This window comes from Trypanosoma brucei, chromosome 1 (assembly GCF_000002445.2).
Source record: "Trypanosoma brucei brucei TREU927 chromosome 1, complete sequence".
Taxonomy (NCBI): Eukaryota; Euglenozoa; class Kinetoplastea; order Trypanosomatida; family Trypanosomatidae; genus Trypanosoma; species Trypanosoma brucei.
Window position 1 is genome coordinate 30858 of NC_008409.1, and position 72089 is coordinate 102946.

The 72089-nt window shown below is 39.4% G+C and overlaps 9 protein-coding genes and 2 pseudogenes across 9 annotated transcripts, besides 28 other annotated features; 3 read left to right on the forward strand and 8 right to left on the reverse strand.

Moving 5' to 3' along the window:
• Positions 1-9296: part of a repeat region that runs on past the window's edge.
• Positions 10169-10426, reverse strand: TB927.1.50 (hypothetical protein, unlikely; the record flags this gene model as incomplete). Its single annotated transcript, XM_841286.1, has 1 exon — positions 10169-10426. The coding sequence occupies one exon, from the start codon at positions 10424-10426 to the stop codon at positions 10169-10171; it is 258 nt and encodes an 85-aa protein (XP_846379.1).
• Positions 10369-10426: a sequence feature (Signal peptide predicted for Tb927.1.50 by SignalP 2.0 HMM (Signal peptide probabilty 0.997, signal anchor probability 0.000) with cleavage site probability 0.455 between residues 18 and 19).
• On the reverse strand, positions 11070-13052 carry TB927.1.60 (annotated as a pseudogene).
• Positions 11070-13052: a sequence feature.
• Positions 13053-14079: 1027 nt separating this feature from the next.
• Positions 14080-15992: a sequence feature (RHS4 sequence at 3'-end of RHS5-RHS4 chimera).
• On the reverse strand, positions 14080-16137 carry TB927.1.70 (retrotransposon hot spot (RHS) protein; retrotransposon hot spot protein 4 (RHS4); the record flags this gene model as incomplete). The annotated part of the gene is made up of 1 exon (XM_841287.1): positions 14080-16137. One exon carries the CDS (start codon positions 16135-16137, stop codon positions 14080-14082), a length of 2058 nt encoding a protein of 685 aa, XP_846380.1.
• Positions 15993-16137: a sequence feature (RHS5 sequence at 5'-end of RHS5-RHS4 chimera).
• On the reverse strand, positions 19012-19242 carry TB927.1.80 (hypothetical protein, unlikely; the record flags this gene model as incomplete). Its single annotated transcript, XM_841288.1, has 1 exon — positions 19012-19242. The coding sequence occupies one exon, from the start codon at positions 19240-19242 to the stop codon at positions 19012-19014; it is 231 nt and encodes a 76-aa protein (XP_846381.1).
• Positions 19571-20760: a sequence feature (RHS3 sequence at 3'-end of RHS1-RHS3 chimeric pseudogene).
• Positions 19571-21348, reverse strand: an mRNA.
• Positions 20761-21348: a sequence feature (RHS1 sequence at 5'-end of RHS1-RHS3 chimeric pseudogene).
• Positions 21349-25331: 3983 nt separating this feature from the next.
• Positions 25332-25337: a repeat region (telomeric repeat hexamer TTAGGG).
• On the reverse strand, positions 26544-28426 carry TB927.1.100 (annotated as a pseudogene).
• Positions 26544-28426: a sequence feature.
• Positions 28427-29000: 574 nt separating this feature from the next.
• Positions 29001-29175: a sequence feature (Signal peptide predicted for Tb927.1.110 by SignalP 2.0 HMM (Signal peptide probabilty 0.658, signal anchor probability 0.015) with cleavage site probability 0.267 between residues 59 and 60).
• Positions 29001-29327, forward strand: TB927.1.110 (hypothetical protein, conserved; the record flags this gene model as incomplete). Its single annotated transcript, XM_841289.1, has 1 exon — positions 29001-29327. One exon carries the CDS (start codon positions 29001-29003, stop codon positions 29325-29327), a length of 327 nt encoding a protein of 108 aa, XP_846382.1.
• Positions 29037-29105: a sequence feature (1 probable transmembrane helix predicted for Tb927.1.110 by TMHMM2.0 at aa 13-35).
• Positions 29328-29408: 81 nt separating the features above from the next.
• TB927.1.120 (retrotransposon hot spot (RHS) protein; retrotransposon hot spot protein 4 (RHS4)) lies at positions 29409-31979 on the reverse strand (the record flags this gene model as incomplete). Its single annotated transcript, XM_841290.1, has 1 exon — positions 29409-31979. One exon carries the CDS (start codon positions 31977-31979, stop codon positions 29409-29411), a length of 2571 nt encoding a protein of 856 aa, XP_846383.1.
• Positions 35024-35029: a repeat region (telomeric repeat hexamer TTAGGG).
• Positions 35030-39046: 4017 nt separating this feature from the next.
• Positions 39047-41548, reverse strand: TB927.1.180 (retrotransposon hot spot (RHS) protein; retrotransposon hot spot protein 1 (RHS1); the record flags this gene model as incomplete). Its single annotated transcript, XM_841296.1, has 1 exon — positions 39047-41548. One exon carries the CDS (start codon positions 41546-41548, stop codon positions 39047-39049), a length of 2502 nt encoding a protein of 833 aa, XP_846389.1.
• Positions 44567-46499: a sequence feature (RHS2 sequence at 3'-end of RHS1-RHS2 chimeric pseudogene).
• Positions 44567-47058, reverse strand: an mRNA.
• Positions 46500-47058: a sequence feature (RHS1 sequence at 5'-end of RHS1-RHS2 chimeric pseudogene).
• On the forward strand, positions 49326-49661 carry TB927.1.200 (hypothetical protein, unlikely; the record flags this gene model as incomplete). Its single annotated transcript, XM_841297.1, has 1 exon — positions 49326-49661. The coding sequence occupies one exon, from the start codon at positions 49326-49328 to the stop codon at positions 49659-49661; it is 336 nt and encodes a 111-aa protein (XP_846390.1).
• Positions 49344-49412: a sequence feature (2 probable transmembrane helices predicted for Tb927.1.200 by TMHMM2.0 at aa 7-29 and 44-66).
• Positions 49455-49523: a sequence feature (2 probable transmembrane helices predicted for Tb927.1.200 by TMHMM2.0 at aa 7-29 and 44-66).
• Positions 50970-50975: a repeat region (inverted telomeric repeat hexamer CCCTAA).
• Positions 50976-54996: 4021 nt separating this feature from the next.
• TB927.1.220 (retrotransposon hot spot (RHS) protein; retrotransposon hot spot protein 1 (RHS1)) lies at positions 54997-57498 on the reverse strand (the record flags this gene model as incomplete). Its single annotated transcript, XM_841299.1, has 1 exon — positions 54997-57498. One exon carries the CDS (start codon positions 57496-57498, stop codon positions 54997-54999), a length of 2502 nt encoding a protein of 833 aa, XP_846392.1.
• Positions 57499-59447: 1949 nt separating this feature from the next.
• On the forward strand, positions 59448-59843 carry TB927.1.230 (hypothetical protein, unlikely; the record flags this gene model as incomplete). Its single annotated transcript, XM_841300.1, has 1 exon — positions 59448-59843. The coding sequence occupies one exon, from the start codon at positions 59448-59450 to the stop codon at positions 59841-59843; it is 396 nt and encodes a 131-aa protein (XP_846393.1).
• A 664-nt stretch (positions 59844-60507) lies between these two features.
• Positions 60508-61941: a sequence feature (RHS2 sequence at 3'-end of RHS1-RHS2-ingi-RHS2 chimeric pseudogene).
• Positions 60508-68224, reverse strand: an mRNA.
• Positions 61941-62194: a repeat region (RIME-B).
• Positions 61941-67194: a repeat region (ingi (pers. comm. F. Bringaud)).
• Positions 62213-68224: a sequence feature (possible CDS (len=2003 aa) produced by in-frame insertion of ingi element into retrotransposon hot spot protein, RHS2j; part of RHS1-RHS2-ingi-RHS2 chimera, probably a pseudogene).
• Positions 67002-67194: a repeat region (RIME-A).
• Positions 67195-67708: a sequence feature (RHS2 sequence near 5'-end of RHS1-RHS2-ingi-RHS2 chimeric pseudogene).
• Positions 67195-68224: a sequence feature (5'-end of RHS1-RHS2-ingi-RHS2 chimeric pseudogene or may be 5'-end of expressed RHS1-RHS2-ingi protein 1 chimera).
• Positions 67709-68224: a sequence feature (RHS1 sequence at 5'-end of RHS1-RHS2-ingi-RHS2 chimeric pseudogene).

A 72089-nucleotide genomic window follows, 5' to 3' on the forward strand; every position in this document is an offset into this window, starting at 1 on the left:
ATACTGCCACTTGTGTGAGAATACTTTTAGTACAGGGGAGTACACGCAGTATACTGCCACTTGTGTGAGAATACTTTTAGTACAAGCGAGTACACGCAGTATACTGCCACTTGTGAGAGAATACTTTTAGTACAAGCGAGTACACGCAGTATACTGCCACTTGTGTGAAAATACTTTTAGTACAAGCGAGTACACGCAGTATACTGCTACTTGTGTGAGAATACTTTTAGTACAAGCGAGTACACGCAGTATAGTGCCACTTGTGTGAGAATACTTTTAGTACAAGCGAGTACACGCAGTATACTGCCACTTGTGTGAGAATACTTTTAGTACAAGCGAGTACACGCAGTATACTGCTACTTGTGTGAGAATACTTTTAGTACAAGCGAGTACACGCAGTATACTGCCACGTGTGTGAGAATACTTTTAGTACAAGCGAGTACACGCAGTATAGTGCCACTTGTGTGAGAATACTTTTAGTACAAGCGAGTACACGCAGTATACTGCCACTTGTGTGAGAATACTTTTAGTACAAGCGAGTACACGCAGTATACTGCTACTTGTGTGAGAATACTTTTAGTACAAGCGAGTACACGCAGTATACTGCCACTTGTGTGAGAATACTTTTAGTACAAGCGAGTACACGCAGTATACTGCCACTTGTGTGAGAATACTTTTAGTACAAGCGAGTACACGCAGTATACTGCCACTTGTGTGAGAATACTTTTAGTACAAGCGAGTACACGCAGTATAGTGCCACTTGTGTGAGAATACTTTTAGTACAAGCGAGTACACGCTCTATACTGCCACTTGTGTGAGAATACTTTTAGTACAAGCGAGTACACGCAGTATACTGCTACTTGTGTGAGAATACTTTTAGTACAAGCGAGTACACGCAGTATACTGCTACTTGTGTGAGAATACTTTTAGTACAAGCGAGTACACGCAGTATACTGCCACTTGTGTGAGAATACTTTTAGTACAAGCGAGTACACGCTCTATACTGCCACTTGTGTGAGAATACTTTTAGTACAAGCGAGTACACGCTCTATACTGCTACTTGTGTGAGAATACTTTTAGTACAAGCGAGTACACGCAGTATACTGCTACTTGTGTGAGAATACTTTTAGTACAAGCGAGTACACGCAGTATACTGCTACTTGTGTGAGAATACTTTTAGTACAAGCGAGTACACGCAGTATAGTGCCACTTGTGTGAGAATACTTTTAGTACAAGCGAGTACACGCAGTATACTGCCACTTGTGTGAGAATACTTTTAGTACAAGCGAGTACACGCAGTATACTGCTACTTGTGTGAGAATACTTTTAGTACAAGCGAGTACACGCAGTATACTGCCACGTGTGTGAGAATACTTTTAGTACAAGCGAGTACACGCAGTATAGTGCCACTTGTGTGAGAATACTTTTAGTACAAGCGAGTACACGCTCTATACTGCCACTTGTGTGAGAATACTTTTAGTACAAGCGAGTACACGCAGTATACTGCTACTTGTGTGAGAATACTTTTAGTACAAGCGAGTACACGCAGTATACTGCTACTTGTGTGAGAATACTTTTAGTACAAGCGAGTACACGCAGTATAGTGCCACTTGTGTGAGAATACTTTTAGTACAAGCGAGTACACGCAGTATACTGCCACTTGTGTGAGAATACTTTTAGTACAAGCGAGTACACGCTCTATACTGCCACTTGTGTGAGAATACTTTTAGTACAAGCGAGTACACGCAGTATACTGCTACTTGTGTGAGAATACTTTTAGTACAAGCGAGTACACGCAGTATACTGCTACTTGTGTGAGAATACTTTTAGTACAAGCGAGTACACGCAGTATACTGCTACTTGTGTGAGAATACTTTTAGTACAAGCGAGTACACGCAGTATACTGCTACTTGTGTGAGAATACTTTTAGTACAAGCGAGTACACGCAGTATAGTGCCACTTGTGTGAGAATACTTTTAGTACAAGCGAGTACACGCAGTATACTGCCACTTGTGTGAGAATACTTTTAGTACAAGCGAGTACACGCAGTATACTGCTACTTGTGTGAGAATACTTTTAGTACAAGCGAGTACACGCAGTATACTGCCACGTGTGTGAGAATACTTTTAGTACAAGCGAGTACACGCAGTATAGTGCCACTTGTGTGAGAATACTTTTAGTACAAGCGAGTACACGCTCTATACTGCCACTTGTGTGAGAATACTTTTAGTACAAGCGAGTACACGCAGTATACTGCTACTTGTGTGAGAATACATTTAGTACAAGCGAGTACACGCAGTATACTGCTACTTGTGTGAGAATACTTTTAGTACAAGCGAGTACACGCAGTATACTGCCACTTGTGTGAGAATACTTTTAGTACAAGCGAGTACACGCAGTATAGTGCCACTTGTGTGAGAATACTTTTAGTACAAGCGAGTACACGCTCTATACTGCCACTTGTGTGAGAATACTTTTAGTACAAGCGAGTACACGCAGTATACTGCTACTTGTGTGAGAATACTTTTAGTACAAGCGAGTACACGCAGTATACTGCTACTTGTGTGAGAATACTTTTAGTACAAGCGAGTACACGCAGTATACTGCTACTTGTGTGAGAATACTTTTAGTACAAGCGAGTACACACAGTATACTGCCACTTGTGTGAGAATACTTTTAGTACAGGCGAGTACACGCAGTATAGTGCCACTTGTGTGAGAATACTTTTAGTACAAGCGAGTACACGCAGTATACTGCCACTTGTGTGAGAATACTTTTAGTACAAGCGAGTACACGCAGTATACTGCTACTTGTGTGAGAATACTTTTAGTACAAGCGAGTACACACAGTATACTGCCACTACTGTGAGAATACTTTTAGTACAGGCGAGTACACACAGTATACTGCCACTACTGTGAGAATACTTATAGTACAAGCGAGTACACGCAGTATAGTGCCACTTGTGTGAGAATACTTTTAGTACAAGCGAGTACACGCAGTATACTGCCACTTGTGTGAGAATACTTTTAGTACAAGCGAGTACACGCAGTATACTGCCACTTGTGTGAGAATACTTTTAGTACAGGCGAGTACACGCAGTATACTGCCACTTGTGTGAGAATACTTTTAGTACAAGCGAGTACACGCAGTATAGTGCCACTTGTGTGAGAATACTTTTAGTACAAGCGAGTACACGCTCTATACTGCCACTTGTGTGAGAATACTTTTAGTACAAGCGAGTACACGCAGTATACTGCTACTTGTGTGAGAATACTTTTAGTACAAGCGAGTACACGCAGTATACTGCCACTTGTGTGAGAATACTTTTAGTACAAGCGAGTACACGCAGTATACTGCTACTTGTGTGAGAATACTTTTAGTACAAGCGAGTACACGCAGTATAGTGCCACTTGTGTGAGAATACTTTTAGTACAAGCGAGTACACGCAGTATACTGCCACTTGTGTGAGAATACTTTTAGTACAAGCGAGTACACGCAGTATACTGCTACTTGTGTGAGAATACTTTTAGTACAAGCGAGTACACGCAGTATACTGCCACGTGTGTGAGAATACTTTTAGTACAAGCGAGTACACGCAGTATAGTGCCACTTGTGTGAGAATACTTTTAGTACAAGCGAGTACACGCAGTATACTGCCACTTGTGTGAGAATACTTTTAGTACAAGCGAGTACACGCAGTATACTGCCACTTGTGTGAGAATACTTTTAGTACAAGCGAGTACACGCAGTATACTGCCACTTGTGTGAGAATACTTTTAGTACAAGCGAGTACACGCAGTATACTGCCACTTGTGTGAGAATACTTTTAGTACAAGCGAGTACACGCAGTATACTGCCACTTGTGTGAGAATACTTTTAGTACAAGCGAGTACACGCAGTATACTGCCACTTGTGTGAGAATACTTTTAGTACAAGCGAGTACACGCAGTATACTGCTACTTGTGTGAGAATACTTTTAGTACAGGCGAGTACACGCAGTATACTGCCACCCCTGTAAGAATACTTTTAGTACAGGTTAGTACACACAGTATACTGCCACCCCTGTAAGAATACTTTTAGTACAGGCGAGTACACACAGTATACTGCCACCCCTGTAAGAATACTTTTAGTACAGGCGAGTACACACAGTATACTGCCACCCCTGTAAGAATACTTTTAGTACAGGCGAGTACACGCTGTATACTGCCACCCCTGTAAGAATACTTTTAGTACAGGCGAGTACACACAGTATACTGCCACCTCTGTAAGAATACTTTTAGTACAGGCGAGTACACACAGTATACTGCCACCCCTGTAAGAATACTTTTAGTACAGGCGAGTACACACAGTATACTGCCACCCCTGTAAGAATACTTTTAGTACAGGCGAGTACACACAGTATACTGCCACCCCTGTAAGAATACTTTTAGTACAAGCGAGTACACGCAGTATACTGCTACCCCTGTAAGAATACTTTTAGTACAGGCGAGTACACACAATATACTGCTACCCCTGTAAGAATACTTTTAGTACAGGCGAGTACACGCTCTATACTGCTACTCCTGTAAGAATACTTTTAGTACAGGCGAGTACACACAATATACTGCTACCCCTGTAAGAATACTTTTAGTACAAGCGAGTACACACAGTATACTGCCACCCCTGTAAGAATACTTTTAGTACAGGCGAGTACACACAGTATACTGCCACCCCTGTAAGAATACTTTTAGTACAGGCGAGTACACGCAGTATAGTGCCACTTGTGTGAGAATACTTTTAGTACAAGCGAGTACACGCAGTATACTGCCACCCCTGTAAGAATACTTTTAGTACAGGCGAGTACACACAGTATACTGCCACCCATGTACGAATACTTTTAGTACAGGCGAGTACACACAGTATACTGCCACCCCTGTGAGAATACTTTTCGTACAGGCGAGTACACACAGTATACTGCCACCCCTGTAAGAATACTTTTAGTATAAGCGAGTACACGCAGTATACTGCCACCCCTGTAAGAATACTTTTAGTATAAGCGAGTACACGCAGTATACTGCCACCCCTGTGAGAATACTTTTAGTACAGGCGAGTACACGCAGTATACTGCCACCCCTGTAAGAATACTTTTAGTACAGGCGAGTACACGCAGTATACTGCCACCCCTGTAAGAATACTTTTAGTACAGGCGAGTACACGCAGTATACTGCCACCTCTGTGAGAATACTTTTAGTACAGGCGAGTACACGCAGTATACTGCCACCCCTGTAAGAATACTTTTAGTACAGGCGAGTACACGCAGTATACTGCCACCCCTGTAAGAATACTTTTAGTACAAGCGAGTACACGCAGTATACTGCCACCCCTGTAAGAATACTTTTAGTACAGGCGAGTACACGCAGTATACTGCCACCCCTGTAAGAATACTTTTAGTACAGGCGAGTACACGCAGTATACTGCCCCCCCTGTGAGAATACTTTTAGTATAAGCGAGTACACGCAGTATACTGCTACCCCTGTGAGAATACGTTTAGTACAGGCGAGTACACGCAGTATACTGCTACCCCTGTGAGAATACTTTTAGTACAAGCGAGTACACGCAGTATACTGCTACCCCTGTGAGAATACTTTTAGTACAAGCGAGTACACGCAGTATACTGCCACCCCTGTAAGAATACTTTTAGTACAAGCGAGTACACACAGTATACTGCCACCCCTGTGAGAATACTTTTAGTACAAGCGAGTACACACAGTATACTGCTACTTGTGTGAGAATACTTTTAGTACAAGCGAGTACACACAGTATACTGCCACCCCTGTGAGAATACTTTTAGTACAGGCGAGTACACACAGTATACTGCCACCCCTGTGAGAATACTTTTAGTACAGGCGAGTACACGCAGTATACTGCCACCCCTGTAAGAATACTTTTAGTACAAGCGAGTACACGCAGTATACTGCCACTTGTGTGAGAATACTTTTAGTACAGGGGAGTACACGCTCTATACTGCCACCCCTGTGAGAATACTTTTAGTACAGGCTAGTACACACAGTATACTGCCACCCCTGTGAGAATACTTTTAGTACAGGGGAGTACACACAGTATACTGCCACCCCTGTGAGAATACTTTTAGCACAGGGGAGTACACACAGTATACTGCCACCCCTGTAAGAATACTTTTAGTACAGGCGAGTACACACAGTATACTGCCACCCCTGTGAGAATACTTTTAGTACAGGCGAGTACACGCTCTATACTACCACCCCTGTAAGAATACTTTTAGTACAGGCGTGTACACACAGTATACTGCCACCCCTGTAAGAATACTTTTAGTACAGGCGAGTACACACAGTATACTGCTACTTGTGTGAGAATACTTTTAGTACAAGCGAGTACACGCAGTATACTGCTACTTGTGTGAGAATACTTTTAGTACAAGCGAGTACACGCAGTATACTGCTACTTGTGTGAGAATACTTTTAGTACAAGCGAGTACACGCAGTATAGTGCCACTTGTGTGAGAATACTTTTAGTACAAGCGAGTACACGCAGTATACTACCACCCCTGTGAGAATACTTTTCGTACAGGCGAGTACACGCAGTATACTACCACCCCTGTAAGAATACTTTTAGTATAGGCGAGTACACGCAGTATACTACCACCCCTGTAAGAATACTTTTAGTATAGGCGAGTACACGCAGTATACTACCACCCCTATGCAATTACTTTTCGTACAGGCGAGTACACGCAGTATACTGCCACCCCTATGCAATTACTTTTCGTACAGGCGAGTACACGCAGTATACTGCCACCCCTGTAAGAATACGTTTCGTACAGGCGAGTACACACAGTATACTGCCACCCCTGTAAGAATACGTTTCGTACAGGCGAGTGCACACAGTATACTGCCACCCCTATGCAATTAGTTTTCGTACAGGCGAGTACACGCAGTATACTGCCACCCCTGTAAGAATACGTTTCGTACAGGCGAGTACACACAGTATACTGCCACCCCTATGCAATTAGTTTTCGTACAGGCGAGTACACGCAGTATACTGCCACCCCTGTAAGAATACTTTTAGTACAGGCGAGTACACGCAGTATACTGCCACCCCTGTGAGAATACTTTTAGTACAGGCGAGTACACACAGTATACTGCCACCCCTGTAAGAATACTTTTAGTACAGGGGAGTACACACAGTATACTGCCACCCCTGTAAGAATACTTTTAGTACAGGGGAGTACACGCAGTATACTGCCACCCCTGTGAGAATACTTTTAGTACAGGGGAGTACACACAGTATACTGCCACCCCTGTAAGAATACTTTTAGTACAGGGGAGTACACACAGTATACTGCCACCCCTGTAAGAATACTTTTAGTACAGGGGAGTACACACAGTATACTGCCACCCCTGTGAGAATACTTTTAGTACAGGCTAGTACACGCTCTATACTGCCACCCCTGTAAGAATACTTTTAGTACAGGGGAGTACACACAGTATACTGCCACCCCTGTGAGAATACTTTTAGTACAGGCGTGTACACACAGTATACTGCCACCCCTGTGAGAATACTTTTAGTACAGGCGTGTACACACAGTATACTGCCACCCCTGTAAGAATACTTTTAGTACAGGCGTGTACACACAGTATACTGCCACCCCTGTGAGAATACTTTTAGTACAGGCGTGTACACACAGTATACTGCCACCCCTGTAAGAATACTTTTAGTACAGGCGAGTACACACAGTATACTGCCACCCCTGTAAGAATACTTTTAGTACAGGCGAGTACACACAGTATACTGCCACCCCTGTGAGAATACTTTTAGTACAGGCGAGTACACACAGTATACTGCCACCCCTGTAAGAATACTTTTAGTACAGGCGAGTACACACAGTATACTGCCACCCCTGTAAGAATACTTTTAGTACAAGCGAGTACACACAGTATACTGCCACCCCTGTGAGAATACTTTTAGTACAAGCGAGTACACACAGTATACTGCCACCCCTGTGAGAATACTTTTAGTACAAGCGAGTACACACAGTATACTGCCACCCCTGTAAGAATACTTTTAGTACAGGCGAGTACACACAGTATACTGCCACCCCTGTGAGAATACTTTTAGTACAGGCGAGTACACACAGTATACTGTCACCCCTGTAAGAATACTTTTAGTACAGGCGAGTACACGCTCTAGACTGCTACCCCTGTAAGAATACTTTTAGTACAAGCGAGTACACACAATATACTGCCACCCCTGTGAGAATACTTTTAGTACAGGCGAGTACACACAATATACTGCTACCCCTGTAAGAATACTTTTAGTACAGGCGAGTACACACAATATACTGCTACCCCTGTAAGAATACTTTTAGTACAGGCGAGTACACACAATATACTGCCACCCCTGTAAGAATACTTTTAGTACAGGCGAGTACACACAGTATACTGCCACCCCTGTGAGAACACGTTTAGTACAGGCGAGTACACACAGTATACTGCCACCCCTGTAAGAATACTTTTAGTACAGGCGAGTACACACAGTATACTGCCACCCCTGTGAGAATACTTTTAGTACAGGCGAGTACACACAATATACTGCTACCCCTGTAAGAATACTTTTAGTACAGGCGAGTACACACAGTATACTGCCACCCCTGTGAGAATACTTTTAGTACAGGCTAGTACACACAGTATACTGCCACCCCTGTAAGAATACTTTTAGTACAGGCGAGTACACACAATATACTGCCACCCCTGTAAGAATACTTTTAGTACAGGCGAGTACACACAATATACTGCCACCCCTGTAAGAATACTTTTAGTACAAGCGAGTACACGCAGTATACTGTCCCCCCTGTGAGAATACTTTTAGTACAGGCGAGTACACACAGTATACTGCCACCCCAGTAAGAACACGTTTAGTACAAGCGAGTACACACAGTATACTGCCACCCCTGTAAGAATACTTTTAGTACAGGCGAGTACACACAGTATACTGCCACCCCTGTAAGAATACTTTTAGTACAGGCGAGTACACACAATATACTGCTACCCCTGTAAGAATACTTTTAGTACAGGCGAGTACACACAGTATACTGCCACCCCTGTAAGAATACGTTTCGTACAGGCGAGTGCACGCAGTATACTACCACCCCTATGCAATTACTTTTTGTACAGGCGAGTGCACGCAGTATACTACCACCCCTATGCAATTACTTTTAGTACAGGCGAGTACACGCAGTATACTACCACCCCTATGCAATTACGTTTCGTACAGGCGAGTACACGGGGGGAACCAAGCGAAATTATTTGTTAAGGTGATGTCAGCGGTGGGGTAGTGAGTGAAATGTTGTGGAGGAATGTGGAGTTATGGTATGGGAGTTTATGATGGTATTTGCTTAAATTAGAAGTAGTGTCAAGGAATTAAAAGATGACAAATAAAATGTGAAACCGGTATACGTGAGTGGGTGATTAATATATTTTATAATTTGTTCTTTTCTTAAGAATGAAATGGGTATATAAAAAAACCAAATAACGTATGTTTAGGAGCCTTTATATGGATTTATTTCACAACGTCTTTCTAACTTATTCTTGCTGAACTTATGAGTATATTGGCCCTGTTCCACCTATAAAGCCGTTGATTTATAAATGGGGTGGATTTAACTTCTTCACATTAGCCACTGTTTCCACAAAACAATACGATGAGCCATTGTTATAAATTTTAAGACGTTGTCACACATGCTTAAAGTGTTTGACATTAGAAAAGAATGTAGTTCCCTGCGCATTATGCTGCCACAGTGCAACATTTCCTACAGTCCTATGTTGGTAAATCAGCAACCTACTGAAAGGCGTAACGGAAAGCACCGTTTCTTTTTTAAAAGTTTATCTTCATTCGGTTTTTTTTTTGTCAAGCGATATGAATGAGCTTCTGTGTGTGTATCTGTGTATGTCTGTGTTTGTTTGTGTGTACCAACACATATTTGGCATCAACTTCCATGGTTGCTACAATACTGTCTGCTGGAAGTACTTTTAGAAACGCGGTGGAAACAGGGACCTCCACATCGCTTTTATTTTTAGACGCGTCTGGTGGACATAACTGATGTCGCTTCTGCCAACGTGACCATGAGGAAGAGAGATATAATAATAATAATAACTTTTATTTATAAAAAATGTTTAGAAACAGATGGTGATGAACAATCCTTCTGACAGGACTGCAGTGGTGGGATGAGCACCTCAACATCAGCACCATTATGGGTGGCGTCCACCGTCCAAACAGTTGTGTACGGGACAGCGGTCACAAGGCGATTTTGTGTTATTTCAGCGAGAGGAGTAAAGAAATCCACACGGCACTGGTCGTCTTGATCTGCATTTTTTTCCAAAGATGACAGCAACACCACAAGCAGAGCTAAAGCATGCATAGGCGGAACAGCACCCTCGTCGATATGGAACAACACAGCAACTGTCACGCTCTCATTTCCTTTAGCGCGTGCATCAACTACTCATGTTACATACACTACCTGTAGAGCCACCTTCAGACACATTAATATATCAATGTATTTAAAATAAAGTAAAAAAAAAAAGAAAATAGAAAAGAAAAGAAGTGAAGAGGACTTCACTGCATTTTCACGGCATACAACGGCGAAATCGTTATTTTCGTTGTTGTTTTCTCTCCCTCCATCTCTTTTGTTATCGCCAAATAACAAAAGGAACCATGAATATTATCACAATTACTGCGCGTTACAGTTTGGTGTCACATTTTATTTTTAAATCCCCATGTGAGGATGCGCAATTTAGTGTACAGATAAATTTCACCCGATTCATCATTCTTCATGCAGGAAAGATGTATCAAAAAAAAAGTAAAAAATAAAAAAAAGAGAAATCACACTTTATACTATTTCTATCATTGGAATCCCATGAAATCAAGCGAAAGACACGTACTTATTCCCATTCCTTGAAGTTCTTGAAGTAAAATCTTGAACACATTGGGGGAATCCACATGTGAGACGGGTATTTTTGGCATTACATTATGAACAATACATGTCCTCTTCTCACCATTTATAACCCACACGAGCAGCATCAAATATAAATTGTGAAGAGGTATGAGATCACAAGGAGCTCGCTCTCATTGAGAAGGTTGGATGCGTCATATATATATATAATCATGTAATCCCTTTTCATTTCAACAATACGCAAACCTCCACTGCGGAATCGACTTTGAATGAGTTGACCTCGTCAGCACGAAACGGGGCCCGCCCAGTGGCATGAACATTAATCTTATCAGTAAACATGTGTTTGAGGTGTTGGTAATAAATGGGGTCAAAGAAAACATAAGTGCGTATCATCTTCCCCGTTATGCCCGAGTGGAAAATATACATCATCTCCGTGAAGATAATTGTATCCATGTTGTATCAATTCCTCATCCAGCTCTTCATCCTTATCGGTACCCAAAGATAGTGCCATCGCCTAACTTTTCCGTGAATGCACTCACACCTTTGAGCTAACAAGTTCCAGCAACTTTCCAACTGTCATACGGCTCGGGAATCCATGAGAATTTATGATCATATCTGTGCAAATGCCTTTACTCATTGAAGGGCATGTTAATACACCATCAGTCATGAGATCCACTACTCCCTCCAGCCCGTGCCGTGAGGAAAACTTATTTCAGACCTCGGGACCGCGAACTTCTCTCGTAGCAACTTTAACTTTATTGTTCTACATCCATTGATATATCCGAGTCACTGGAAGGTGAGAGATGACCACATTTGGTTCACAACAGCAGGCTGAGGGTATTTATTATATTCAAGAAAATTAGGTCTTGTTTTCATGGAAGGCACGGGAGGGTATTTGTTTACTAAAATATCAAACTGACAAACAGCCGCACCTTTACTACTGGCAATACCATCAATATTAAAGGCATTGTGTCTCGCAACATTCCAATCTGTTGGAAGAATTATATCATACATACTCACCGTTGGGAAGTCTTTCCAGTTCCATCTCATGCTTGCAGAAAACAACATAGCACCCATAGCCACAATTGAGCGAACTGCGGTTGTGTACACCTTTGCGTCTTCAATATCGTAACCTCTATAGCTCATAATGCATACCATTGTATTAATTCCCGCATCTAATATTTTGTAGTTGCTTAGGTTCATAGCCTTCGTCCAGCAAAGGGATCGTTGAGAGTAAGCACTCAACATAAGTACTGTGTCCATTTATAATGTACTGAATATACGCAATGGTTCCAACAGCTTGCTTGCCAATGGCTGACTGTAATGTGTTTCGTGCAAATTGATTGTGATGTGGAAAGGAAAATAATGCTAGCGACAACTCCAAGTGAGTCTCGTGTACTGCTCAATGTCTTTGTGGTGAACTGCTATAAGACAGACATTCGCTTCGTCATATAAGTCAATGAATTCCACAACAAACCTTCAGCTAAAATATCGTTAATCGATCACTTACTTGAACTCAAGTTATCCAGGTGTTAAGAAATTACAGCGTGTTTACCGTCGCTAACGAAAACATACAACCTCACGATCCTTCTGCCAACACAAACAATTTGAACACTCTTCTGACGGTCATTTATCGCAATTGAAACGTGTGGATGCAAGCGGCCTGTGTTCCTCAGGGTTCGTAATACATCCCGACACAAACGGCTCATGTATCGATAAACGCACATCAGCACTTCATTGAGGAAAACTGTGTAGTATTTAAGAAATTCGTTAAGGCTGATATAATCTATTTCCTCCACTCCAATATTGTACGCATCCGCATGTAAACAAACAAATTATCCATGTTGAGTGTTACCTGACTAAGAATAGCAAAATTATTAACCAAACAGCAACAACTTTCACCCTCTGGGGTATTGCAAGGAGGGATATACACCATTCCCCATTGACTTGAATAGAGAAATAATGATCCGCACATGTGGGTCAATACACGAAGTCATGGTCACTCCACTGCTGCCGTTACATATGATCACTGCATGGTTTTCGTATCAATGTTGATGATGATATGGGATTTGCTGCTGGAGGCAACCAGAAACATAAGTTTAAGGTTCCCACGTGTGGAGAGAGGCCCAACTGCCAACCCTCAAGCAGGATAACAGAAGTGATTATAAGTAAAGAGAAGACAACATATCATAGCATGTTTACCCACCGACACATAATTGAAGAAAGAAAGAGATAGAAAGAGAGGAAAATAGAAACAATCACGTCACCAGCTGCGTGTCTGCGAAGAGCATCATCAAGAGCTGCTCCATAACTGCAACCATAACTAACATGTATAATATAATTATAACAGCTCGTATATAAAACAGCACATCCAGTAATTGCTTCTAATGTTTGCATATTTCGCTCCGTCACAATCTCTCTCCCATGACACCTACTAGAAATACAACTCAGAGGAGTTATAGTTTAGGCATGTTTCCAATACGCTCTCTCCACCAAGGATGGCGAAGAAGCAAAAAGTACTATTACATTTTTGTTCTTTTTATCATTGGCCTATAGATCCCTATCTCTACACGGATGTAAAATTTAGATTGTATAAATGAAAAGAAGATGTGAAGAGTTAGTGTAGTATAATCCAATCCTATAGTTTGTAATAGCACAAATGAAAACAAAACGTCACAATGTTTTCTTACGTCTTTCGATAACATTATTTCTGTCTTTCTTTGTGACCCTTAAGATTACGATGTGGCTTAACTCCAGTTATGCGTTAGCCTATAAAATACTGCACTCCTTCTACTTCCTCCACTACGTTGTCGTCTCGCCACGTTTCCTTGGAAACTTCATTACATTCATACCATGGCCTCCTTGCTGCACCCAAAAGAAAAAGCAGCTACACCTCCTTGCCCGCTGTGAGGTTACTGAATATACTTCGGACGTCACTGATTATGTGCACCTCTGTGTTACTCTTGTTTTGACTGCAGTCCGCTGAACTTGGTTTCCTTTCAAACTGCCACACCCCAAGCGCTGCCCACTGCCGAGGAGATTGAACCGCATATATTCACCTCCTTCCACAGCGTCCGTTGCGTGTCAAACAACAGCGACTGGCCTTACTCCAGCTATTGGGTTCACCTTCGCTTTGCTTTCATCGCTCGCCTTCCCTGTGCCTTTTTTGCTTCCTGAAGATCTACCATCAGATGAGCATTCATTTCGTCCCCAAACGTTACCTGGAATTGTTCAATCGTTTCCCAAAATGTTTGAAGTTGTTTCGCCTTCCTGGCAGGGATAACTTTGTCGACGTTAGCCTCACATTTTTGCCAATTGGTAATCACACCGCCATTAACTCCATTCATGTATATCATCTCCCAAGCCATGTTACCCGAAAACGTGTTCCAGTCCGAAAAATATCCTTTAATTCTCTCCGTGAACGCATTCAACTTTGTCGCAGTGGTGGAGTGACAGCCCGACTTGGTCACGTGTAAAAGGACAAGTGTCTTTGGTTTTGGCGCTTTTTTCGCTTGCCTTCCAGGCGACATCGTGAAGCGCCCCTCAACGAAAAAAAAGCCATCCACCAAGGGTTCATAGGCTGTGGCGGGAGTGTAGAGCACCATGTATTCGCAGCGTTCAATTGGGTTCTGCCTGGCTGCTGGTAAGACTTCCCATCCAGTGAGGCACAACTGCTGAGGAGTCATGCTACTCAGTATACTTTGTTTTCCCCTCAGCTTCTCAGGCGGATGGAGGTGTCTCAAGTTCTTTGCCATCATCTCGAGAACTCGAGGATTGAGCACCGCAAACAACGCATGGCTTTCAAATGAAATGAAAGCGGCACTTCTGTTTCTCATCATGAGCTGGGACTCTGCTACTTTTCGCGCAGTAATGCCAAGCACCGCCCAAAGTAGCAAGGTCCTTATGTGCCCGGAAAGCTCTTTGCTGCGATATGAATCTCCGGAAACTCCATTTCCACGCGAACGGACTATCTGTACCATCTGGTACGACACCTCTTCAGTTTGCCAGTTCATTGATGACCTAAAAAGATCCTCGCAGCCATTTTTATCATTAGCATCGAGGCCTCTTATTTTTTTTGCCACCGCCTCCATTCGCCCGCCGTGCCCCACAGCGTCGTAAACGGCACGAGGCACCGGGCCTGCCACGGCAATACGCTGCTTTACAGTTTCCCATTCGTCCTTTAGTCCTCCTCTTAACTCTTGTTTCGCCGTGTTGGATACCTTTTTATCTAATGCTACTGATAAATTCTTCCATGCCACAAACGCCTTTATGTCACGCACATCATCGCAGTTTATAATAATATGGCGGCTTCCCATGTCCTTTTCCCACTCCTCGTAATGTACCGTATCGGGGGAAGTGAGGACAGTTACACCCCAACCCAAATGGCACAGCTCATCAGGCGGTATAAGTAAGCTCTTACCGATGTCGACAATGATGTGACCTCTTTTTTTTCTTATTGTTTTTATGAAGGTAACGGCGGAATCGGTGCTTCTGTCTTCCTCAACCCTCCCCTCTTCTCCGGGTTTCTTGTTATATATTAGGTAAGCGATTTTACCCACGAAATATGCAACAACATCAAGCATTCCTTCATGGAAGTGAAGCAGTGAATGAAGCAAAAATGATCCAAGGCCACATGATTTACCAATACCAGGTGTACCAATAACAATATGTATCGGTGAATCCTCAGCTTTTTCTACCCAACATGCTCTCAGCCCTTTTTCGACTTTATACCACACGCGCATAATTTCACGACGGATGTATACATGTTTAAATTTTTCGTTGCACCTCTCAGTGTGGCCCAATGCAAACCTGTTGTATGGCCAACCCTTCTCCGAAGTGAGAACGAAAATCTCCAAACCATCGGGTCTCTCCTCAATCTCTGCATCAACATTCGCAGGGTCAGGAGTTATATCAACCTCCGCTTCGGTCCATATGCGCTGTGGTTTTCCATCGAACACTTTCATTCCAAGTGGATCTTCATCATAACCCGACATCACATAACTCCATTTCGCATTATAAATGGAATCGTATAATTTCTCTTCGAGAGATTTGCCCTCTCCGGTTTCTGATGGGTTCTCGTTTTTTCGGCCGGCTTGTCTCTTCATCGGGCGGTACGCACCATTCAACCATCCATTTAAAATATTCCGAGTATCTCCCACACAACCACCATTCTGATTCATTTCACTCTCCGAATAATAATCTTAATTGAGTGTGTTGTGTTATTCCTTTCTTTGTAATATAAATTAAGAAAAGAATTAAGATGAGGGAATTTAAAATGGATACGCTTCTAAACCAAATCAAATATACAATCAATGAATATTAGGTATTAATATGGAAGATGGAAACTATTTATTGAAATTAAGATTCGGTTCAAATCTTATCATGTGTTAAGAACTCACAGCAACTTAAGCACAAATAAGGTATGACAGTATGAATAAACATTTCTGTTGAGAGGAAAACTCAAACAACAATTCCCAGTTACTTCACACAATCATTTCAGAAAAATTAATATACTTACATATATATTTATAGAAAAGCAAAAACAAATAAATAAATGTGGCATTGCCATGAAAAACAGCATATAATAGGTTTATTGATAAATCATGCAAAACGTAGAATACTCGGTTAAAGGTGCTCACGTGCATAATGATGGCGCTTCACATTGAAAAATAATACAAGCAACGATCAGAACTTGCGTATAATCTCATATGACCCGTCACTCGAAATGACACGTTGCTGTGACCAATTAATTTTGCAACAACAATTTTTATGAATACTCTCACACTCCGAATCAGTACACAGTGTGCAAATGAGAGTACGAGATATCAAAAAAACGATAATAATCGCCGTAAAAAGTAAAACCAACAAAAATAAAATCTTATACATCAAAGAGTAACCTCTCTCACCTGACGAACAAGTGCTGCTCACTTTCTTTATTCTTTATTTAAGTGATCCTGTGTTTATTTTTCCTGCAGCCATGGAACCATGAATCAAAGAAATATATATATTAAGGCATGAAAGGTATTAGTTTTTGTTTTTGGTATTGGAGCACCTCGCCATGCGTCTGCTTTTGCTCCTTGGTGAAACTCAAAAGGAACGAAAGGCTCACGGAATGGAACAAATATATTTGTGGGAATAATAATTCAATATTAGGCCTCTTTTGAGGAGTGTGCTAAGTGGAATAATGGTGAAAAAGAAGTATTGAAAATTTATGCCACATGGACAAATGCTTTACAATATTTTCTCGCTGTCTGAAAAATATGGAATATATGGAATATATAAGGAACCAGAAACATAGGGAATATATGAAGTATAAGAAAATATATCAAATATAAGAAAATATATGATATATTCTGAAGTGCCGGATGTGTTTGTGCGTGTCTTTGTATGTGTTCTCTGCTTTATATATCACTAAATGTTTTACACAATTCATTTTACTTTGCGTATGCTAATCGCTTGTTTCTCCCTGTATAAATTAGTGGAAATATCCATTAGAGAAATAATAATTTACTTTTTTTCTTTTCCCTTCTCTTCCATTCCCGCTAATGTTTCACCCGCCTATTTTCATTCCTTATAAATACTGTAAATTTCTTTTTGTTACTGTAACTATTTCCAAAAAAAAAAAATGTAAGACACTTTAAGCATTACATATCATAATATTTCTAAACTCCTCTTTTGTTATGTTAAGCTACTAATATTTTTATTTCCCATTCATTTTATTCAGTGGAACATACAAAACCCCTTCAAAAGTCCTTCCTTGGTTTTTTCTTCAACATTATAATATAGCTTGTGGAATATACAAATATATAATAACCATAAATGTGTTATACATCTTCACAACATCAGAAGCTATACAACAGAATTATGTTCTTCAAGAAGCAGTGGTTGTGTTTCCTTTTATTTTATCTCATAGTCAAACTAATTAATTAATTACTAATAACTTCCTCCAAAGATATTGCTTCCACTTTCTTGGATTACTCAGCAGCGTAACACCGGAGTCTTGAAATGAAGAGTCGCAGTTCAAAGAATACAAAACAGGAAACAGAGACTCGCACCTTCACAATTGGTTGCATTTGAATACATCAAACGCATTTATACACTTGCATTCCTAGTTTCTTTTTGGGGGGGTGGAGGGTAAATGCAAAATGTATCAAGTTGACGAGTAGCAGAAATACAACACTTGATATAATTTCACTTACATATAAGCTTTCTTTTCCCACTTTATTTCAATTCATAATATTTTGATAGCAATGTAATGCAGCATTCAGCTATAAACATTTTAACCATAAATATAGTAACTAATGTGTGAATGGTAACCCATTGCGATACATTCCATATGGAACAATACCACATTGTTAAATATACGCATTTAATTAAAACTATAGCACTAAATTGAAAATTAAAAAATTAAAAGAGAAAAAGATATGAATTATCAAAAGAGGCATATTCTTCACTAACATGCACTTGTTTCAATATAATCATAATTTGAAATTAATTTAAATGATAAGTGGCCCAATATCCTGAAATGACACAATAACAATGATTTCATTATAGCAACTGTAAAATAATGATATGCAATAAAATAAATAATATAAATAAATTAAAATACAGCAAGCAGTGCAGAATATATTCTATTGCTATATATAAACATTTGCCAACAGATGAATACCTTTACTCATTGGGAGAAAATAATTAAATTCAAACTTCCTATGATTCTGCCAGTGTTTGTCGGCTACATGTGGGACTCAAAAAAACAAAAGTTTATTTTAAATAAACATGAAAAAAAGAAAAACTTCGCATGAAACCATAAGGGCACCCCTGTGAGTTATGTGCTACTGTCAAACATAGTTAACTTCACAGCCCTCAAGAAAGAGAGAAATAAATAAAAGTAAAATTCCAGGTAAAAAATAAAATAAAAATTAAGGAAATATAACATAATTATGCTTAACTAACTGTAACGTGAGGAATGTAAAAATAACAAAATGTTACTCAAAATTTAATGTTATCAATGTTTTCCTTCACAAACAAAAACTGTCACATCTCAATGTGTTCTTTCAAATTAATGTAACGGAACCAGATATGTTTGTATAATATTCTACAATGTCATTTGGCATTGTCCGATGCTCACTCAAAAAAAAACTTATTCGTTTTGTTGCGATGTAGCTATTGACAGTGTTGTGCTCTTTTTCTTTTTTTTTATTTTTTTTTAACATACCGCTCCGCACTTCCGTAATCCCCTCAATATTCCTGCAGTTCCCATCATAAAAGATACAAAAGAAATCCATCAAAATAAAGTAACTGGAGTCCAAGATGCTGTAGATCGCAATGTATTTATTTTGAATAATGGAATCCTGTGATATCAGAGACAATCATCTGCAATGAATAAACTGAAACATTCATTGACTCATGCCACTAAAATAATAATTAAATTGTTAAACACATATTCCCATCGTGTGTTAAGTAATTCAAACAATTCTGTGACCACATGAAATACTCGACGAAAAAGGAAACGTATACAATGCATAAGCCATTAGTAAAGTATAAATACAGTTTTTGGTATCGAATCCATCATATGTTACAAAGTTGCATTTCATTAACAAACAAGAGCACAATTTAACTCAACATCATATTTCGAATCATCAGTGATAGAGCTTGGCAACTGTATGATTCGATTCCACCAACATCTGCCTTCACTCTTACAACCTTTACCAACTTGTCCGTAACTTCATTGTTCTTCCAGGCAGCCGTATGCTCAATAATATCATTATAGGAATATTCACCCGACTTCTTCATAGTTTCCAACGCATCATGAACTCTTTTCAGACGCCATTCATAACAGCTTAAACCAAATATATATAACGAGGCAAAAGCCCAATTGAATTAATACGTCCCTCCACTATTCTCCACTCATCTTCCATTTCCTTCCTCAATTCGTATCTTCTTCTGTTGGATACCTTTTCCCTTGTATGTATTGACAGTTTTTTCCATGCCACAAATGCCTTCATGTCACGCACATCATCACAGTTTATAATAATTTGGCGGCCTCCCGTATTTGTAGTCCAGTTACCAAAGTGGGAACTATTCGGGGAAGTGAAAATAGTTACACTCCAAACATCAGAGGGAAGTTGAGTGTAAAGCTGCTGCATTGCATACCTTATGTCCATAATAATGTGTCCTCTGTTTTCAAATTTCATTTTATTTATGGCGTTGACCGCAGCTCTCAAATCTTCGTACCGCACAACCCTCCCTCTTTCATCACCCTTTCTGTTATATATTAAGTAGGCGATCGTGTCTGTGAAATATGCAACAACATCAAGCATTCCTTCATGGAAGTGAAGCAACGAATGAAGCAAAAATGATCCAAGGCCACATGATTTACCAATACCAGGTGTACCAATAACAATATGTATCGGTGGTCTGTGAGCTGTCTTTTCCACCCACCATGTTTTCAGATCTTTTTCGACTTTATACCACACGCGCACAATTTCACGACGGATGTATACGTGCTGAAATACTACTTTGCGCCCCGTAGTGTAATCCAATGCAAACCTGTTGTATGGCCAACCCTTCTCCGAAGTGAGAACGAAAATCTCCAAACCATCGGGTCTCTCCTCAATCTCTGCATCAACATTGGTAGGATCAGGAGTTATATCCACCTCCGCTTCGGTCCAAATGCTCTGTGGTCTTCCATCGAACACTTTCATTCCAAGTGGCTCTCTACGATAACCCGACATCACATAACTCCATTTCGCATTATAAATGGAATCATATAATCCTTTCAGTTCGACAGCACCACCAGCTGTTTGGGCAGCTCGCTTTTCCGCTCTCTTGGCGGCCGTCACCGCTCCATCCAACCTTCCCCTCGCCATGGGACCAACAAATTCCCTTATTTCCCCTCTCCCCTTCTCCTCCCACTGACTGAGGTAGTAAATTTCTTTTTCGTCAAGGTAGTCTACCTTCTCAGACAGATCAATAGCTGTCTTCACTGTTTTAAACTCATCAGTGCCTTGTATATCCTCAAGAATCTCAGCATCAACAATATATCTTCTGGGATTCTTAACAAACAAAAACATGGCCACATTCTCTGTGTTATACGTGTTTGAGAAGTATTGATTCAAAAGGTCATGCAATTTCATATTACGCAGAACCTCATACCGTTGCAGCAGCGCATCTTCCAGCAGCACATCCCTCACCTTACTATCCATAGTCCAGTTGGGCCCCCCTTCAGTTCTCTGCCGTATTTGTGGAGGCTGAGCGGCAGCAGCAGCAGCAGGAGGAGGAGGCGGTACATTTTCATCCCGCGGTCTCCTCACGGCTGCTCCAAAATTACCTGCCACTTGTTGGTTTGCATTATTTCCTTGTGGAGCTGCGGGACTATTTGCTCTTGACATAACTCTTTTAATATTATTAACTTAACTTCCTTTCCTTTCCTTTTTTCTCTGAAATTATAAAAAACTGAAGTAAAATAATAGATAAGGAAACAATAGCGGGTGAACAAAGTAACACAATATCAAATGTAATAGAGCGCGTTAATGTTTACTCACTATTGTTTGTATAATATGATATCATAATGTATTTGGTATTGAGAAGAACAATTTCAAAATATAGCAGCTGTAAATAAATATTTCCCTTGCTTCATTATTATGTGCTAAATGTAATATATTCCTGTATCATTCTTTTTAAACCATGAATAATATGGAAACAAAAAATATTACTGCCTCATATACCTGCATCAACACTTCGTATATATAATCAATATTAAAAGAGAATCAAATTCTATCAATTAAAATCAAGTAAAACAATAAACAAAAATATATATGGATATTAATGAAACGAAGAAAAAGAGTATCGGAACAACACATAGATATATACACACAGAACTGCACAACTGTAAAAATGCTCCTTTATATATCCTCCCCATTTTTACAATACGTAACGTTCACTCGCATTGAATAAATTTATTGAAAATATAAATCACTTATCCCCTCCCCCGTGTATTCACTTACTTCCAAAGGAGAATATTAAATAATGTCTGTAGGACAGGTAAAAAAAAACTGATAGTCTTTTTGCATCAGATAACCAGAGAGTATTTCTGTTTACTTTCATAATAAATAAAAACATCATTTTGCCTTCAGTTAAAATAAAATTTAATTACTTGCCTCCTCATTGTTCACAACTATCAACAACTAATTCAGCGACACACATTCATATGTATCTGATGTGCCATCGTTGTTTGATGAATTCACACATCTTCCATGATGGTGATGATACAACATATTGTAAATCATTGGAATAAAATTAATACAATTAATTGAGGAAACCGTAAAAGATTATCATAACATATCTTTTATTTTCCCTTCCTTTCATTTACACAAATTAAATATGTAATGATACAATTCACTTTCAGTACGTGTCCACACTTATTGTATCATTATTGTAAGTTATTTTTTGCTCATATACACGAAGCTATTGGAACAACAAAAAAATAAAACAACTCATTGAAACAACTTGAAAAAATATATAACAAATAAAGGTAATAGAGAGAATGAGCGTGAACAGACAGATAATAAAATGAAACACGTCTCGTACTTTCCTTCTAAATATTCAATAGTTGGCGGATTACAAATAAAAACAATTACACATTATAGAAAGGAAGGGATATAATTACATTATACACCTGCATGTGGATATGTAACAGTAAGTCATAGTAGAAATAAATTGGCTAAACACAATAGTTATGGAAGATAAAATAATTCAAAATATCAATAATATTATTCTATCAACATTCCCTTCCTTCCCCATTAAGTTTCCAAATGGTTTCAAATAATAATTCACATAATTCCATACATATGTTACGATGGGCATTGCATGCAGTACAATTTAAAGGAAGTGAAACTCATATAACATTTTCAAAAAAAGGCTTTGAATGGTTGTTTGCTACCATCAATTACATTTCCAATGCCTAATTACACTTTTATATGCGTGAATGAAGTTACTGATGATAACTTTGACATGCTCGAGAATTCATAACACAAAGCAGCAGCTGCATGCAATAAAAAATAAAAATATAAATAACATCCGAATTCATTTACTGACAGATGAGTGCAATTCATTCACCCAAACTTCATAGCTGTAAACATAAACTCGCTGCTGCCAATAGGAAATGATCCCGCATAAATATTGAGCATCTGAAAATGATAGCAACGGGTTTCCATTTTTGAGATATATGCATAAACTACATGAGGTATATGAAGCCATATTGGTAAAGTGTCACTACGCATGTTGCAATTTACTATCAGAAGTGTCTGCCTTATTTTATTTCTTTTGTTACTGTAACTCATGAGTATCATTCATTATTCTTTACAATACAACTGTAAGTCATTTTGCATTTTTACATATTTCCTTATTCCCTCATACTGGAAGTATTCCACATATAAGATTCCTCAATATCGTTCACAAAATAAAAATAATTTCATTTCCTTCTGTATTCAGTTTCTCGTGTAGCAGTGTGTACACTAATCATCCATAAAGTTTTTAATTTGCCAAATACATCATTACGAAACTATTTTCCACAAATAAACAAACAAACAAATCATTGGGACAATATCTTTGAGATATTTCCTTCACTATATTTGCAGTTCAGTAGTAATTAAAATACACTTTTCTGTATAATTCAACACATGGTGGAATTGCAAAGAAATGTGATGGTACTTATAATCCATAAGTTCTCAATTTTCCTCATACGGTCTCCTTTCATGCCTTTACATCCTTATATAATTCACAGAGAATTACTGCAATTTCTTTCATATGCTTTCAGGATTCCATATGTCACAACACAAATAATATATACATTTACACATATATATAATTTGGACATAATATTGCTTAACATATAAATTATCACAAACCTATGACTTTACACTCCTCCTAAGAATAATAGAATCAAATTATTTCTATTTTGCATCATTACATGAAGCTTCGGAAAAGGAAAGAAAAAGAATCAAACAAAAGGTAATGTAAACAACACAGTTTCATAATACAGATTATAACTTGTTTGTGAATTTCAGATGCAAACACAAAATGTTCAAACAGGGAAACAGTAAAGGACGGTACTGGTGATGTAAGCACAAATTAACCAAAAATAGAAACATAAATAAAACTTAAAACTTGTAAAAACACAAATATATATGATACAAATATTTACCACATATTATAATTCGCCACCCTCACACTTGAATTATAAAGAGGACATAACACACATATGTGGTAAAACTAATACAACTCGAATATACATATGTGACATCTTCTTAACATAATCATTCCAATATTTACTCAGTATGTATGTCTGTGTATCTGTGTGTGTGTAGAAATGATGAAATGTAATTGTAACAAATCAGGCACAACACAAACAAAAAATATGCATTATATTATTCTCTAAAAAGGAGAAGAATAAAAATCAAGAAATATTACGCAGCTTTTCTCACAAGTAATTTTGTTTCTGTATATATACATATATACATATATAACACGACAGCTGGCAACATTAAACTCTCAATTCCATAATATCTGACACCTGAAGTGATAATTAGCAGCGGATGCCTTTAACAAAAAACAACAGAAATAACAACATCAAAGCATGTTTTGAAAGCTTAAATAAACTTCCTCATGGATAAACCATTTGTACAAAGTTTGAGTGCCAAGTAGGAGGAACAAAGAAAAATAAAAAAAGAAGAATTAAATGGTAAAACAATTGCGTGTGATATAACTAAAGGATTTGTTAGGCACTACACTCATTAAACTCCAGTTTCATAAAAATACTGCAAGGCATAATATTTACTGCTTTACCGGTTATGTGCCTCCAGCAAGCAATAATAAATACTTCGAGTATTATTCGATTTCTGATGCTATGAAGTGTGTAATAAATTAGTGCATGAGTAAAATATTCAAATGTTGGTGTTCACTTCAAATTATAACCTCTGCACTATGAATGTCTCTCGATGTTTATAATTTGAGAGAGCAAAAGTGACGGCGCTACTATTTATTTCTTCCAGTTCATGAATATATAAATATATTTATACATATATAATCAGATGTGACATGCAAAAGCGTTTAAACATCAGGCATGAACATCTTTCCATCCATTTAAAGCAAGACGATACAATAAGGTAAGTTTAGGATGAAGTGAAGGTATCATAATGTTAATATCTTCCTTCAAGCGGAGGATTCAATTTAAATAGGCGTACTTCACAAACAATAGTAAAATAACTGAGAAAACTTATATCACTTAATCGTTGTTTCCTTCAATTCTTATTTTGAATCGCTCTGTACCGTCACACCTTCAATAAAGTATATAGTGACGCATTTCACACATCCTCCCTAAGCCATCTCTCATAGTCATTAGCTCTCAACAGCAATAATAACAAATAATGAATAGTTTAGTTCTTACCTTCCCTTTTTTACTATCGACAAGAAAGATATACGAAATAATTATCATACTGAATAAACAGTAGGCGTTCCTCATCATCCTACGCAAAATATGAATTGAAACGATAATTTACTAACGAAGCGGAAGTGTCTGAAAGCGTCTTTAACTCGTCTCCTGTGCGGGGCGAAGAGGGTTGTGTTGTGTGGGCTTTCTAAAAATTTCACTCTCTTGCAGACAGCTGCGTAAATAAACGGGGAGTACAGGTGTGTTTAGAGAAAGATAACCGTACAAAATAATACTCTGCACTCCTAAGTCCAAAACCATTCATAATGCAGGCTTTCAAAATACACGACATCATCTCAACAAATTGTAATTATTTTTTTTGTATAATGTCCTCCAGAAGACAGAACAACAGATGACACAGTGAAATAACACATGACAAACAAGGAATATAACCGCACATCCTCAGCAGTAAATGTTTCAGTTTCTCCTTTTAAAAAAAAAAAGAAAAATAAAACAGTTTCACACGTGTGGCCCAAAAGCTGCATCAGCCAATACGATATCTTGACAGCTTGTCACGCAGTCTTGCCTCAAGAAGAAAATAAATCATTCATCTCTGCTTTCCCTTAATTGATAAATGAGATCCCATGCTGTGTTAACTCACGTCTCCATTCAAAAAGTTGACTCAACGTTGTGACGAGGCAGTGACCAAAAACAATCCAAATGCAATTCCAAATTTCTTCATATTACGTTTTCAGTTTTATTACACATTTCCCCAACCATTCCAAGTACTAACAGGAATAATTTGGTTCTATAATAATGCATGTGTTTTCTACAGCTCTTTCATTTTGTTATGATCCGCACAAAAATTATATATGTGGTTGTTGATTCGTCCTGTCAATCAAAGTAACAATCATAATAATTAATTTTATCGTTTCTTCATTTTTCTATTAGCACATGTGCACCTTGGTGAGATCACTTTCACTCATTTGCACTTATTGGTCAACACCATTTAGTTCGTCATTCAACACACTCCCTTACATGTCCTCTTCTCACCATTTATAACCCACACGAGCAGCATCAAATATAAATTGTGAAGAGGTATGAGATCACAAGGAGCTCGCTCTCATTGAGAAGGTTGGATGCGTCATATATATATAATCATGTAATCCCTTTCCATTTCAACAATACGCAAACCTCAACTGCGGAATCGACTTTGAATGAGTTGACCTCGTCAGCATGAAACGGAGTCCGCCCAGTGGCATGAACATTAATCTTATCAGTAAACATGTGTTTGAGGTGTTGGTAATAAATGGGGTCAAAGAAAACATAAGTGCGTATCATCTTCCCCGTTATGCCCGAGTGGAAAATATACATCATCTCCGTGAAGATAATTGTATCCATGTTGTATCAATTCCTCATCCAGCTCTTCATCCTTATCGGTACCCAAAGGCATTGCCATCGCCTAACTTTTTCCGTGAATGCACTCACACCTTTAAGCTAACGAGTTCCAGCAACTTTCCATCTGTCATACGGCTCGGGAATCCATGAGAATTTATGATCATATCTGGGCAAATGCCTTTACTCATTGAAGGGCATGTTAACACACCATCAGTCATGAGATCCACTACTCCCTCCAGCCGGTGCCGTGAGGAAAACTTATTTCAGACCTCGGGACCGCGAACTTCTCTCGTAGCAACTTTAACTTTATTGTTCTACATCCATTGATATATCCGAGTCACTGGAAGGTGAGAGATGACCACATTTGGTCCACAACAGCTGGCTGAGGGTATTTATTATATTCAAGAAAATTAGGTATTGTTTCCTTGAAAGGCACGGGAGTTTATTTGTTTACAAAAATATCAAACTGACGAATAACCGCACCTTTACTACTGGCAATACCATCAATATTAAAGGCATTGTGTCTCGCAACATTTCAATCTGTTGGAAGAATTATATCATACATACTCACCGTTGGGAAGTCTTTCCAGTTTCATTTCATGCTTACAAAAAACAACACAACAACCGTAGCCACAATTGAGCGAACTGCGGTTGTACACATTTGCGTCTTCAATATTGTAACCTCTATAGCTCATAATGCATACCATCGTATTAATTCCTGCGCCTAATATTTCGTAGTTGCTTAGGTTCATAGCCTTCGTCCGGCAAAGGGATAGTTGAGAGTAAGCACTCAACATAAGTACTGTGTCCATTTCTAATGTACTGAATATACGCAATGGTTCCAACAGCTTGCTTGCCCGTGGCTGACTGTAATGTGTTTCGTGCAAATTGATTGTGATGTGGAAAGGAGAATAATGCTAGCGACAACTCCAAGTGAGTCTCGTGTACTGCTCAATGTCTTTGTGGTGAACTGCTAAAAGACAGTCATTCGCTTCATCATATAAGTCAATGAATTCCACAACAAACCTTCAGCTAAAATATCGTTAATCGAGCACTTGCCTGAACTCAAGTTATCCAGGCGTTGAGAAATTACAGCGTGTTTCCCGTCGCTAACGAAAACGTACAACCTCACGATCCTTCCGCCAACAAAACAATTTGAACACTCTTCTGACGGTCATTTATCGCAATTGAAACGTGTGGATGCAAGCGGCCTGACCTCCTCAGGGTTCGTAATACATCCCGACACAAACGGCTCATGTATCGATAAACGCACATCAGCACTTCATTGAGGAAAACTGTGTAGTATTTAAGAAATTCGTTAGGGCTGATATAATCTATTTCCTCCACTCCAATATTGTACGCATCCGCATGTAAACAAACAAATTATCCATGTCTAGTGTTACCTGACTAAGAATAGCAAAATTATTAACCAAACAGCAACAACTTTTACCCTCTGGGGTATCGCAAGGAGGGATATACACCATTCCCCATTGACTTGAATAGAGAAATAATGATCCGCACATGTGGGTCAATACACGAAGTCATGACCACTCCACTGCTGCCGTTACATATGATCACTGCATGGTTTTTATATCAATGTTGATGATGATATGGGATTTGCTGCTGGAGGCAACCAGAAACATAAGTTTAAGGTTCCCACGTGTGGAGAGAGGCCCAACTGCCAACCCTCAACCAGGATAACAGAAGTGATTATAAGGACAGAGAAGACAACATATCATAGCATGTTTACCCACCGACACATAATTGAAGAAAGAAAGAGAGGGAGAGAGAGAGAGAGAGAGGAAAATGGACACAATCACGTCACCAGCTGCGTGTCTGCGAAGAACACCATCAAGAGCTGCTCCATAACTGCAACCATAACTAACATGTATAATATAATTATAACAGCTCGTATATGAAACAGCACATCCAGTAACTGCTTCTAATGTTTGCATATTTCACTCCGTCACAATCTCTCTCCCATGACACCTACTGGAAACACAACTCAGAGGAGTTATAGTTGAGGCATGTTTCCAATACGCCCTCTCCACCACGGATGGCAAAGAAGCAAAAAGTACTATTACATTTTTGTTCCTTTTATCATTGGCCTATAGATCCCTATCTCTACACGGATGTAAAATTTAGATTGTATAAATGAAAAGAAGATGTGAAAAGTTAGTGTAGTATAATCCAATTCTTTAGTTAGTAACAGCACAAATGAAAACAAAACGTTACAATGTTTTCCTACGTCCGTCGATAACATTATTTCTGTCTTTCTCTGTGCCCCTTAAGATTACGATGTGGCTTAACTCCAGTTACGCGTTAGCCGATAAAATACTACTTTTACTATTCCTTAGTCGTCTTCATTTCCACTTCCCTTCCCTCACCTCCGGCACTCAAGTGAATTATCACGTCCCTTTCCTTGCAGCAGCTGCGGAAGCTCATTACTGGTGGACAAACAACACACTTGAAAAGGCGCAACGGGGCACTTCAAGCTGTGATCATAAACCAAACCAGGTACAAAAACGAACCCGCTCCCCCTAATGGTTGGTTCCCTCCTCTTTAAGCATTTGTCACTCTTAACAGCAACGCCGTGCACTGCTACAAAAAAACAATTACGCGTCTTCATCTCCTTCCACGTCGTCTCATTGCTACGTCACCTCGCCCCTCCACAACCTCTTCACGAGCGCGACGCCTTCCCGCCAGTCCCATCAATCCCGGTGCATTTCGCATGCCAGATTCTCGGCGATATGCCCGAATTAATTCCGCTTGCATCGTTTCCTTGAGTGTCACTTGGAATTGGTCGATGGATTCCCAAAATGTTTGCGGTCCCAGAGGACCTCCGTCCCCACCTCTAGCTCTATCGGGAGGTCCTTCGCAAAGTTGCCTGATGGTTATCGTGCCACCGTTAACCGAATTAATGTATATCATCTCCCAAACCATGTCGCGGGAAAACGCACCCCAATCAGAAAAATATCTTGCCATGTTTTTTCGGAACTTCTGCACCTTATCCGTAGCGGTGGGGTGCCTGTCCGACTTGGTTACTTGTAAAAGCACAGCTATATTTGACGGGATCGGTGCCGCTGTTCCGTCACGGTTTCTCCTGAACCGCCCCTCAACGAAAAAAAAGCCATCCACCACGGGTTCATTACCTGTGGCAGGGAGGTAGAGAACCATGTATTCACAGCGTTCAATTGGTCGCTGTCTGGCCGCAGGTAAGGCCTTCTGCCCAATGAGTCTCAACTGCTGAGAAGCCATGTCGTTCAGTATGCTTCGACGGTCAGCTATTTCTCCGCCTCGTCGCAGGTATTTCAAGTTGTTTGCGATAACTTTAAAAACTCGAGGGAAAAGAAGCGAAAGCAACGCAAGCCTTTCAAAAGCGTTGGCCCCAACACACTCGTCTGATAATGTAATCTCCTTTGACGTCATCTCTACAATAAGAATGCCAAATAATGTGCAAATCAACATATTCCCAATAGTGACAGAAAGCGATCTGCAACGATATGAATCGACATTGACAGTCCCAGAGCTTACCCGCACTATCTTCACCAATTTGTGCGTTACCACATCATTTTGCCAGCCCGCAGATTTTCCAATAATCTTACCATATTTCTTTCCGTTATCGCTATCGAGCTGCCTAGCTTCTTTACGCACACTTTCCAGTCGTTCGTGATACTCAGGGGCTGAGAAAACAAAACGAGGCAATGGACCAACCATGTCAATGCGCTCTTCCACAATTTTCCACTCCTTTTCAAGGTCTTCCTTCAACTGCTGCTTCGTTTTGTCGCGCGGCGCCTCCTCCGAAAGCACACACAGCTTTTTCCATGCCACAAATGCCTTCATGTCACGTACATCATCGCAGTTTATAATAACTCTGCGGCTTCTCTTGTCTTTTGCCCAGTGATGAAAATGGGCCTCATCCGGAGAAGTGAGGAGAGTTACACCCCAAGCGTAAACCGGCAGACCATCGGGTGGCGTCTGCGCATTTCTGCATATGTCAACAATGATGTGCCCTTTTTTTTTCTTGGATACTAACGCAGCTATTGCGTCAACGGCATCTTCCGGGAATTTATACCTCTCAACCCTCCCCTCTTCTCCGGGTTTCTTGTTATATATTAAATAGGCGATCCCGTCTGTGAAATATGCAACAACATCAAGCATTCCATCATTGAAGTGAAGCAATGAATGAAGCAAAAATGATCCAACACCGTATGATTTACCAATACCAGGTGTACCAATAACAATATGTCTCGGTGTTATCTCAGCTTTTTCCACCCACCTTCCTTGCAGCCCTCGTTGGATTATATACCACACGCGCATAATTTCACGACGGATATATACATGTTTAAAATTTTCCCCGCACATCTCAGTGTGGCCCAATGCAAACCTGTCGTATGGCCAACCTTCCTCCGAAGTGAGAACAAAAATCTCCAAACCATAAGGTCTCTCCGGCACTCGTGCATCAAGATTCGCAGGATCAGGATTTATATCCACCTCCGCTTCGGTCCATATGCGCTGTGGTTTTCCATCGAATACTCTCATTCCAAGTGGCTCTCTACGATAACCCGACATCACATAACTCCATTTCGCATTATAAATGGAATCATACACTCCTTTAATTTCGACAGCACTAGCAGCTGTTTGGGCAGCTCGTTCCAATGCTACATTGAGTGCATTATTCAGTAGCGCATTGACAACAATCCAAAGGCGCTCTCCATCTCTCAGTCCACGAATATCCGCCTGTAACCTGACCTTTGCTTCCTCATCTGCTTGTTGCCACTGCTGAAGATCCAATATTCCCTCATCCTCAAAGAAACCATAGACGCTGACAAAACGTTTGTACACTTTATACTCTGGTGTCGCGAATATTCGATTGAGCGCATTAACGTCATTAATATACTCTTCGCATCGTTGTACAAAGGCAAACATTGATGCTCTCAGGAGACGTTGATCCAAGTCCATATCATCGAGTAAATTACGCCTCAAAAAATCATTTACACTCACATTTTCAGGATGAACCCGACCTTCCAGCAAAACTGCGTCAATGCGGCTAAAAAGTCTCCATTGTGGTTGGTTATTATTCTCCACTCGTTGCTGCACTGCTGGAGGTTCCGCATCGTTACGCGCAGCCTCCTCATTTTCTCGTCTCCTTCCCTCAATGTCACCCCTTCCTTCAATAGGAAATTGTTGATTCATTTCACTCTCTGAATAATAATCTTAATTGAGTGCGTTGTGTTATTTCCTTTCTTTGTAACATAAATTTTAAAAAAGGGATAAAAGATGAGAGAATTTAAAATAGATACATTACTAAACCAAAGCAAATATAAAATCAATGAATATCAGGAATTAATATGGCAGGTGGAAACTATTTATTGAAATTAGGATTCAATACAAATCTTATCATGTGTTTAGAACTCACAGCAACTTAAGCACAAATAAGGTATGACAGTATGAATAAACATTTCTCTTGGGAGGAAAAACTCAAACAACAATTCCCATTCAGCTACTGCACACAATCATTCCAGAAAAAAAAAATATACTTATATATATATATTTATGAAAAAGCAAAAAAAAATGTGGCATTGCCATAAAAAACAGCATATAATAGGTTTAGTGATAAATCATGCAAAACGTAGAATACTCGGGTGCATACAGAAAAGTGCCTTACTTACCTTACAAAATTAAAAATATACCAAAAGTAAAAATAAATATAAAACATTATCTTCACAATTCAAACCAGACACGTATTAAGCAAGAGAAAATAATTCACATAATCTCATACATATGTTACGATGGGCATTGCATGCAGTACAATTTAAAGGAAGTGAAACTCATATAACATTTTCAAAAAAAAGGTATTGAATGGTTGTTTGCTACCATCAATTACATTTCCAATGCCTAATTACACTTTTATATGCATGAAGGAAGTTACTGATCATAACTTTGACATGCTCGAGAATCCATAACACAAAGCGACTGCTGCATGCAATAAAAAATATAAATATAAATAACATCCGAATTCATTTACTGACAGATGAGTGCAATTCATTCATCCAAACTTCATAGCTGCAGAAATAAACTCGTTGCTTCCAATAGGAAATGATCGCGCATAAATATTGAGTATCTGAAAATGATAGCAACGGGTTTCCATTTTTGAAATATATACATAAACTACATGAGGTATATGAAGCCATATTTGTAAAGTGTCACTACGCATGTTGCAATTTACTATCAGAAGTGTCTTCCTTATTTTATTTCTTGTGTTACTGTAACTCATGAGTATTATTCATTATTCTTTACAACTGTAAGTCATTTTGCATTTTTACATATTTTCTTATTCCCTCATACTGGAAGTATTCCACATATGAGATTCCTCAATATCGTTCACAAAATAAAAATAATTTCATTTCCTTCTGCATTCAGTTTCTCGTGTAGCAGTGTGTACACTAATCATCCATAAAGTTTTTAATTTGCCAAATACATCATTACGAAACTATTTTCCACAAATAAACAAACAAACATTCCATTGGGACAATATCTTTGAGGAATTTCCTTCACTATATTTGCAGTTCAGTAGTGATTAAAAGAAACTTTCTGTATAATTCAACACATGGTGGAATTGCACAGAAATGTGATGGTACTTATAATCAACAAGTTCCCAATTTTCCTCACATGGTCTCCTTTTTATGCCTTTACATCCTTATATAATTCACAGAGAATTACTGCAATTTCTTTCATATGCTTTCAGGATTCCATATGTCACAACACAAATAATATATACATTTACACATATATATAATTTGGACATAATATTGCTTAACATATAAATTATCACAAACCTATGACTTTACACTCCTCCTAAGAATAATAGAATCAAATTATTTCTATTTTGCATCATTACATGAAGCTTTGGAAAAGGAAAAAAAAGAATAAAACAAAAGGTAATGTAAAGAAAATAGTTTTTTAATACAGAATATAACTTGTTTGTGAGTTTCAGATGCAAACACGAAATGTTCAAACAGGGAAACAGTAAAGGACGTTACTGGTGATGTAAGCACAAATTAACCAAAAATAGAAACATAAATAAAATTTAAAACTTATAAAAACACAAATATATATGACACAAATATTTACCACATATTATAATTCGCCACCCTCACACTTGAATTACAAAAAGTACATAACACACATATGTGCCATCTTCTTAACATAATCATTCCAATATTTACTCAGTATGTGTGTGTGTGTAGAAATGATGAAATGTAATTGTAACAAATCAGGCACAACACAAACAAAATATATGCATTATATTATTCTCTAAAAAGTAGAAGAATAAAAATCAAGAAATATTACGCAGCTTTTCTCACAAGTAATTTTGTTTCTGTATACATATAACACGACAGCTAACAACATTAAACTCTCAATTCCATAATATCTGACACCTGAAGTGATAATTAGCAGCGGATGCCTTTAACAAAAAACAACAGAAATAACAACATCAAAGCATGTTTTGAAAGCTTAAATAAACTTCCTCATGGATAAACCATTTGTACAAAGTTTGAGTGCCAAGTAGGAGGAACAAAGAAAAATAAAAAAAGAATTAAATGGTAAAAGAATTGCGTGTGATATAACTAAAGGATTTGTTAGGCACTACACTCATTAAACTCCAGTTTCATAAAAATACTGTAAGGCATAATATTTACTGCTTTACCGGTTATGTGCCTCCAGCAAGCAATAATAAATACTTCGAGTATTATTCGATTTCTGATGCTATGAAGTGTGTAATAAATTAGTCCATGAGTAAAATATTCAAATGTTGGTGTTCACTTCAGATTATAAACTCTGCACTATGAATGTCTCTCGATGTTTATAATTTGAGAGAGCAAAAGTGACGGCGCTACTATTTATTTCTTCCAGTTCATGAATATATAAATATATTTATACATATATAATCAGATGTGACATGCAAAAGCGTTTAAACATCAGGCATGAACATCTTTCCATCCATTTAAAGTAAGACGATACAATAAGGTAAGTTTAGGATGAAGTGAAGGTATCATAATGTTAATATCTTCCTTCAAGCGGAGGATTCAATTTAAATAGGCGTACTTCACAAACAATAGTAAAATAACTGAGAAAACTTATATCACTTAATCGTTATTTCCTTCAATTCTTATTTTGAATCGCTCTGTACCGTCACACCTTCAATAAAGTATATAGTGACGCATTTCATACATCCTCCCTAAGCCATATCTCATAGTCATAGCTCTCAACAGAAATAATAACAAATAATGAATAGTTTAGTTCTTACCTTCCCTTTTTTACTACCCACAAGAAAGATATACGAAACAATTATCATACTGAATAAACAGTAAGGTTTCCTCATCATCCTACGCAAAATATGAATTGAAACGATAATTTACTAACGAAGCGAAAGTGTCTGAAAGCGTCTTTAACTCGTCTCCTGTGCGGGGCGAAGAGGGTTGTGTTGTGTGGGCTTTCTAAAAATTTCACTCTCTTGCAGACAGCTGTGTAAATAAACGGGGAGTACAGGTGTGTTTAGAGAAATGTAACCGTACAAAATAATACTCTGCACTCCTAAGTCCAAAGCCATTCATAATGCAGGCTTTCATTAAAAAAATAAGTAGCAGTAGTAGTAGTAAGGAGAAAGCTATTGTTTTTCCCTCACTCCTGCTGCCACGTACATCATGCATGATACAACAGTTTCCATTTATTTTATGGTAGTTTTTTTCACATAGCAAGGGATACTCGGAATTGTTGTATCACTTTCGTTGTCCCAGCCATACTGTCTGCTTTTCATGGTTAAACTAAAACTCCAATGAAATCACATTGTTGTGTCATCTTTTGTGAGTCACCAATAATGGTTGTGCCCCACATTTCTTCATGCTGGTAACTATTTTGTTTCCACGACATTTAACCACGTCATGCGCCTCACACTGATACATATGTTGCATATCCATGTTTGAGTCCTCAATATTTCAGGGTTCGCCTGCTCCAGCCTCACGACATCGGCGTCTTCTAAAAAGAGCTTTGTAATGGTGTGTGAAACTCCAGGATTCTCCTTTATTAACTGATGGGGAGTTGATTCAAATTCAATAGTTCCTCATTTTCGCTAACGTATCGGAACCCCAGCCGAATATCTTCAGGCAACTTCACTTGAGAGAGAAATGACTTTAGATCAAACAATGCTGCAGACTCGCCATGGAGAGTATTTAAATACTGGGAAAAGTGACCCAATGGGAGATATGCCTCATAATCATCCCTGCTCTTTTTAGCCTTTGGTCATGCAATAAACCAACGCCTTCTTCCAATTCTGTTTTTCCTCCATCACAAATAATGGCACACAACCCATCCTGTCGTATGTCTCTTTGAAACTGGGCTAATGATACGCGGCTGCTTCATTATTTGGGCATACTTTTCTACAATGCGCAATTCTGACTCCTTCTTTGATACTTTCTCTCTTTGTTTCTTTCTGCATCATCTGTGCTATTCTTAATGCTCCAACCCTCATCAAATCGCTTACTCGCTGCTTGCATCATCCTCTGTCAAATCCACGGAAGGGAAATCATTCCCACATTCATTTCCTATTGGAGAGGTGAAGTCTTTTTTTTTCCTCATCCCGTGAGGTCACCTTTGTTTTCCCTTGTGAGTGTCAAGGAATGCTGTGCAATCGATAATTTGGGAAAGTTATTCACCGTTATAAGTCCCGGCTTCCCTCACACTGGGGCCGCACATTCCTTCCAATTGTATCTTACATCAAAAACACCCAAAGAATCGACTTGCTGACGGCAGTTGTCACACATCTGAGATACCACACTGTGCTTCGTGGGAGTTCCATTGTGTAGATGTGCTTTCCCAATTGTATTAATAATATGTTGTCAATGTCGTGCTTCCATTGCAACTACTGCCGCTCCGCGTGTCAGCAGTGCTCTTCTCTTTATGGAATGTTCTATCATTACGTATGGTCTTTTCAGTATGGTGTCACATTTTCCCTTTGTGGTAATCGTTATGAACTTCTTCCCCTTTCCTCCAGAGGTTCCTCCCTATGACTTTTCTCACACTGGCAATGTCCTTTTCCCAGTTGATAATTACGCATCGTATGACTCTGTGGGTATCGCTTTTGAATTTCTTTGGAAGGTTCCCCCCAAAATCCACTATTGAGGCTTGCCTGCCGTGTGAGTGTGGTATAACATTTTTCTCTTTTTTTTCGGAGCTGTGTAATTTCTTTTTGCCATCGCATGGCTGGGTGTAATTCAGGTCACTACTCATATTGCAACTGGATACCACTCTGGACGGAACTTCCTGCAAGATATTATCGAATCACCATTACAACATGTGTTGTGTTTGTTTGATGGGTTCACCTGTTACCGTATTGTAAAGACGGACCCCAAAAACAACATCCGCGTCGGTGTGTCCAATAGAAATGATGAAAGAGTTCTCCTGTACTGAAATGGCGTTGCTCTCTGAGAGTCGTAAACTTACAAAAACAAATAAAAGTGCAGTTGCATCCCATGCTGGCATGCGGTAATGATTTTCAGCCAATGCATAAAAACACCGCATGATGAATTCCCTGTTCCTCACATGTTTTAGTCCTCAGCCACATTCACTTTCCTATTCTATTGGCTCCTGAAACCATTGCCATGATGTACGGATGGCTTTGTGTGTGGGAACTGCAATAAAATAAAAATAATAATAATAACTCCTTTCACCAATGAGTTTACTATTGGTTGTAAAAGTGCTCTTGGTGCCACTCCATTATTCTTTTTGAGTCCCCAGCTTTTGAGGGGCTACTGTATTTTTTAAAAAGAGTGATGCACCGTTTTATTCTCCACCCCTTTCAGGTGAATTTCTCCTGCACAGTTTTTACTCTCCCATTGTAGAATGTTTCTCAAGGTGTTTCCTTTGTGAAGCTTTGGTTATGCTATAATTAAAGACCACTCAACTCCCTGCTTCAGGGACCTGCTGTTGCATTTATTCCCCTTTAGTTGCTGCAAATTTGTTCACTTGACAAGTTGTAGTGCAATACTTCACTTGACCATATGTGTAACATCGTGTCTCGTTGCTTTATAAAAATTCAAAAAAAAAACACATCAGGTGATATTCTTCTGTTCTTACTTCGTACATTCACATCTCTTCCCGTCAGTTCGGAAACTCCCACACAAACTCACCACTCCGTGAAGATTTGTAGTTTCCGTTAGTGATGGACGTACTGAAGTGGACATGTTTGGCACTTTAAAACTAATTTTTTAAACTTACACCTTCCTTCTTTCATAGAGCTTCAGTGCGAGAGTAAAAGAATAGTTGAGTATCATGAGAAAACATAAGCCTAAAACATTCTCAACGCAAGCTTTCAATAAAAGCAAACGCATTAAGATGGTTTAGTGAACACATGCAGTATCGTCCATAGCAAAGGTATTATTTACACCCAATAAACAACTCAAACAAATAACACCAGCATACATATCGCAGACATATAAATTGCACCTACACAAACAAATAAAAACTGCTGTAACTCATCATGTGTAAAATATTATGAGCACAAAAACATAAATGTCCTTGATCTTCCATGAATGTATAGCACAATATTATTTTGCATTATCATCGGAAAAAAAATGTATATTGATATATATATTCAGCCAAAAGTCAAGAGTGTGCTCTGGCCTTGTAGAACTGTAAATGCGTGCATGTTCTGTTATTATTGTTTCCCATTTTAAAATAAAGATACTTGCAGATGTGGAGAAACGTCTCCCTTAATGCTTATGATGCACCAAATAATTCTCTCGCAAAGAAAGGAGAGAACAAATGCTCAGTACACGCGTCCCTATTTGTATCTTTCAATGAAGGTTCTCTTGAGTGGAGTAAAGAAAAAACAAATAAAAAGCAAGAAGTATATGATGTGAGTGATAATACATAATGAAATGACCCAACAAGAGGGAAAGGAAGTTACATGCCTTCACTACAGTCATACAAATAAAGCCAGACCCTTCACACTCGTTTTACAATGTTCTGTCGTATCGCTCTGCATAAACAAAAAATTACTAATAGGAAATGGAAATGTAAGAATAGAGTAAAAAAGTATCAAGTAGCTTGAGGATTATCGACACTCAGCTACGTGGAATGATACGTATCGCAAATTTGTGTTTGAAATGCTCACCATCCTAATGAACTTACTCGTATGTTACTTAATCCTAGGAAATACTTCTCTGTGCGCTCAAGTTACCCGACAACTTTCCTTCCACACCCTATGCATTGTTACCACCTCTATTGTTAACTCCGTTGTTATTTTCACCTCTTGTTTTCAATTCAACGTATAGTGCAATAATGTGTTTATAAAGTGAGACCGCGAACTGACGCACTTCCCTTTTCCAAAATCTTTCCTCAACCTCATTATTTTGCCCTTCATCTCTGTCAGTCCTTTCACAGCACTGCGGCTTCGTAATTTTTTCGCTGTCAACCCTTTGGACATAAATTATTTCCCATACCATATCATTGGAAAAATTGTCCCAACCTTGGAAGTAACTTCGCAAATACCTCTTCATCTTAAATAACCCACCGGTGCTGCAGGGATGTCTACCGGAAACTGTGTACTGCAGTCCCACAAAAGTCTTCGGGCTCTCAACGAAAAAGAACGCATCAACAACTGGGAAACTCCTTGATTGCGGCTTGTACAATTTCATATATTGAATTTCAGCTCCAGCTACAATTGGAACATCCTCAGGAACCACAATCGAAGGACCAATGAGTCTTGGTTCTTGCAGCACCTGCAGCACACTTTGTGGAATTTGATTCCTAGCAAATGAAAGGCCCTGTAACTCCCTTGCCAACTCAGTTAGTGTATTCTCATGCGACAATGCTTCAATGCCACTCTTCTCAAACATGTAGGCGGCGATAGCGCGGTTAGACAGCAGAGCAGACATTGCAGCATATTTATCCGTTAGCCAAGGTATCAGAAAGTCTAAAATAGCTTGTCCCGTGTAAGATGAAAGCGGTCTGCAGCGATACATTTCACACAGGAGCTTCTCCTCCTTCACTCGAACAACCCCTACTAACTTGTGTGATACTTCATCTGTTTGCCACATAGCTGCGTTTTGGAAATATTTAGCGTAATCATTCATATCATCATCTTTCATTTTGCCAATGGCTTCCTGAACCTTTCCCTCCTGCCTGTTATACGAACTAAGACGACCAATATGACGAAGCAGTGGACCAACGATACGAATGCGACCTTGAATTTCTTGCCATTCACTTTCAATTTTCTCCTTTGCAACTGGAGGACTCCACTTGTAAGCAGGAGCAATTTTCCCCCATCTCGATATGTGTATGGCTTCCAAATCCTTCAATGTATCACAGTTCATGTAAATATCTGAGGCGGTGTTTTGCTTGGACCATTCATGGAATTGCTTGACGTTTGGAGAGCTCAAAGCAATACCGGCACAACCAGCAGGTGGTTTCGTCGGAGCAGGATGGTCCTTGTCCACATCGAATATAACGTATCCCTTGATATCCTCACCGCTACGTGATCCTCCGATTATTTGCTCAACAACTGTAAATGCATTCCCATAATCATTGTAAAACGTAACATATCCTGCTCGACCACCTATGGGTTTGTGAAACACATACGCCTTACCCCTCACAACGTATATGATAATCTGAAGCTGACTCGCTTCATAATGCAGTAGTTTGTATAACAGTAGGGATCCCACGGAAAACGATTTACCAATACCAGGTGTACCAATAAGAACATTAGACGCATCGTCAACAATCACTTCATCCATAAGCCACCGGTTAAGCACATTCTCCACCTTGTACCACACCCTCAGTGCTTCCCTGCGGATATAAACATCACTTTTAAAAACATACTCCACTCCCTTCTCATGATTAATATCATAATCATTTGGGTTCTTTTCGAAAGACGTGTATGGCCAACCCATTTGAGATGTAAGCACAGCAATCTCCAAGTTACCGTGACGGGGAAGTGGTTCGTTCATAGTTTCCGGAGTGTGACTGACATCAACCTCCTCCTTCGTCCACATGTGTGGCGGTCTTCCATTGAACACTTTCATGCCAAGTGGCTCTTCATCATAACCCGACTCCACATAACCCCACGTCGCATTGTATATAGAATCATATACTCCTTTAAGTTCGCTACCATCAGCTGTTTGGGCAGCTCGCTTTTCCGCTCTCTTGGCGGCCGTCACCGCTCCATCCAACCTTCCCCTCGCCACGGGACCAACAAATTCTCTTATTTCCACTGTCCCCTTCTCCTCCCACTGACTGAGGTAGTAAATTTCTTTTTCGTCAAGGTAGTCTACCTTCTCAGACAGATCAATAGCTGTCTTCACTGTTTTAAACTCATTAGTGCCTTGTATATCCTCAAGAATCTCAGCATCAACAATATATTTTCTGGGATTCTTAACAAAAATGGGCATCCTAACATTTTCTGCCTCAGCCACCGCAAAAGTCCCGCCAACGAACTTCTGAATAAAGTCGTTCACTGTCATATCCCTCAAACCCGCATAATCATCCAGCAGCACATCCCTCACCTTACTATCCATTGTCCAGTTGGGCCCCCCTTCAGTTCTCTGCCGTATTTGTGGAGGCTGAGCAGCAGCAGCAGCAGCAGGAGGAGGAGGCGGCGGTACATTTTCATCCCGTGGCCTCCTCATGGGCCCTTCAAAATTATCTGCCACTTGTTGATTTTCATTATTTCCTTGTGGAGCTGCGGGACTATTTGCTCTTGACATAACTCTCTTAATATTATTAACTTAACTTCCTTTCCTTTTCTTTTTTCTCTGAAATTATAAATAACTGAAGTAAAATAATAGATAAGAAAACAATAGCGGGTGAACAGTGTAACATAATATCAAATGTAATAGAGCGCGTTAATGTTTATTCACTATAGTTTGCAGAATATGATATCATAATGTATTTGGTATTGAGAGGAACAATTTCAAAATATAGCAGCTGTAAATAAATATTTCCCTTGCTTCATTATCATGTGCTAAATATAATGAACTTCATACATCATTTCTTTAACTATGAATAACATGCAGACAAAAAATATTACTGCCTCATATACCTGCATAAACACTTCGTATATATAATCAATATTTAAAGAGAGTCAAATTCTATTGATTAAAATCAAGTAAAACAATAAACAAAAAATTTATGGATATTAATGAAGCGAAGAAAAAGAGTATCGGCACAACACATAGATATACACACACATGAATACACACCACACAACTACACAACTGTTCCACTGGAGTTTCCTCACTTCTGTCAATACGTAACATTCACTTGCATTGAATAAACTCATTGAAATATAAATCACTTATCCCCTCCCCCGTGTATTCACTTACTTCCAAAGGAGAATATTAAATAATGTCTGTAGGACAGGTAAAAAAAAACTGATAGTCTTTTTGCATCAGATAACCAGAGAGTATTTCTGTTTACTTTCATAATAAATAAAAACATTCTTTCACCTTCAGTTAAAATAAAATTTAATTACTTGCCTCCTCATTGTTCACAACTATCAACAACTAATTCAGCGACACAAATTCATATGTATTTTATGTGCCATCGTTGTTTGATTCATTCACACACCTTTTATGATAGCGATAATACAACATATGGAAAATAATTGGAATAAAATTAATACAATTAATTGAGGAAACCGTAAAAGATTATCATAACATATCTTTTATTTTCCCTCCTTTCATTTACACTGATTAATTATGTAATGAGACAATTCCTTTTCAGTACGTGTCCACACTTATTGTATCATCATTGTAAGTTTCCTATTGCTCATATACACAAAGTTATTGGAATAACAAAAAAATAAAACAACACATCTAAATAACTTGAAAAAATATATAACAAATAAAGGTAATAAAGAAAATAAGCGTGAACAGACAGATAATAAAATGAAACACGTCTCGCACTTTCCTTCTAAATATTCAATAGTTGTATGTTACAAATAAAAACAATTACACATTATAGAAAAGAAGAGATATAATTACATTATACACCTGTATGTGGATATGTAACAGTGAGTCATAGTAGAAATAAATTGTCTAAACACAATAGTTATGGAAGATAAAATAATTCAAAATATCAATAATATTATTCTATCAACATTCCCTTCCTTCTCCATTAAGTTTTCAAATGGTTTCAAATAATAATTCACATAATCTCATACATATGTTATGATGGGTTTTGCATGCAGTACAATTTAAAGGAAGTGTAGCTCATATAACATTTTCAAAAATAGGTATTGAATGACTGTTTGCTACCATCAATTACATTTCCAATGCCTGATTACACTTTTATATGCATGAAGGAAGTTACTGATGATAACTTTGACATGCTCGAGAATTCATAACACAAAGCGACTGCTGCATGCAATAAAAAATAAAAATAAAAATAACATCCGAATTCATTTACTGACAGATGAGTGCAATTCATTCACCCAAACTTCATAGCTGCAAATATAAACTCGCTGCTGCCAATAGGAAATAATCCCGCATAAATATTGAGTATCTGAAAATGATAGCAACGGGTTTCCATTTTTGAAATATATACATAAACTACATGAGGTATATGAAGCCATATTGGTAAAGTGTCACTACGCATGTTGCAATTTACTATCAGAAGTGTCTGCCTTATTTTATTTCTTGTGTTAATGTAACTCATGAGTATTATTCATTATTCTTTACAATACAACTGTAAGTCATTTTGCATTTTTACATATTTTCTTATTCCCTCATACTGGAAGTGTTCCACATATAATATTCCTCAATATCGTTCACAAAATAAAAATAATTTTATTTACTTCTGCATTCAGTTTCTTGTGCAGCAGTGTGTACACTAATCATCCATAAAGTTTTTAATTTGCCAAATACATCATTACGAAACTATTTTCATACACAAACACAAACACATACAAATAAACAACCAAACATTTTTAAATGTTGTTGTGAAACGGAAATTGAATCACGGAAAATTGTGGGGCGCACACGTAATGGGCACCATGAATGCCTCTTTGGATATTCCTCTATGGATTTTCACCAGCATCATCAACTTACTTTTTGTGTAAAAAAAAACAAAAAAGAAATAAAGGTACAAATGCATTAATAAACCCAACTCCTCAGCAGGAAATCAAGAACAGGAAGCCACGAAAAGCGTATGGCACATATGATTTTCACCTCTCAGTTACTTGAGGTGGATCGCATGATTTACCCACCTTCTAAGAGCACACCCTCCGAGAGGCCCGATTAAAAGAAAAAAAAACGCTATGACGGTTGAAAAGACGTTTTTCATAAACCTTCACTTTATACGTGAGGATGCATGAATAAACAATGATAACGATGAGAATGCTAACGGAAACAATGACGAACCGTGAGGATCCTAGAAAAAAAAATAAAATAAAATCATCACGTACCTTCGCAGTAGGGAAACTTAATAAATAACAAAATATAAATATTCCCTACACAGAGGTATAGGGAGTGTTCGTCAACTTCGTAATTCTAATCAAAAAGTCTTCAAATGTATCGATCATTCGTGTAGTCAATCAAATAAGAAGTAACATGTACTACACGCACAAAAGCACACTTACAAAGCCTACAAACCCACTTGCCCCCTTTTAGAGAATACCACTCTCTAGTCAGTGATAGGAGAGGTGATATTAAAAGCATTCCCTTTATAATTATTTCTGACTCCTCAATTCGTTGCAACATAACATAACATGCAAAGATGTTGCATCAGGCAGCGGGGCCACCAGCAATAGCGTTTGGTTCATCCTGGGTGATCTCCTTAACAATATTCCCTTCCATCTTCACTTGAAACTGGTTGATTCTATTCCACAACTCTGTAGTATAATCGCCTCTGCCCCCAACTGGTTCGCACTTCTGCCTCTCCTCGATTGGCTTGCTGTCACTGTACTGTATGTAAATCAGCTCCCATTTCAAGTTTCTTGCGAGCTTATCCCATTCACCAAACAATTGTTTCATTGCCTTGATAAACTTATCTACCTTCTCTCGTGTCGTGTGATGCGTTGGTGCCACTGTCGGCTGGAGCAGAACAATTGTTCTTGTAATGATCGCTCTTCCTTCTCTATCAACAGCTGGCTCAGTTACAAAGAAAAAGGCGTCCACAACGGGGAAATTTCCCTGTACAGGTCGGTAAAGGCACCCAACCTCAATGTCTTGGCCTGTCGTTTCGGGTAAATATGACGAAGTGAAGTTGGAACACGTCCCACGGCATTACCACTTGCCAGAGCGGATACATTTGAATCCATTTCTTCTCCAACGCGAGGGAGATACCGCAGGTGCGTCACAATCGTCTGCACAACATTTCCCATCGTGAAGGCATATATGCCCACATTTTCAAATTCATCAGCGGCCTGCTCTTTTTTCCCACGAAAAACCTTTCGAAGGTAATTGTCTCGCATACATGCTGTGTCCGCCCACTCTCTCAATTTCTGCTCAATATCAATGGAAACAGCTCTGTTTCTGCATTCTTCTCCATTCTCAGTTACAACCCGGACCAACTTAGCCAACCTGTATGTAGTCCCGTCCTCGCGCCATTCAACTCGACTATTCAGCACCTTCATGTAGTGTTCAGCATCGCCTCTACTGATTTCTGCCAGTGCCTCATTTATTTCTCTAACATGGTCACAATAGGGTTTGTCACCTTCCAGTACGTGGCGGGGCAGTGGGCCCACCTTCTTAATCCATCCTTCTATTTTCTGCCATTCATTCTCAAGGTTTATGATGTGAGCTTCGGTGATTTTACTTTCGTCCAACTTCGACAGCCGCCTCCACGCAACCGCAGCCTTCAGTTCCACCTCTTCATAGCAATTGATGCAAAAGCGCTCGCAAGCCCGTGGCCGCTTCCAGCGTCTGTAGTTATTTGGATCTGGAGATGTCAACACAATTACGGGCCACGTTTCCGGCAATTTTGTCGGTATGGGTTCATCTCTCTCTTTCGCAAAGTCGTATATAATGTAACCAAGACCTTCTTCATCAGCCAAGTCATTGACAGCATCCACTCCATCTTTTTCTTCTTCATAAAATACAACCTTTCTCGGATGATCATTTGTCGCCCTGAAGAAAATATATGCCCTACCCTTCACAAAATAAGCGATAATCCGCAACAGCTCCGAATCGTAATGCAGCAACCTTTGGAGCAGAAACGAGCCAACACCAAATGATTTCCCAATACCTGGAGTGCCAACGAGGACGCAAGGTATCTTTTTTTTATTCACGCCTGGCCCTAACCACAAATCCAGCCTCTGCTTCACAAGATACCACACTCTCATTACCTCTCGACGAATGTACACATCCCGGTCAAACACGTAGTCTCCTGGTTCCTCCGCACCCTCTTGAATTACACTTCGCGGAATGCGGAAACGGTTATACGGCCAACCCTTCTGCGAGGTGAGCACAGCAATCTCCAAATTACCGTGACGAGGCAGTGGGTCGCACAAGTCATAAGGCGTGTGACTGACATTCACCTCCTCTTCTGTCCACAACTCGGGCTCGCCGTCACAATTACCCACAACCTTCATGCCAAGAGGTAAATCATTGTGACCCGACTCCACATAACCCCACGTCGCATTGTATATGGATTCATATACTCCTTTCAGTTCGACACCATCAGCTTTTTGGGCAGCTCTTTTCCTTGCTTCTTTGGCGGCCGCCAACGCTCCATCCAACCTTCCCCTCGCCATGGGACCAACAAATTCTCTTATTTCCACTGTCCCCTTCTCCTCCCACTGACTGAGGTAGTAAATTTCTTTTTCGTCAAGGTACCTTGCTTTCCGCTTCATTTCAGAGAATTGGTTATATAATTCTTTATATTCCTCAAACTCATCAAGCCGCCGTATCCTTCCTAGAATCCCGGCATCCAAAATATAATCCTCCGGGCTCTGGACAAACACATCCATTGCCACATTCTCTGTGTCATACGTATTAGAGAATTTTTTCAGCAAAAAGTCATGCACTGTCATATCCCTCAAACCCGCATAATCATCCAGCAGCACATCCCTCACCTTACTATCCATTGTCCAGTTGGGCCCCCCTTCAGTTCTCTGCCGTATTTGTGGAGGCTGAGCAGCAGCAGCAGCAGCAGGAGGAGGAGGCGGCGGTACATTTTCATCCCGTGGCCTCCTCATGGGCCCTTCAAAATTATCTGCCACTTGTTGATTTTCATTATTTCCTTGTGGAGCTGCGGGACTATTTGCTCTTGACATAACTCTCTTAATATTATTAACTTAACTTCCTTTCCTTTCCTTTTTTCTCTGAAATTATAAATAACTGAAGTAAAATAATATATAAGGAAACAATAGCGGGTGAACAGTGTAACATAATATCAAATGTGATAGAGCAATATAATGTTTACTCACTATAGTTTGTATAATATGATATCATAATGCATTTGGTATTGAGGGGAACAATTTCAAAATATAGCAGCTGTAAATAAATATTTCCCTTGCTTCATTATCATGTGCTAAATATAATGAACTTCATACATCATTTCTTTTTAAACCATGAATAATATGGAAACAAAAAATATTACTGCCTCATATACCTGCATAAACACTTCGTATATATAATCAATATTTAAAGAGAGTCAAATTCTATCAATTAAAATCAAGTTAAACAAAAAACAAAAAATTTATGGATACTAATGAAACGAAGAAAAAGAGTATCGGCACAACACATAGATATACACACATGGATACGCACTACACAACTGTTCCACTGGAGTTTCCTCACTTCTGTCAATACGTAATATTCACTTGCATTGAATAAACTCATTGAAATATAAATCACTTATCCCCTCCCCCGTGTATTCACTTACTTCCAAAGGAGAATATTAAATAATGTCTGTAGGACAGGTAAAAAAAACTGATAGTCTTTTTGCATCAGATAACCAGAGAGTATTTCTGTTTACTTTCATAATAAATAAAAACATTCTTTCACCTTCAGTTAAAATAAAATTTAATTACTTGCCTCCTCATTGTTCACAACTATCAACAACTAATTCAGCGACACAAATTCACATGTATTTTATGTGCCTTCGTTGTTTGATTCATTCACACATCTTTTATGATGGTGATTATACAACTTATTGTAAAAAATTGGAATAAAATTAATACAATTAATTGAGGAAACCGTAAAAGATTATCATAACATATCTTTTATTTTCCCTCCCTTCATTTACACAGATTAAATATGTAATGATAAAATTCCTTTTCAGTACGTGTCCACACTTATTGTATCATCATTGTAAGTTTCCTATTGCTCATATACACAAAGCTATTGGAATAACAAAAACATAAAACAACACATCTAAAGAACTTGAAAAAATATATAATAAATGTAAAAGAGGATGTATGAACTGACAGATAATAAAATGAAACACGTCTCGCATTTTCCTTCTAAATATTCAATAGTTGGCGGATTACAAAACAATTACACATTATAGAAAGGAAGGAATATAATTACATTATACATCTGCATGTGGATATGTAACAGTGAGTCATAGTAGAGATGAATTGCCTAAACACGATAGTTATGGAAGATAACATAATTCAAAATATCAAAAATATTATTCTATCAAAATTCCCTTCCTTCTCCATTAAGTTTTCAAATGGTTTCAAATAATAATTCACATAATTCCATACATATGTTATGATGGGTATTGCATGCAGTACAATTTAAAGGAAGTGCAACTCATATAACATTTTCAAAAAAAGGTATTGAATGGTTGTTTGCTACCATCAATTACATTTCCAATGCCTAATTACACTTTTATATGCATGAAGGAAGTTACTGATCATAACTTTGACATGCTCGAGAATCCATAACACAAAGCGACTGCTGCATGCAATAAAAAATATAAATATAAATAACATCCGAATTCATTTACTGACAGATGAGTGCAATTCATTCATCCAAACTTCATAGCTGCAGAAATAAACTCGTTGCTTCCAATAGGAAATGATCGCGCATAAATATTGAGTATCTGAAAATGATAGCAACGGGTTTCCATTTTTGAAATATATACATAAACTACATGATGTATATGAAGCCATATTTGTAAAGTGTCACTACGCATGTTGCAATTTACTATCAGAAGTGTCTGCCTTATTTTATTTCTTGTGTTAATGTAACTCATGAGTATTATTCATTATTCTTTACAATACAACTGTAAGTCATTTTGCATTTTTACATATTTCCTTATTCTCTCATACTGGAAGTATTCCACATATAAGATTCCTCAATATCGTTCACAAAATAAAAATAATTTTATTTACTTCTGCATTCAGTTTCTCGTGTAGCAGTGTGCACTAATCATCCATAAAGTTTTTAATTTGCCAAATACATCATTACGAAACTATTTTCCACAAATAAACAAACAAACAAATCATTGGGACAATATCTTTGAGATATTTCCTTTACTACATTTGCAGTTCAGTAGTAATTAAAATACACTTTTTGTATAATTCAACACATGGTGGAATTGCAAAGAAATGTGATGGTACTTATAATCAACAAGTTCCCAATTTTCCTCATACGGTCTCCTTTCATGCCTTTACATCCATATATAATTCACAGAGAATTACTGCAATTTCTTTCATATGCTTTCAGGATTCCATATGTCACAATACAAATAATATATATATATATATCCTCCTACATAATTTGGACAGAATATTGCTTAACATATAAATTATCACAAACCTACGATATTACACTCTTCCTAAGAATAATAGAATCAAATTATTTCTATTTTGCATCATTACATGAAGCTTTGGAAAATGAAAAAAAAGAATCAAACAAAAGGTAATGTAAACAACACAGTTTTTTAATACAGAATATAACTTGTTTGTGAATTTCAGATGCAAACACAAAATGTTCAAACAGGGAAACAGTAAAGGACGGTACTGGTGATGTAAGCACAAATTAATCAAAAATAGAAACATAAATAAATTTGAAACTTATAAAAACACAAATATATATGATACAAATATTTACCACATATTATAATTCGCCACCCTCACACTTGAATTACAAAAAGTACATAACACACATATGTGCCATCTTCTTAACATAATCATTCCAATATTTACTCAGTATGTGTGTGTGTGTAGAAATGATGAAATGTAATTGTAACAAATCAGGCACAACACAAACAAAATATATGCATTATATTATTCTCTAAAAAGTAGAAGAATAAAAATCAAGAAATATTACGCAGCTTTCCTCACAAGTAATTTTGTTTCTGTGCATATATATATACATAACACGACAGCTGACAACATTAAACTCTCAATTCCATAATATCTGACGCCTGAAGTGATAATTAGCCGCGGATGCCTCTATCAAAAAACAACAGAAATAACAACATCAAAGCATGTTTTGAAAGCTTAAATAAACTTCCTCATGGATAAACCATTTGTACAAAGTTTGAGTGACAAGTAGGAGGAACAAAGAAAAAATAAAAAAAGAAGAATTAAATGGTAAAAGAATTGCGTGTGATATAACTAAAGGATTTGTTAGGCACTACACTCATTAAACTCCAGTTTCATAAAAATACTGCAAGGCATAATATTTACTGCTTTACCGGTTATGTGCCTCCAGCAAGCAATAATAAATACTTCGAGTATTATTCGATTTCTGATGCTATGAAGTGTGTAATAAATTAGTGCATGAGTAAAATATTCAAATGTTGGTGTTCACTTCAGATTATAAACTCTGCACTATGAATGTCTAGCGATGTTTATAATTTGAGAGAGCAAAAGTGACGGCGCTACTATTTATTTCTTCCGGTTCATGAATATATATAAATATATTTATACATATATAATCAGATGTGACATGCAAAAGCGTTTAAACATCAGGCATGAACATCTTTCCATCCATTTAAAGTAAGACGATACAATAAGGTAAGTTTAGGATGAAGTGAAGGTATCATAATGTTAATATCTTCCTTCAAGCGGAGGATTCAATTCAAATAGGCGTACTTCACAAACAATAGTAAAATAACTGAGAAAACTTATATCACTTAATCGTTATTTCCTTCAATTCTTATTTTGAATCGCTCTGTACCGTCACACCTTCAATAAAGTATATAGTGACGCATTTCACACATCTTCCCTAAGCCATCTCTCATAGTCATAGTTCTCAACAGCAATAATAACAAATAATGAATGGTTTAGTTCTTACCTTCCCTTTTTTACTACCCACAAGAAAGATATACGAAATAATTATCATGCTGAATAAACAGTAAGGTTTCCTCATCATCCTACGCAAAATATGAATTGAAACGATAATTTACTAACGAAGCGGAAGTGTCTGAAAGCGTCTTTAACTCATCTCCTGTGCGGGGCGAAGAGGGTTGTGTTGTGTGGGCTTTCTAAAAATTTCACTCTCTTGCAGACAGCTGTGTAAATAAACGGGGAGTACAGGTGTGTTTAGAGAAATATAACCGTACAAAATAATACTCTGCACTCCTAAGTCCAAAACAACCATTCATAATGCAGGCTTTCATTAAAAAAATAAGTAGCAGTAGTAGTAGTAAGGAGAAAGCTATTGTTTTTTCTCACTCCTGCTGCCACGTACATCATGCATGATACAACAGTTTCCATTTATTCTATAGTAGATTTTTTCACATAGCAAGGGATACTCGGAATTGTTGTGTCACTTTCGTTGTCCCAGCCATACTGTCTGCTTTTCATGGTTAAACTAAAACTCCAATGAAATCACATTGTTGTGTCATCTTTTGCAAATCACCAATGATAGTATGCCCTACATTCCTCCATGCTCGTAACTATTTTGTTTCCACGACATTTAACCACGTCATGTGCCTCACACTAATAAATATGTTGCATATCCATGTTTGAGTCCTCAATATTTCAGGGGTCGCCTGCTGCAGCCTCACGAGAAGTGCATGTCCTGAAAAGACCCTTGTGATGGTGTGTAAAACTCCAGGGTTCTCTTTATTAACTGATGGGGAGTCGATTCGAATTCAATAGTTCCTCATTTTAGTTAAGGCATCGGAACTCCAGCCGAACATCCTCAGGCAACTTCACTTTGGAGAGGAATGACTTTAGATCAAACAATGCTACAGACTGGTCATGGAGAGTATTTAAATACTGGGAAAAGTGACCCAATGGGAGATATGCCTCATAATCATCCCTGCTCTTTTTAGCCTTTGGTCATGCAATAAATCAACGCCTTCTTCCAAATCTGTGTTTCCCCCAATCACAAAGAATAGCACATAACTCATCCTGTCATATGTCTCTCTGAAACTGTGCCAATGATACGCGGCTGCTTCATTATTTGGGCATACTTTTCTACAATGCGCAATTCTGACTCCTTCTTTGATACTTTCTCTCTTTGTTTCTTTCTGCATCATCTGTGCTATTCTTAATGCTCCAACCCTCATCAAATCGCTTACTCGCTGCTTGCATCATCCTCTGTCAAATCCACGGAAGGGAAATCATTCCCACATTCATTTCCTATTGGAGAGGTGAAGTCTTTTTTTTTCCTCATCCCGTGAGGTCACCTTTGTTTTCCCTTGTGAGTGTCAAGGAATGCTGTGCAATCGATAATTTGGGAAAGTTATTCACCGTTATAAGTCCCGGCTTCCCTCACACTGGGGCCGCACATTCCTTCCAATTGTATCTTACATCAAAAACATTAAAAGAATCGACTTGCTGACGGCAGCTGTCACATATCTGAGATACCGCACTGTGCTTCGTTGGAGTTCCATTGTGTAGATGTGCTTTCCCATTTGTATTAATAATATGTTGTCAATGTCGTGCTCCATTGCAACTACTGCCGCTGCGCGTGTCAGCAGTGCTCTTCTCTTTATGGGATGTTCTATCATTACGTATGGTCTTTTCAGTATGGTATCACATTTTTCCTTTTGTGGTAATGGCTATGATTTTTCCTCTTTCCTCCAGAGGTTCCTCCCTATGACTTTTCTCACACTGGCAATATCCTTTTCCCAGTTGATATTTACGCATCGTGTGACTCTGTGGGTATCGCTTTTGAATTTCTTTGGAAGGTTCCCCCCAAAATCCACTATTGAGGCTTGCCTGCCGTGTGAGTGTGGTATAACATTTTTCTCTTTTTTTTCGGAGCTGTGTAATTTCTTTTTGCCATCGCATGGCTGGGTGTAATTCAGGTCACTACTCATATTGCAACTGGATACCACTCTGGACGGAACTTCCTGCAAGATATTATCGAATCACCATTACAACATGTGTTGTGTTTGTTTGATGGGTTCACCTGTTACCGTATTGTAAAGACGGACCCCAAAAACAACATCCGCGTCGGTGTGTCCAATAGAGATGATGGAAGAGTTCTCCTGTACTGAAATGGCGTTGCTCTCTGAGAGTCGTAAACTTACAACAACAAATAGAAGTGCAGTTACATCCTATGCTGGAATGCGGTAATGATTTTCCGCCAATGCATAAAAACACCGCATGATGAATTCCCTGTTCCTCACATGTTTTAGTCCTCAGCCACATTCACTTTCCTATTCTATTGGCTCCTGAAACCATTGCCATGATGTACGGATGGCTTTGTGTGTGGGAACTGCAATAAAAATAATAATTATTATTATAACTCCTTTCACCAATGAGTTTACTATTGGTTGTAAAAGTGCTCTTGGTGCCACTCCATTATTCTTTTTGAGTCCCCAGCTTTTGAGGGGCTACTGTATTTTTTAAAAAGAGTGATGCACCGTTTTATTCTCCACCCCTTTCAGGTGACTTCCTCCTGCATCGTTTTTACTTTCCCATTGTAGAATGTTTCTCAAGGTGTTTCCTTTGTGAAGCTTTGGTTATGCTATAAGTAAAGACCACTCAACTCCATGCTTCCGGGACCTGTTGTTGCATTTATTCCCCTTTAGTTGCTGCAAATTTGTTTATTTGACAAGTTGTAGTGCAATACTTCACTTGACCATATGTGTAACATCGTGTCTCGTTGCTTTATAAAAATTCAAAAAGAACACATCAGGTGATATTCTTCCGTTTTTACTTCGTACATTCACATCTCTTCCCGTCAGTTCGGAAACTCCCACACAAACTCACCACTCTGTGAAGATTTGTAGTTTCCGTTAGTGATGGGTGTACTGAAGTGGACATGTTTGGCACTTCAAAACTAAGTTTTTTTAAACTTACACCTTCCTTCTTGCATAGAGCTTCAGTGCGAGAGTAAAAGAATAGTTGAGTGTTATGAGAAAACATAAGCCCAAATATTCTCGATGCAAGTTTTCAATAAAAGCAAACACATTAAGATGGTTCAGTGAACACATGCAGTATCGTCCATAGCAAAGGTATTATTTACACCCAATAAACAACTCAAACAAATAACACCAGCATACATATCGCAAACATATAAATTGCACCTGCACAAACAAATAAAAACTGCTGTGACTCATCATGTGTAAAATATTATGAGCACAAAAACATAAATGTCCTTGACCTTCCATAAATGTATAACACAATATTATTTTGCATTATCATCGGGAAAATATTTATATATATATATATATGTATATTCAGCCAAAAGTCAAGAGTGTGCTCTGGCCTTGTAGAACTGTAAATGCGTGAATGTTCTGTTATTATTGTTTCCCATTGTAAAATGAAGATACCTGCAGATGTGGAGAAACGTCTCCTTTAATGCTTATGATGCATCAAATAATTCTCTCGTAAAGAAAGGAGCGAGCAAATGCTCAGTACACGTGTCCCTATTTGTATCTTTCAATGAAGGTTCTCTTGAGTGGAGTAAAGAAAAAACAAATAAAAAGCAAGAAGTATATGATGTGAGTGATAATACATAATGAAATGACCCAACAAGAGGGAAAGGAAGTTACATGCCTTCACTACAGTCATACAAATAAAGCCAGATCCTTTACACTCGTTTCACAATGTTCTGTCGTATCGCTCTGCATAAAAAAAAAAATACTAATAGGAAATGGAAATGTAAGAAGAAAGTAAAAAAGTATCAAATAGCTCGAGGGTTATCGACACTCAGCTACGTGGAATGATACGTATCGCAAATTTGTCTTTGAAATGATCACCATCCTAATGAACTTACTCGTATGTTACTTAATCCTAGGAAATACTTCTCTGTGCGCTCAAGTTACCCGACAACTTTCCTTCCACACCCTATGCATTGTTACCACCTCTATTGTTAACTCCGTTGTTATTTTCACCTCTTGTTTTCAATTCAACGTATAGTGCAATAATGTGTTTATAAAGTGAGACCGCGAACTGACGCACTTCCCTTTTCCAAAATCTTTCCTCAACCTCATTATTTTGCCCTTCATCTCTGTCAGTCCTTTCACAGCACTGCGGCTTCGTAATTTTTTCGCTGTCAACCCTTTGGACATAAATTATTTCCCATACCATATCATTGGAAAAATTGTCCCAACCTTGGAAGTAACTTCGCAAATACCTCTTCATCTTAAATAACCCACCGGTGCTGCAGGGATGTCTACCGGAAACTGTGTACTGCAGTCCCACAAAAGTCTTCGGGCTCTCAACGAAAAAGAACGCATCAACAACTGGGAAACTCCTTGATTGCGGCTTGTACAATTTCATATATTGAATTTCAGCTCCAGCTACAATTGGAACATCCTCGGGAACCACAATCGAAGGACCAATGAGTCTTGGTTCTTGCAGCACCTGCAGCACACTTTGTGGAATTTGATTCCTAGCAAATGAAAGGCCCTGTAACTCCCTTGCCAACTCAGTTAGTGTATTCTCATGCGACAATGCTTCAATGCCACTCTTCTCAAACATGTAGGCGGCGATAGCGCGGTTAGACAGCAGAGCAGACATTGCAGCATATTTATCCGTTAGCCAAGGTATCAGAAAGTCTAAAATAGCTTGTCCCGTGTAAGATGAAAGCGGTCTGCAGCGATACATTTCACACAGGAGCTTCTCCTCCTTCACTCGAACAACCCCTACTAACTTGTGTGATACTTCATCTGTTTGCCACATAGCTGCGTTTTGGAAATATTTAGCGTAATCATTCATATCATCATCTTTCATTTTGCCAATGGCTTCCTGAACCTTTCCCTCCTGCCTATTATACGAACTAAGACGACCAATATGACGAAGCAGTGGACCAACGATACGAATGCGAGCTTGAATTTCTTGCCATTCACTTTCAATTTTCTCCTTTGCAACTGGAGGACTCCACTTGTAAGCAGGAGCAATTTTCCCCCATCTCGATATGTGTATGGCTTCCAAATCCTTCAATGTATCACAGTTCATGTAAATATCTGAGGCGGTGTTTTGCTTGGACCATTCATGGAATTGCTTGACGTTTGGAGAGCTCAAAGCAATACCGGCACAACCAGCAGGTGGTTTCGTCGGAGCAGGATGGTCCTTGTCCACATCGAATATAACGTATCCCTTGATATCCTCACCGCTACGTGATCCTCCGATTATTTGCTCAACAACTGTAAATGCATTCCCATAATCATTGTAAAACGTAACATATCCTGCTCGACCACCTATGGGTTTGTGAAACACATACGCCTTACCCCTCACAACGTATATGATAATCTGAAGCTGACTCGCTTCATAATGCAGTAGTTTGTATAACAGTAGGGATCCCACGGAAAACGATTTACCAATACCAGGTGTACCAATAAGAACATTAGACGCATCGTCAACAATCACTTCATCCATAAGCCACCGGTTAAGCACATTCTCCACCTTGTACCACACCCTCAGTGCTTCCCTGCGGATATAAACATCACTTTTAAAAACATACTCCACTCCCTTCTCATGATTAATATCATAATCATTTGGGTTCTTTTCGAAAGACGTGTATGGCCAACCCATTTGAGATGTAAGCACAGCAATCTCCAAGTTACCGTGACGGGGAAGTGGTTCGTTCATAGTTTCCGGAGTGTGACTGACATCAACCTCCTCCTTCGTCCACATGTGTGGCGGTCTTCCATTGAACACTTTCATGCCAAGTGGCTCTTCATCATAACCCGACTCCACATAACCCCACGTCGCATTGTATATAGAATCATATACTCCTTTAAGTTCGCTACCATCAGCTGTTTGGTGAGCTCGCTTTTCCGCTCTCTTGGCGGCCGTCACCGCTCCATCCAACCTTCCCCTCGCCACGGGACCAACAAATTCTCTTATTTCCACTGTCCCCTTCTCCTCCCACTGACTGAGGTAGTAAATTTCTTTTTCGTCAAGGTAGTCTACCTTCTCAGACAGATCAATAGCTGTCTTCACTGTTTTAAACTCATTAGTGCCTTGTATATCCTCAAGAATCTCAGCATCAACAATATATTTTCTGGGATTCTTAACAAAAATGGGCATCCTAACATTTTCTGCCTCAGCCACCGCAAAAGTCCCGCCAACGAACTTCTGAATAAAGTCGTTCACTGTCATATCCCTCAAACCCGCATAATCATCCAGCAGCACATCCCTCACCTTACTATCCATTGTCCAGTTGGGCCCCCCTTCAGTTCTCTGCCGTATTTGTGGAGGCTGAGCAGCAGCAGCAGCAGCAGGAGGAGGAGGCGGCGGTACATTTTCATCCCGTGGCCTCCTCATGGGCCCTTCAAAATTATCTGCCACTTGTTGATTTTCATTATTTCCTTGTGGAGCTGCGGGACTATTTGCTCTTGACATAACTCTCTTAATATTATTAACTTAACTTCCTTTCCTTTTCTTTTTTCTCTGAAATTATAAATAACTGAAGTAAAATAATAGATAAGAAAACAATAGCGGGTGAACAGTGTAACATAATATCAAATGTAATAGAGCGCGTTAATGTTTATTCACTATAGTTTGCAGAATATGATATCATAATGTATTTGGTATTGAGAGGAACAATTTCAAAATATAGCAGCTGTAAATAAATATTTCCCTTGCTTCATTATCATGTGCTAAATATAATGAACTTCATACATCATTTCTTTAACTATGAATAACATGCAGACAAAAAATATTACTGCCTCATATACCTGCATAAACACTTCGTATATATAATCAATATTTAAAGAGAGTCAAATTCTATTGATTAAAATCAAGTAAAACAATAAACAAAAAATTTATGGATATTAATGAAGCGAAGAAAAAGAGTATCGGCACAACACATAGATATACACACACATGAATACACACCACACAACTACACAACTGTTCCACTGGAGTTTCCTCACTTCTGTCAATACGTAACATTCACTTGCATTGAATAAACTCATTGAAATATAAATCACTTATCCCCTCCCCCGTGTATTCACTTACTTCCAAAGGAGAATATTAAATAATGTCTGTAGGACAGGTAAAAAAAAACTGATAGTCTTTTTGCATCAGATAACCAGAGAGTATTTCTGTTTACTTTCATAATAAATAAAAACATTCTTTCACCTTCAGTTAAAATAAAATTTAATTACTTGCCTCCTCATTGTTCACAACTATCAACAACTAATTCAGCGACACAAATTCATATGTATTTTATGTGCCATCGTTGTTTGATTCATTCACACACCTTTTATGATAGCGATAATACAACATATGGAAAATAATTGGAATAAAATTAATACAATTAATTGAGGAAACCGTAAAAGATTATCATAACATATCTTTTATTTTCCCTCCTTTCATTTACACTGATTAATTATGTAATGAGACAATTCCTTTTCAGTACGTGTCCACACTTATTGTATCATCATTGTAAGTTTCCTATTGCTCACATACATAAAGTTATTGGAATAACAAAAAAATAAAACAACACATCTAAATAACTTGAAAAAATATATAACAAATAAAGGTAATAAAGAAAATAAGCGTGAACAGACAGATAATAAAATGAAACACGTCTCGCACTTTCCTTCTAAATATTCAATAGTTGTATGTTACAAATAAAAACAATTACACATTATAGAAAAGAAGAGATATAATTACATTATACACCTGTATGTGGATATGTAACAGTGAGTCATAGTAGAAATAAATTGTCTAAACACAATAGTTATGGAAGATAACATAATTCAAAATATTAAAAATATTATTCTATCAACATTCCCTTCCTTCTCCATTAAGTTTTCAAATGGTTTCAAATAATAATTCACATAATCTCATACATATGTTATGATGGGTTTTGCATGCAGTACAATTTAAAGGAAGTGTAGCTCATATAACATTTTCAAAAATAGGTATTGAATGACTGTTTGCTACCATCAATTACATTTCCAATGCCTGATTACACTTTTATATGCATGAAGGAAGTTACTGATGATAACTTTGACATGCTCGAGAATTCATAACACAAAGCGACTGCTGCATGCAATAAAAAATAAAAATAAAAATAACATCCGAATTCATTTACTGACAGATGAGTGCAATTCATTCACCCAAACTTCATAGCTGCAAATATAAACTCGCTGCTGCCAATAGGAAATAATCCCGCATAAATATTGAGTATCTGAAAATGATAGCAACGGGTTTCCATTATTTAAATATATGCATAAACTACATGAGGTATATGAAGCCATATTGGTAAAGTGTCACTACGCATGTTGCAATTTACTATCAGAAGTGTCTGCCTTATTTTATTTCTTGTGTTAATGTAACTCATGAGTATTATTCATTATTCTTTACAATACAACTGTAAGTCATTTTGCATTTTTACATATTTTCTTATTCCCTCATACTGGAAGTGTTCCACATATAATATTCCTCAATATCGTTCACAAAATAAAAATAATTTCATTTCCTTCTGTATTCAGTTTCTTGTGCAGCAGTGTGTACTAATCATCCATAAAGTTTTTAATTTGCCAAATACATCATTACGAAACTATTTTCCACAAATAAACAAACAAATAAACAACCAAACATTTTTAAATGTTGTTGTGAAACGGAAATTGAATCACGGAAAATTGTGGGGCGCACACGTAATGGGCACCATGAATGCCTCTTTGGATATTCCTCTATGGATTTTCACCAGCATCATCAACTTACTTTTTGTGTAAAAAAAAACAAAAAAGAAATAAAGGTACAAATGCATTAATAAACCCAACTCCTCAGCAGGAAATCAAGAACAGGAAGCCACGAAAAGCGTATGGCATATATGATTTTCACCTCTCAGTTACTTGAGGTGGATCGCATGATTTACCCACCTTCTAAGAACACACCCTCCGAGAGGCCCGATTAAAAGAAAAAAAAACGCTATGACGGTTGAAAAGACGTTTTTCATAAACCTTCACTTTATACGTGAGGATGCATGAATAAACAATGATAACGATGAGAATGCTAACGGAAACAATGACGAACCGTGAGGATCCTAGAAAAAAAAATAAAATAAAATCATCACGTACCTTCACAGTAGGGAAACTTAATAAATAACAAAATATAAATATTCCCTACACAGAGGTATAGGGAGTGTTCGTCAACTTCGTAATGCTAATCAAAAAGTCTTCAAATGTATCGATCATTCGTGTAGTCAATCAAATAAGAAGTAACATGTACTACACGCACAAAAGCACACTTACAAAGCCTACAAACCCACTTGCCCCCTTTTAGAGAATACCACTCTCTAGTCAGTGATAGGAGAGGTGATATTAAAAGTATTCCCTTTATAATTATTTCTGACTCCTCAATTCGTTGCAACATAACATAACATGCAAAGATGTTGCATCAGGCAGCGGGGCCACCAGCAATAGCGTTTGGTTCATCCTGGGTGATCTCCTTAACAATATTCCCTTCCATCTTCACTTGAAACTGGTTGATTCTATTCCACAACTCTGTAGTATAATCGCCTCTGCCCCCAACTGGTTCGCACTTCTGCCTCTCCTCGATTGGCTTGCTGTCACTGTACTGTATGTAAATCAGCTCCCATTTCAAGTTTCTTGCGAGCTTATCCCATTCACCAAACAATTGTTTCATTGCCTTGATAAACTTATCTACCTTCTCTCGTGTCGTGTGATGCGTTGGTGCCACTGTCGCCTGGAGCAGAACAATTGTTGTTGTAATGATCGCTCTTCCTTCTCTATCAACAGCTGGCTCAGTTACAAAGAAAAAGGCGTCCACAACGGGGAAATTTCCCTGTACAGGTCGGTAAAGGCACCCAACCTTGATGTCTTGGCCTGTCGTTTCGGGGTAAATATGACGAAGTGAAGTTGGAACACGTCCCACGGCATTACCACTTGCCAGAGCGGATACATTTGAATCCATTTCTTCTCCAACGCGAGGGAGATACCGCAGGTGCGTCACAATCGTCTGCACAACATTTCTCATCGTGAAGGCAAATATGCCCACATTTTCAAATTCATCAGCGGCCCGCTCTTCTTTCCCACGAAAAACCTTTCGAAGGTAATTGTCTCGCATACATGCTGTGTTCGCCCACACTCTCAATTTCTGCTCAATATCAATGGAAACAGCTCTGTTTCTGCATTCTTCTCCATTCTCAGTTACAACCCGGACCAACTTAGCTAACATGTAAGTAGTCCCGTCCTGGCGCCATTGAACTCGACTATTCAGCACCTTCATGTAGTGACTATCATCGCCTCTACTGATTTCTGCCAGTGCCTCATTTATTTCTCTAACGCGGCCCTTGTAGCGTTTTTCACCTTCCAGTACTTGGCGGGCCAGTGGGCCCACCTTCTTAATCCATCCTTCTATTTTCTGCCATTCATTCTCAAGGTTTATGATGTGAGCTTCGGTGATTTTACTTTCGTCCAACTTCGACAGCCGCCTCCACGCAACCGCAGCCTTCAGTTCCACCTCTTCATAGCAATTGATGCAAAAGCGCTCGCAAGCCCGTGGCCGCTTCCAGCGTCTGTAGTTATTTGGATCTGGAGATGTCAACACAATTACGGGCCACGTTTCCGGCAATTTTGTCGGTATGGGTTCATCTCTCTCTTTCGCAAAGTCGTATATAATGTAACCAAGACCTTCTTCATCAGCCAAGTCATTGACAGCATCCACTCCATCTTTTTCTTCTTCATAAAATACAACCTTTCTCGGATGAACATTTGTCGCCCTGAAGAAAATATATGCCCTACCCTTCACAAAATAAGCGATAATCCGCAACAGCTCCGAATCGTAATGCAGCAACCTTTGGAGCAGAATTTTTTTTTTGAATTTTCTTCGTGCCTTCGTGAGAGTTTCTCCCAACTGGCGCGGCCATCAGCCATCACCGTAGAGCCCTGAGATGCTATCGGTCTGGCGACTGTGGCAGAGTCTCCCTTTTTTATTCATCCTAACACACCCTCTATAATTTTTGTTGTAGCTCCGCATATGAACGGAATACAGTAGATGGGGCGAGAAGCCCCCCTCACCCCGGACTCTCCCAAAGATGTCAATTAGCAATCCTTTTGTTTTGATTTTTGTTATTCGTTTATTATTCTCTCCCCCTCTTTCTGTTTCTGTTGCTTGTTGACTGCATACCTCCTCTGTCTCTGAGGGTGTCTGGACTATTCCTGCGTCCGGTGCTTTTCCTGCTAGCTCCACATTCGGCAATAAGGGGGGAAGTTGCAGAAGGGAGAGTGGGTTGTATGACTGTTACCTTAGGTGAGGACTTCACCTGCGGCCGGCTCCGTTCAACCGCAATGAGAAACTGCGCCAGCCTTTTGGAGAAACATACATCCTGCACACACTCACCTTCTACCGCAAATCTGACACGTAACTCCTTCAAACCGGGACAGCTCATCAAGTGCAGCGACGTTTCTTCGCAGTCGCCGCGTTGGCTGGTAACAGCGCGCTCTACCTTCATACCGTGCATCTTCTTTTGATGTAGGGTGAGGCCAGTTTTGCTAGCACACTGCCTTCCGCATGTCGGGCACACCAACATGGATGTGTTTGTATGCGGGGAATCAGTGGCACACAATTTTGTGCTTTTGCTGCATTTAAGCTCGACTCCCTCACCTTTGTGGAAAGCCTTACAGTGTCGGATGAGGGAGTCCCTGCAACTGAGCACTTTTTGGCACACACCACACTGCACCTCGCCCTTCCCCGGGACGTCAACGTTTCCCTCACGGGCACGCTTACGAGGGAATTGCACCAACACCACGGTACCGTCCTCCGTCACTATGCTTTTATGTTTGAATTTCTTGTGTAGTGTCAGGGAAGAACGTGTACCGAAGCTCGCCTCGCACAGGTCACATTGAAACGGCAGCTTCCGTGTATCCTGAGAGGCTGGCGCTGCTGGGGCTTTACCATCTCCTTGCACTGAGTCCTCGTTCTCTCGCCCCCTTTTCACGCGGCAACTGCCGCTGCCTATGCCATGTATTGTTCTAAGGTGGTGTAGTAGTCTGCCTGGCACTGCGAATTTGGAGGCACAGATGGTACAATGAAGCACCTGCGGTCTCATCGGGACTCGTGTGCTCGATGGTAGGGGAACGATCGCCACCACTGGAGGGGGCTCCGGGGGGATATCCACTGCAGGTGTTGCATCGCCGTATTTGATCCTCCGGAGGGCATCAGCTCGCACAAAGCCATGTTTGTTTACCATATGCGTTACAGCACTCGAGCGGCATTGGTATGTGGCATCACATTCCGTACATTTGGTCGGTTCGGAGGTTCTTTGAAGAGTGCGTGTCGCAACAGTTGGGGCTGTTTGTATTGTTGGCCCTATCTCTGCATGTTGCGGGTTGCACCATCGGCACTGTGGAGGCACACTCGGGTTAATCTTTCGCAACATCCATCCATAGTGTCTTGAAGACCCAACCCGAAAGCGTGCCAGTGCCGTTTCTTCTTCCCTCGTCAGTTCTTCCTTATGTTTTGTTGGAAAGTGGTTGCCCGTGATACCAAACCTATGAGTGTTCTCATGGACTTCTTCCGACCTAAGCACTCGCTTCGCATAAGCAATGATGTCGGGGATCCATGTGTCTCGCAACTGTGGTAAATCTGCGGCCTTTTTGGCCATGTCATCGCAAACCTCATTCCGTTTCACGCCACAATGGCCAAACACAAATTGCAGTCGGATACGTATCTTCCTTCTCTGAACTTGAAGCAGAAGCCTCCATAGTCGTCTTAGAATTGGGTCCGTTACGGCTAGGGGGCCTGTCTGCAGTGCTGTTAACATTGACAGCGAGTCAGAGAAGATGGACAACCTGCTCGGTGTGGTTCTGTATGCCGGAAGCCATTTCAGCAGCCGTTGCAGTCCTATCTCTAATGCTACGCATTCCGCTCTGTAACTGCATGAAAGTTCCCCTGCTCCTGTCTTAGGTGCACAAATCAGCGTGTTGTTTCTATAGAGCAGGGCAGCTGCTCCGGACTTCTCACCGAGGGACACGGATCCATCAGTCCACAATTCGTAGTGCTCTCGCCGCGGTGGCTCCTTCCCCCTCCGTGCAAAATGTCGTTCAATCCACTTTTCGGAAGCCTCCCTTTTGACATCGTCAGGGTCATCAGCGCACACAGGCTTTATCTGCGTGTGAAATATCGGTCGGCAGCTGTGGCGGAGCGTCGATGTCTCTAGTGGGTGCTCGCGTGGCTCAATGCGGAGGTGGGGGTAGGACCGCATGATACGGGAATGTAGGGCTCTGACTGGGTGTTTGCTGTGGTATACTTCTTCAGCACTGCGCCGCAAACATCCGCCTCGTGACTCACACATCAGCATGAATTTCATGCTGCGCACAAGAGTGGCCGTCTTGAGTGGCAGGAGGTTTGCTTCCAGCAGAGAGTCCTCTTTGCGCGTCCCATGCGGTATGCCGGCTATGATGCGACTGGCTTTGTGTTGTGCTGATGCAAGGAGGTCGCGACTTCGTTCCGAAGCGTCCCAGTACCATACCTCAATGCCATACATGGTGTGTGCCTGTACGAGTGCTAGATAAAAAGTTCTCAGTACTTGTCGTCTTGGCCCCCATGTAGAAGCTGAGATGGCTGCTATCTGCAGTAGTCGGAAGTCCATCTTGCGTCTCGTTTCGGCCGCATGTGTTGCCATCCCCTGCAGACACTGGAATGTTACTCCTAGAAGCTTCGGTGTCCTGTCAGCTCCTATTCTTTCACCGTCCAGTTGTAATGTAAGGGGGTGGCGCTCTATACACCCGAAGAGTGTGCACTTTGTTTTCGCTACGTTGACAGACATGAAGTACTCTTTTGACCACTGTAACACCACGTTTAGACCGCATTGTAGTGTGTGGTTGATGACATCCCTCTCTGTGTGCCTCGCAAGTAGCGTTAGGTCGTCTGCAAAGAATCCGTGCTGCAGTAACGGCACCTCTGCAAGGCGTTGGCTCAACGAGTTCATGACAATAATGAACATGATTGGGCCAAGGACAGTTCCTTGTGGCACTCCTCGCTCAAATGTTCTGCTTCTGGAAAGCTTCTCCTTGAATCTCACTCTGCCAGTTCGGTTACTCAGAAATGATACGCACCACTTCACAATGTGGGGTGATACCTTCATTCTGTGCATTTCCCTCGCAATTTTGTCGTGGTCTACTGTATCAAATGCCTTCTCGTAGTCAACGAATACAGCACCCGTACGATATTGGTGCGTGGGACGGCAGAGGGCAGCGCGGACGTGCAGGAGTTGTTCGAGCGTTGAGCATCCGGGGCGAAAGCCTGATTGCTGCGGCGTCAGCTGGGACTCAACAGTGTCTCTAAGTCTCGCGGCAATTATGCGCTCCATGACTTTGCAGAGACAGCTCGTGAGCGTCACAGGCCTGTAAGAATCGAGGTCCTCCGCCTTTTTTCCGGCCTTCAGGATGGGGATGATAACACCAGTCTTCCATGCAGGCGGCACGACTCCCGTTCGTAGGCTCTCATTGAATAGCCTCAGAACAACATTCAGCGCTGTTCTGCCGAGATGTTGCAGTGCCTCGTTGTATAAGCAATCAGGTCCGGCTGCGGATCCACTCGGTAGCAGTTTGATCGATCTCCGTAGTTCAGCCATCGTGATGGGACTGAACTCACTCGCTATCGTCTTTATTGGTGCCGGTGGGTGTGAGTCGGGGTGCCTTCTTGCGCGGGACGAGTACAGTTTACTGAACCTCTCAGCTTGACGGTAGTCCGTGATGGCCGCGTTATCTACAAGTACAGCCGGTGTGGTTAGTGGTCGTGGCGCATATACCTTCTTGACAATGTGCCAACTGCAGCGGTCTGACACCGCAAGTCTGGAGCATAGCGTGCTCCATCTCTTCTTTGTGGTACGGTCCAGGATCTGCTTACGCGTGGCTACCAACTTTTCCCTTCGGTGGGAGGGTCCGCATCCAGCGATCTCTTCATCGAGTTTCGCGAGCTCAGGTGTCCAATGTGGTGGCGTTGCTCTGCAGCCACGGGGGACGGAGACCTTCGTCGCAATGCGGATGGCGGAGCTCAATTTCTGTTCCAGGGTGTTGACGTTCTTCTCTCTACCAATTTTCCTGCAGAGCTCGTCAACCTTGAGACGGAAATTCCTCCAGTTAGCTTTTAGCCATGCGTACATGGGCTTTTGAAGCCGCGGGCAACTCAGTGCATCTGTGTCGTCTCCAACGATAACGTCGAAAAATATGTGATGGTGATCGCTATCGGGAGAATACAGCGATGTCCACGTGTACACTGTGCAATTCCTTGACAGTGTCACATCAGGGGTGGACTCCCCGTGGTGGCGCGCGTACCTGGTGCACTCACCAGTGTTGCAGACCAGAAACTGGTTGTCAATGCACCACTGTGTGAGGGTTTCACCCTTGGTATTTGGTGGGCTCGCGCGATCCCATGCCAACGCGTGTGCGTTAGCGTCTGCACCGATGAGCTGGGCACCGTCAGTCGTCAGAAGCGTATCTAGGTCAGTTGCCGTGAAGGTGTGTTTTGGTGGGATGTATGCCGACGTGACAGTCAGCGCCGTTCCACGTGCAAGGTGAATTGTTGCATGCACTTGTTCAATGCGACCAATAACGGCCATACCGGTCTCGACTGGTAGGTCCTCCCTCACTAGTATTGATACACCACCTCCTTTGCAGTTACGAGCTATTCCGTGATGTTGGTAGCCAGCAACGCTAAAGCAAGCCGCCTCTCCAGGCGTCATCCTTGTCTCGCTCAACAGACAAAAGGCGATCCGCTCATCAACAAGGGTTTTGTGGAGTGCTAATCTCTTTCCTTGAGATAGCCCGGCGCAGTTCCACTGCATCCCGCGCAACGACGGGCCGGGATTCTCTTCCACATCACCGGACAGCAGCATCTTAGTGCGGATGATACTGCTGATGGCACGCTGGCACGTGCCCAGGGACCGACAAATGAAAGACGGTGTCCCAGCAAGACGCTGCTGATCCCTGTGCTGTATGATGCCGTAGCCGGAGCACAGCAGTGTTCCCCATGAAAGGAACGCTGCTGGCTCTTGGCTTCCCCCGATGATACGGGGTACTGGACCCTGGCACCACGTTGAGGTGGCCGGCATCGCCAGGGTTTGGAGCAGAAACGAGCCAACACCAAATGATTTCCCAATACCTGGAGTGCCAACGAGGACGCAAGGTATCTTTTTTTTATTCACGCCTGGCCCTAACCACAAATCCAGCCTCTGCTTCACAAGATACCACACTCTCATTACCTCTCGACGAATGTACACATCCCGGTCAAACACGTAGTCTCCTGGTTCCTCCGCACCCTCTTGAATTACACTTCGCGGAATACGGAAACGGTTAAACGGCCAACCCTTCTGCGAGGTGAGCACAGCAATCTCTAAATTACCGTGACGAGGCAGTGGGTCGCACAAGTCATAAGGCGTGTGACTGACATTCACCTCCTCTTCTGTCCACAACTCGGGCTCGCCGTCACTATTACCCACAACCTTCATGCCAAGAGGTAAATCATTGTGGCCCGATTCCACATAACCCCACGTCGCATTGTATACGGATTCATATACTCCTTTCAGTTCGACACCATCAGCTGTTTGGTGAGCTCGTTTCCTTGCTTCTTTGGCGGCCGCCAACGCTCCATCCAACATTCCCCTCGCCACGGGACCAACAAATTCCCTTATTTCCCCTCTTCCCTTCTCCTCCCACTGCCGGAGGTAGTAAATTTCCTTCTCAGACAGATAAATAGCTGCCCTCACTGTTTTAAATTCATCAAGCCGCCGTATCCTTCCTAGAATCCCGGCATCCAAAATATAATACTCCGGGCTCTGAACAAACACATCCATTGCCACATTCTCTGTGTCATACGTATTAGAGAATTTTTTCAGCAGAAAGTCATGCAACTTCATATCCCTCAAACCCTCACAGCGTTGCAGCAATACATCTTCAATAGAACTATTCATCGTCCAGTTGGGCCCCTCTTCAGTTCTCTGCCGTATTTGTGGAGGCTGAGCAGCAGCAGCAGCAGGAGGTGGCGGTACATTTTCATCCCGTGGCCTCCTCATGGGCCCTTCAATATTACCTGCCACTTGTTGGTTTTCATTATTTCCTTGTGGAGCTGCGGGACTATTTGCTCTTGACATAACTCTCCTAATATTATTAACTTAACTTCCTTTCCTTTTCTTTTTTCTCTGAAATTATAAATAACTGAAGTAAAGTAACATATGAGGAAAATAATAGCGGGTGAACAGTGTAACATAATATCAAAAGTGATCAAGCATGCTAATGTTTATTCACTATCATTTGTATAATATGATATCAAAATGTATTTGGTATTGAGAAGAGCAATTTCAAAATATAGCAGCTGTAAATAAATATTTCCCTTGCTTCATTATCATGTGCTAAATATAATGAACTTCATACACCATTTCTTTTTTAAACCATATATAATATGGAAACGAAAAATATTACTGCCTCATACACCTGCATCAACACTTCGTATATATAATCAACATTTACAAAAAGTCAAATTCTATTGATTAAAATCAAGTAAAACAATAAACAATAAAAATATATGGATATTAATGAAACGAAGAAAAAGATTATCGGAACAACACATAGATACATACACACATGAATACGCACTACACAATTGCTTCTTTGTATATCCTCCCCATTTTTACAATTCATAATATTCACTTGCATTGAATAAACTCATTGAAAATATAAATCACCTATCCCCTCCCCCGTGTATTCACTTACTTCCAAAGGAGAATATTAAATAATGTCTGTAGGACAGGTAAAAAAAAACTGATAGTCTTTTTGCATCAGATAACCAGTGAGTATTTCTGTTTACTTTCATAATAAATAAAAACATCATTTTGCCTTCAGTTAAAATAAAATTTAATTACTTGCCTCCTCACTGTTCACAACTGTCAACAACTAATTCAGCCCCACACATTCATATGAATCTGATGTGCCATCATTGTTTGATGAATTCACACACCTTTTATGATAGCGATGATACAACACATTGTAAAAAATTGGAATAAAATTAATACAATTAATTGAGGAACCCATGAAAGACTATCATAACATTTTTAAAATTTACCTCCTTTCATTTACACAAATTAAATATGTAATGAGACAATTCCCTTTCAGTACCTGTCCACACTTATTGTATCATCATTGTAAGTTTCCTATTGCTCACATACACGAAGCTATTGGAGTAACAAAAAATAAAACAACACATCTAAACAACTTGAAACTATATATAATAAATAAATAAAGGTAATAGAGAGAATGAGCGTGAACTGACAGATAATAAAATGAAACACGTCTCGCACTTTCCTTATAAATATTCAATAGTTGGTATGTTACAAATAAAAACAATTACACATTATAGAAAGGAAGGGATATAATTACATTATACACCTGTATGTGGATATGTAACAGTGAGTCATAGTAGAAATAAATTGCCTAAACACAATAGTTATGGAAGATAAAATAATTCAAAATATCAATAATATTATTCTATCAACATTCCCTTCCTTCTCCATTAAGTTTTCAATGGTTTCAAATAATAATTCACATAATCCCATACATGTGTTACGATGGGTATTGCATGCAGTACCATCTAAAGGAAGTGCAACTCATATAACATTTTCAAAAAAAGGTATTGAATGGTTGTTTGCTACCATCAATTACATTTCCAATGCCTAATTACACTTTTATATGCATGAAGGAAGTTACTGATGATAACTTTGACATGCTCGAGAATTCATAACACAAAGCAGCAGCTGCATGCAATAAAAAATAAAAATATAAATAACATCCGAATTCATTTACCGACAGATGAGTGCAATTCATTCACCCAAACTTCATAGCTGTAAACATAAACTCGCTGCTTCCAATAGGAAATAATCCCGCATAAATATTGAGTATCTGAAAATGATAGCAACGGGTTTCCATTTTTGAAATATATGCATAAAATACATGAGGTATATGAAGCCATATTGGTAAAGTGTCACTACGCATGTTGCAATTTACTATCAGAAGTGTCTGCCTTATTTTATTTCTTGTGTTACTGTAACTCATGAGTATCATTCATTATTCTTTACAATACAACTGTAAGTCATTTTGCATTTTTACATATTTTCTTATTCTCTCATACTGGAAGTATTCCACATATAAGATTCCTCAATATCGTTCACAAAATAAAAATAATTTCATTTCCTTCTGCATTCAGTTTCTCGTGTAGCAGTGTGTACTAATCATCCATAAAGTCTTTAATTTGCCAAATACATCATTACGAAACTATTTTCCACAAACAAATAAACAAACAAATCATTGGGACAATATCTTTGAGGAATTTCCTTCACTATATTTGCAGTTCAGTAGTAATTAAAATACACTTTTCTGTATAATTCAACACATGGTGGAATTGCAAAGAAATGTGATGGTACTTATAATCAATAAGTTCCCAATTTTCCTCATACGGTCTCTTTTCATGCCTTTACATCCTTATATAATTCACAGAGAATTACTGCAATTTCTTTCATATGCTTTCAGGATTCCATAAGTCACAATACAAATAATATATATATATATTTGCTTCTACATAATTTGGACATAATATTGCTTAACATATAAATTATCACAAACCTATGATATTACACTCCTCCTAAGAATAATAGAATCAAATTATTTCTATTTTGCATCATTACATGAAGCTTTGGAAAAGGAAAAAAAAGAATCAAACAAAAGGTAATGTAAAGAACACAGTTTTTTAATACAGATTATAACTTGTTTGTGAATTTCAGATGCAAACACAATATGTTCAAACAGGGAAACAGTAAAGGATGTTACTGGTGATGTAAGCACAAATTAACCAAAAATAGAAACATAAATAAAATTGAAACTTATAAAAACACAAATATATATGATACAAATATTTACCATATATTATAATTCGCCACCCTCACACTTGAATTACAAAGAGTGCATAACACGCATATGTGGTAAAGCTAATACAACTCGAATATACGTATGCGCCATCTCCTTAACATAATCATTCTAATATTTAGTATGTATGTCTGTGTGTGTGTAGAAATGATGAAATGTAATCGACAGTCCCTTGACTCGGAATGCGGTATTAACGTGTCTCAGATTTTAAGCATTCTTGTTCTACAAGGGAAGTCATTCGCCTTTTTTTTCCTTTTTGCGCAAACAAAAAATAAAAAGAAGAATACAGGGGTTGTAGCGGATAACTAGCTTTTTGAATCGTAGGAATATATTATGAAGCATCTACTAAGGCACAATCGTCGTTATTTCACTTTCAACACTTCTTCTGACTCTATCTACTTTTATCCATGTTTATAAATGATACTTTTTTTTGTGAAAGTTATAACAAGAAACTAACTCGTATTTTTACTCACCGTCTTCCTTATTTCTATATTTCGCAATTGTACCATGGCAAAATATCATTCTTGTTTCCTATTTCATTGAGCAGTTATGCTTGCAGAAGAAAACAGGATGAAAATAATCAAGACCTCACCAACAGGGTCCAGACATCCTTCAAAAAAGAACGAACAAAGAAGTTAACAACGCAACCCTTCCCACAAATGAGCGTCTGTCACTGTGCAAGAAAAAACAATGGCTCTTCAACTGCACACAACACGAGAAACGATATCAGCGGCTTCAATCCCACAGTTAAAGTCACTTGACGAAACACTCCGCATATGAGACCTTTGCAAAGCAATGTATTTGCTATTAAAAAAGAAAACGCATTCCTTCACGTGCCGTTTCAACAAACTGCTAGCCAAGAACTAAGAGTATCAACACACACAGGTGATATCTACGCGTCGAATATTTGCTGCCCAGCTGACTCCAAACTCACAAAGAGGAAACAACACGTAACCACTTACAGCCCAGCTGCTAGTGTCCTTTAAGTACATACAAATACACAACAGCAATCATTGTCACACCACTAACTTTAGGTATCATTTA